The 72,089-nt window shown below is 39.6% G+C and overlaps 1 pseudogene and 2 gene segments (V, D, J or C); all 3 read right to left on the reverse strand.

Annotated features, from left to right (window-relative positions):
- Positions 1-15,339: 15,339 nt before the first annotated feature.
- Positions 15,340-16,244, reverse strand: LOC129621097 (T cell receptor alpha variable 5-like). The segment is given in 2 exon segments: positions 15,340-15,973; positions 16,145-16,244. Coding segments are annotated over 2 exon segments (390 nt in total).
- Positions 16,245-30,439: 14,195 nt separating this feature from the next.
- Positions 30,440-45,380, reverse strand: LOC129621096 (T cell receptor alpha variable 38-2/delta variable 8-like). The segment is given in 3 exon segments: positions 30,440-31,414; positions 44,156-44,352; positions 45,246-45,380. Coding segments are annotated over 3 exon segments (630 nt in total).
- A 9,111-nt stretch (positions 45,381-54,491) lies between these two features.
- Positions 54,492-61,059, reverse strand: LOC129622024 (uncharacterized; annotated as a pseudogene).
- Positions 61,060-72,089: the final 11,030 nt, after the last annotated feature.

Consider the following 72,089-nt stretch of genomic DNA (forward strand, 5'->3'; position numbering starts at 1 on the left):
CAGGGACCACAGCCTTGTCTAACTCAATGAAACTAAGCCATGCCCGTGGGGCCACCCAAGACAGACGGGTCATGGTGAAGAGGTCTGACAGAATGTGGTCCACTGGAGAAGGGAATGCAAACCACTTCAGTATTCTTGCTTTGAGAACTCCACGAACAGTATGAAAAGGCAAAAAGAGAGAACACTGAAAGATGAACTCCCCAGGTCAGTAGGTGCCCAATATGCTACTGGAGATCAGTGGAGAAATAACTCCAGAAAGAATGAAGGGATGGAGCCAAAGCAAAAACAACACCCAGTTGTGGATGGGACTGGTGATAGAAGCAAGGTTCGATGCTGTAAAGAGCAATATTGTATAGGGACCTGGAATGTTAAGTCCATGAATGAAGGCAAATTGGAAGTGGTCAAAGAGAGATGACAAGAGTGAACATCGACATTCTAGGAATCAGCAAACTAAGATGGACTGGAATGGGTGAATTTAACTCAGATGTCCATTATATCTACTACTGTGTACCGAAATCCCCTAGGAGAAATGGAATAGCCATCATACTCAACAAAAGAGTCCAAAATGCAGTACTTGGATGCAATCTCAAAAACGACAGAATGATCTCTGTTCGTTTCCAATGCAAACCATTTAATATCACAGTAATCCAAGTCTATGCCCCAACCAGTAATGCTGAAGAAGCTGAAGTTGAAAGTTTCTATGAAGACCTACAAGACCTTCTGGAACTAACACCCAGAAAAGATGTCCTTTTCATTATAGGGGACTGGAATGCAAAAGTAGGAAGTCAAGAAACACCTGAAGTAACAGGTAAATTTGGCCTTGGAGTACAGAATGAAGCAGGGCAAAGGCTAATAGAGTTCTGCCAAGAGAAAACACTGGTCATAGCAAACACCCTCTTCCAACAATACAAGAGAAGACTCTACACATGGACATCACCAGATGGTCAACATTGAAATCAGATTGATTATATTCTTTGCAGCCAAAGATGGAGAAGCTCTATAGAGTCAGTAAAAACAAGACCAGGAGCTGACTGTGGCTCAGATCATGAACTCGTTATTGCCAAATTCAGACTGAAATTGAAGAAAGTGGAGAAAACCACTAGACCATTCAGGTATGACCTAAATCAAATTCCTTATGACTATACAGTGGAAGTGAGAAATAGATTTAAAGTGCTAAATCTGATAGACAGACTGCCTGATGAACTATGGATGGAGTTTAATGACATTGTACAGGAGACAGGAATCAAGAACATTTCAAGAAAAAAAAATTCAAAAAAGCAAAATGGCTGCCTGAGGAGGCCTTACAAATAGCTGTGAAAAGAAGGGAAGCAAAAAGCAAAGGAGAAAAGGAAAGATATCAGCATCTGAATGCAGAGTTCCAAAGAATAGCAAGGAGAGATAAGAAAGCCTTCCTCAGCGATCAATGCAAAGAAATAGAGGAAAACAGTAGAATGAGAAAGACTATAGATCTATTCAAGAAAATTAGAGGTACAGAGGGAACATTTCATGCAAAGATGGGCTCGATAAAGGACAGAAATTGTAGGGACCTAACAGAAGCAGAAGATATTAAGAAAAGATGACAAGAATACACAGAACTGTACTAAAAAGATCTTCATGACCCAGATAATCATGATGGTGTGATCACTCACCTAGAGCCAGACATCTTGAAATGTGAAGTCAAGTGGGCCTTAGAAAGCATCACTACGAACAAAGGAGGTGGAGGTGACGGAATTCCAGTTGAGCTATTTCAAATCCTGGAAAATGATGCTGTGAAAGTGCTGCACTCAGTATGCCAATAAATTTGGTAAACACAGCAGTGACCACAGGACTGGAAAAGGTCAGTTTTCATTGAATCCTAAAGAAAGACAACGCCAAAGAATGCTCAAACTACTGCACAATTGCACTCATCTCACACGCTAGTAAAGTTATACTTAAAATTCTCCAAGCCAGGCTTCAGCAATACGTAAACTGTAAACTTCCAGATGTTCAAGTTGGATTTAGAAAAGGCAGAGGAACCAGAGAACAAATTGTCAACATCCGCTGGATCATCAAAAAAGCAAGAGAGTTCTAGAAAAACATCTATTTCTGCTTTATTGACTATGCCAAAGTCTTTGACTGTGTGGATCACAATAAACTGTGGAAAATTCAGAAAGAGATGGGCATACCAGACCACCTGACCTGCCTCTTGAGAAACCTGTGTGCAGGTCAGGAAGCAACAGTTAGAACGGGACATGGAAAAACAGACTGGTTCCAAAGAGGAAAAGTAGTATGTCAAAGCTATATATTGTCACCTTGCTTATTTAACTTCTATGCAGAGTACATCATGAGAAACACTGAGCTGAAGGAAGCACAAGCTGGAATCAAGATTGCTGGGAGAAATATCAATAACCTCAGATATGCAGATGACACCGCTTTTATGCCAGAAAGTGAAGAACTAAAGAGCCTCTTGATGAAGGTGAAAGAGGAGAGTGAAAAAGTTGGCTTAAAGCTCAACATTCAGAAAACTAAGATCATGGCATCTGGTCCCATCACTTCATGGGAAATAGATGGGGAAACAGTGCAAACAGTGGCTGACTTTGTTTTTCTGGGCTCCAAAGTCACTGCAGATGGTGACTGCAGCCATGAAATTAAAAGACACTTACTCCTTGGAAGGAAAGTTATGACCATCCTAGACAGCATATTGAAAAGCAGAGACATTACTTTGCCAACAAATGTCTGTCTAGTCAAGGCTATGTTTTTTCCATTGGTCATGTATGGATGTGAGAGTTGGACTGTGAAGAAAGCTGAGCACTGAAGAATTGATGCTTTTGAACTGTGGTGTTGCAGAAGACTCTTGCGAGTCCCTTGGACTGCAAGGATATCCAAGCAGTCCATCCTAAAGGAGATCAGTCCTGGGTGTTCATTGGAAGGACTGATGTTGAAGCTGAAAGTCCAGTAGTTGGCCACCTGATGTGGAGAGCTGACTCATTTGAAAAGACCCTGATGCTGGAAAAGTTTGAAGGTGGGAGGAGAAGGGGATGACAGACGATGAGATGGTTGGATGGCATCAGAAACTCAATGGACATATCTTTGGGTGAACTCCGGGAGTTGGTGATGGACACAGAGGCCTGGCGTGCTGCTGTTCATGGTGTCACCAAGAGTCAGACATCACTGAGCGACTGAACTGAACTGAGCCTGCCCTTTGGAACTCGGAAGGGAATTCAGAAAGTCTTTTGTGCTCAGGAGCCTCACACGGTCTTGCTTGGTTTTAGTCTGTTCACAAAATGAGTAATGACAGAATATGGCTTAATTTGTTAATATCATCATTGTTATCTCTTTGTCATCATCATCTTTTATTTTGTGTTCAGTTTAGAAGTCTCAAATTTTTGGACTATTTTTTCATCTAAAGGAATATATATTTTATATTTAGGAGAAATATTTTAAAAGAGAGAGAAATGCATTTAACCTTGTGTAGTTCTCATCCTGTTCTGCCTTAGTCACAAAAAACTGGGCAGAATCAATTTCTTGCTTAAAAACAAATGTCAACTACAAACTGGCACTTTCCAAGAGCATTGCCAATGACTGAACAACAAAGGCATTTGCCATCTACCTCTACGGAGATTGAACCCCGTGCTGCTATATATAGCTGTTGTCTTTCAACAATCCCTGAGGGATTCAGGGTGAAGTGAGGCAGTCTGTGCTCCAGGGATTCTGGTGGGACAGGTCTTTAGATAGTTGGATGTTTTCAGGAACAGATTTTATGATCTCAATCCTTGCATCTCTTCATATCTAGAGAAGCCCTAAATCCCTTCATGGTGACATCAGATCCTCGTGACTAACAAAACACCTTTTGAAAATTGAGTGCTTCATGGTATTGAACTCCTCTGTCACCAAAACCTTATATATTGACTTCCTCCCACTGCCACTTTGGAGCGGTCTCTCAGAGCTATCTGAGATGCTATCTCCTGGGCTGCAGTCCTCATTCTGCCCCAAATAAAACTTAACTCACAACTTTCAAGTTGTACTTCCTTTTTTAGTTGACTTAAGCAAAATGAAAAACTTTTCAAGTTCTCAGGTATTTTTAGGCAGATTTTGTTTGTTTTGTACTCTGAAAAATTACACTGTTTGAAATTCAGCACTAATACAAGCTTGAGAAATCATGTATTTAAGCCTATGGGGGAACAAAGCTTGCCACCCCTAAGTATGTATATCTCATTGGCTTGAGATTTACTTTGGACTAATTGCTTTTAAGAAACAGAAGTCTCAGTAAGTCTTTCTTTTAAATCTCCCTCTTATCTGCCTCAAAGAATGTAGATCGTCAGAAATAAAGAAAATTTGCTGTATCCTCCTAGGTTCTTCTGGCTGGTCTAAGAATTAAACTGACATGAGACAAATTAACAGGAGAAAATCAAACAGAAGTTTAATAAAGAAAGAATTAAATAAATAAAGGAATTTATTTAAAGAATTTTTATTTAAATAATAAAGAAATTTAAAGAATTAAATAATAAAGGAAGAGACCTAGGAGAACTGAGTAAAATGGCAGAGACTATCATCTTAGATATGGTCTTCAACTAAAGACAGAAGAGGATGTTGAGGGTGGTGATTTGGGACTTCAAAAGGGCAGATGCAATTCACATGCAGATGGAAAAACAAATTTTGATAAACAAATGTTTGTTGGGCCATGTAGAGACAATGGAACACAGAGAGGAACTTTAACAAATAGACTTTTCTTGGTTCCTGTCTACACACTATTTCATACTATAATTATGTATGGTGATGGCTTCCTTCCCGAAACAGGTCCTCTAATTACATTTTAGGCAGTTAAGGGAGAGATCAAAAATTCTTCAGGAGTCTTTTGGGCTTTCAAAATAACTAACCTAAATTAATTCTCATGCAAAGATACATTTTCAGGTGGCAAATATTGTTCCCCTATGAGATAAAAGGCCTGGAAGGGCCAGAAAGAGCACTATCACCAGAGACATCTACAAAGAATGTGGGCTAGCTGTGCTGGAGAAAACTTGGCAGGGCCTGGAGACCAAAGTCCTCCCTGTTTCCCCAACTCACACAGTCAGTATCAGCAATGCTGAGACTATAAAATTGACTCCCCCATATATGGCCAATCCAGTGCTCTATCTCACACCCTTTGGCCCTTTAAGTAACTCTCATTTTGTTTTCTAAGTCTTTGTGGGTTACGCAGGCAGCAGCTCTGTTTGCTGTGAGCAGTTGGCAGGGCTTGGGTATAGGTGGCGGATGGCAGGGCCCTGCTGAGCGTATGCTACAATACAGAGGTAGGTGGCTGAGATGCAGGCTTGGAGGCTGTGATATAAAAGGAGCTCTGCCTGAGCCTGGTGTCAGAGGTTACCCTCAGTCTTCTGTTTCTCACACTCACTTTTATGTATTAGGATCAAGACAACCAAGCCTCTTCCCAAATCTTGTCGGTAGCACTGTCAGGATACTGGAGAATAATTTGTTCAGTTACAGGTTACAATGGCCTTTTCACCCTCCTGAAAGCCCAGGAGGCTTTCTTAAGAGCCATATTTTCTTTCCACAACCCCAGGTATAACCAAAGATGAAGCAGAGTGGATCCTGATCCTCCTCACTCCATCTTGTAGGCTGTGGATCTTTCTCTTCATCACCAGGAAGCCTCCAACTCACGGTCCACTGGAAGCCACAAAATCACTAACAACTCCCAGGAATTGTAGCATTCTTCTCCCCAACTGTGGCTTGAAAGGTGGACTCAGCCTCCTCAGTCAGAGAGCTACTGTCTTTAGTTTGGCAAGTATTCCTGGGGTTCTTCTATTGGAGGAAGTCTCCACCTCCTACCCAACTAATCCATGACAAGCCTGTTCAGTCCTTTACATACACACATTGACCTAAATCAATTCTAAAGTGAACTTTCTCTCAAATCTGAGAAAGAATCTGAAAAAAATAGGAAACACTGCCATCTTGTGTTCAGCAGGTTTTTACAAAATGTAATGTGCTCTAGAGAGGGCTTCCCTGGTGGCTCAGACAGTAAAGAATCTGCCTGCAAGAAGGAGACCCAGGTTCAGTCCCTGGGTCGGGAAAATCCCCTGGAGAAAGGAATGTCCAGCCACTCCAGTATGTGTTCTAGAACAGTACTTCTCAAATTTACTATGCATACAAAGCACCTGAAGATTTTGCCAAGATGCAAATTCTGTTCCATTAGGACTGGGATAGGACTGGATAGTCTAAGTTTCTAACAAACTTACTGGGGATGTTGGTGCTACTGGTCCTCAGATCACACTTTAAGTAGAAAGTCTAGAACAATGTTTGTTGAGCCTCAGTACATGCAAACTGAATTTGTAGTATTAGGTTTGGGCTTCCCTGAGAGTTCAGCTGGTAAATAATCTATCTGCAGTGCAAGAGACCCTGGTTAGGTTCCTGGGTCAGGAGAATCCCCTGGAGAAGGGATAGGCTACCCACCCCAGTATTCTTTGGCTTCCCTGGTGGCTCAGACAGTAAAGAATCTGCCTGCAGTGCCAGAAATCTGCGTTTGATTCCTGGGTTGGAAAGATCCCATGGAGGAGGACGTAGCAACCCACTGCACTGTTATTGCTTGGAAAATCTCCATGGACAGAGGAGCCTGGTGGGCTACAGTGCATGGGGCAACAAAGAGTCAGACACAACTGAGTGGTTTTCACTTTCACATTTTTCACTTTCAAGTTTGATACAGGGCAAATGATAAGGCTTCCCAAGGTCTCCATGCCATTGCCCAGACTATTCTGCTGTTCCCATGACAGTTATCAGAGGATTTCATGAGCTCCAGATAATGTAAATGTATAAGAATGCATGACTGAATTCTAGGAAACCTCAGATCCAAGGATTGAATCTCCTTTCGTCATCCCCATTTGCCTCCCCACAGGTAGGAAAAGTACTGCTTTGACTTCAAAATTTCTTTCTTCTTAACCTTGTTGGGCTAGCATCAGATCAGATCAGATCAGTCGCTCAGTCATGTCCAACTCTTTGTGACCCCATGAATCGCAACACGCCAGGCCTCCCTGTCCATCACCAACTCCCGGAGTTCACTGAGACTCACGTACATTGAGTCAGCGATGCCATCCAGCCATCGCATTCTCTGTCGTCCCCTTCTCCTCCTGCCCCCAATCCCTCCCAGCATCAGAGTCTTTTCCAATGAGTCAACTCTTCGCATGAGGTGGCCAAAGTACTGGAGTTTCAGCTTGAGCATCATTCCTTCCAAAGAAATCCCAGGGCTGATCTCCTTCAGAATGGACTGGTTGGATCTCCTTGCAGTCCAAGGGACTCTCAAGAGTCTTCTGCAACACCACAGTTCAAAAGCATCAATTTTTCGGCGCTCAGCCTTCTTCACAGTCCAACTCTCACATCCATACATGACCACAGGAAAAACCATAGCCTTGACTAGACGAAACTTTGTTGGCAAAGTAATGTCTCTGCTTTTGAATATGCTATCTAGGTTGGTCATAACTTTCCTTCCAAGGAGTAAGTGTCTTTTAATTTCATGGCTGCAGTCACCATCTGTAGTGACTTTGGATCCCCCAAAAATAAAGTCTGACACTGTTTCTGCTGTTTCCCCATCTATTTCCCATGAAGTAGTGGGACCAGATGCCATGATCTTCATTTTCTGAATGTTGAGCTTTAAGCCAACTTTTTCACTCTCCACTTTCACTTTCATCAAGATGCTTTTGAGTTCCTCTTCACTTTCTGCCATAAGGGTGGTGTCATCTGCATATCTGAGGTTATTGGTATTTCTCCCAGCAATCTTGATTCCAGCTTGTGTTTCTTCCAGTCCAGTGTTTCTCATGATGTACTTTGCATATAAGTTAAATAAGCAGGGTGACAATACACAGCTTTTACGTACTCCTTTTCCTCTTTGGAACCAGTCTGTTGTTCCATGTCCAGTTCTAACTGTTGCTTCCTGACCTGAATACAAATTTCTCAAGAGGCAGATCAGGTGGTCTGGTATTCCCATCTCTTTCAGAATTTTCCACAGTTTATTGTGATCCACACAGTCAAAGGCTTTGGCATAGTCAATAAAGCAGAAATAGATGTTTTTCTGGAACTCTCTTGCTTTTTCGATGATCCAGCAGATGTTGGCAATTCGATCTCTGGTTCCTCTGCCTTTTCTAAAACCAGCTTGAACATCAGGAAGTTCACAGTTCACATATTGCTGAAGCCTGCCTTGGAGAATTTTGAGCATTACTTTACTAGCGTGTGAGGTGAGTGCAATTGTGCGGTAGTTTGAGCATTCTTTGGAATTGCCTTTCATTGGGATTGGAATGAAAACTGACCTTTTCCAGTCTTGTGGCCACTGCTGAGTTTTCCAAATTTGCTGGCTTATTGAGTGCAGCACTTTCACAGCATCATCTTTCAGGATTTGGAATAGCTCAACTGGAATTCCATCACCTCCACTAGCTTTGTTCGTAGTGATGCTTTCTAAGGCCCACTTGACTTCACATTCCAGGATGTCTGGCTCTAGGTCAGTGATCACACCATCGTGATTATCTGGGTCTTGAAGATCTTTTTTGTACAGTTCTTCTGTATATTCTTGCCGTCTCTTCTTAATATCTTCTGCTTCTGTTAGGTCCATACTATTCCTGTCCTTTATCGAGCTCATCGTTGCATGAAATGTTCCTTTGGTATCTCTGATTTTCTTGAAGAAATCTCTAGTCTTTCCCATTCTGTTGTTTTCCTCTATTTCTTTGCATTGATCGCTGGAGAAAGCTTTCTTATCTCTTCTTGCTATTCTTTGGAACTCTGCATTCAGATGTTTATATCTTTCCTTTTCTCCTTTGCTTTTCACTTCTCTTCTTTTCACAGCTATTTGTAAGGCCTCCCCAGACAGCCATTTTGCTTTTTTTGCATTTGTTTTCTATGGGAATGGTCTTGATCCCTGTCTCCTGTACAATGTCACGAACCTCATTCCATAGTTCATCAGGCACTCTATCTATCAGATCTAGGCCGTTAAATCTATTTCTCACGCCCACTGTATAAATCATAAGGGATTTGATTTAGGTCATACCTGAATGGTATAGTGGTTTTCCCTACTTTCTTCAATTTAAGTCTGAATTTGGCAATAAGGAGTTCATGGTCTGAGCCACAGTCAGCTCCTGGTCTTGTTTTTGCTGACTGTATAGAGCTTCTCCATCTTTGGCTGCAAAGAATATAATCAATCTGATTTCGGTGTTGACCATCTGGTGATGTCCATGTATAGAGTCTTCTCTTGTGTTGTTGGAAGAGGGTGTTTGTTATGACCAGTGTATATTCTTGCTAGCATAAGTATTGTTTAACATCCAAATGATAATTCAAATCAGTGATGTTTCTCAGTTCATACAGAATGCTCTCTGACAGGTCCTATAATTTTTTTTAATTAATTATTTTACTCTTTTTATTTTTTGGAGGCTAATTACTTTACACTATTCTATTGGTTTTGCCATATATTGACATGAATCTGCCATGGGTGTACATGTGTTCCCCATCCTGAACCCTCCTCCCACCTCCATCCCCATACCATCCCTCTGGGTCATCCCAGTGCACCACCCCGAGCACCCTGTCTCATGCATCGAACGTGGACTGGTGATTCGTTTCACATATGGTAATTTACATGTTTCAATGCCATTCTCCCATATCATCCTGCCCTCGCCTTCTCCCACAGAGTCCAAAAGACTGTTCAATACATCTGTGTCATCTAGACATCTAGGTTGCTTCCATGTCCTGGCTATTATAAACAGTGTTACAATGAACATTGGGGTACACCTGTCTCTTTCAATTCTGGTTTCCTCAATGTGTATGCCCAGCAGTGCAATTGCTGGGTCATATGGCAGTTCTATTTCCAGTTTTTTAAGGAATCTCCACACTGTTCTCCATAGTGGCTGTACTAGTTTGCATTCCCACCAACAGTGTAAGAGGGTTCCCTTTTCTGCACACACTCTCCAGCATTTATTTTTTGTAGACTTTTGGATAGCAGCCATTCTGACTGGTGTGAAATGGTACCTCATTCTGGTTTTGATTTACATTTCTCTGATAATGAGTGATGTTGAGCATCTTTTCATGTGTTTGTTAGCCATCTGTATGTCTTCTTTGGAGAAATGTCTGTTTGGTTCTTTGGCCCACTTTTTGATTGGGTCATTTATTTTTCTGCAATTGAGCTGCAGGAGTTGCTTGTATATTTTCGAGATTAATTCTTTGTCCATTGCTTCGTTTGCTATTATTTTCTCCCTTTCTGAAGGCTGTCTTTTCACCTAGCTTATAGTTTCCTTTGTTGTGCAAAAACTTTTAATTTTAATTAGGTCCTGTTTGTTTATTTTTGCTTTTGTTTCCAATATTCTGGAGGTGGGTCATAGATAACCCTGCTGTGGTGTATGTTGGAAAGTGTTTTGTCTATGTTTTCCTCTAGGAGTTTAATAGTTTCTGGTCTTACATTTAGATCTTTAATCCATTTTGAGTTTATTTTTGTGTATGGTGTTAAAGTGTTCTAATTTCATTCTTTTACAAGTGGTTGACCAGTTTTCCCAGGACCACTTGTTAAAGAGATTGTCTTTTCTCTATTTTATATTCTTGCTTCCTTTGTAAAGAATAAGGTGTCCATAGGTATGTGGTTTATCTCTGGGCTTTCTATCTTGTTCCATTGATCTATATTTCTGTCTTTGTGCCAGTACCATATTGTCTTGATGACTGTGGCTTTGTAGGAGAGACTGAAGTCAGGCAGGTTGATTCCTCCAGTTCCATTCTTCTTTCTCAGGATTGCTTTGGCTATTGGAGGATTTTTTGTATTTCCATACAATTAGTTAGAAATATAACAGTCCTTTCCTGGTGACTCAGTGGTAAAGAGTTCACCTGCCAATGTAGGAGACACAGGTTTGATCCTTAGTCTGGGAAGATCGAATATGCCACAGAGCAACTAAACCCATGCACCACAACTACTGAGCCTGTGCTTTAGAGCCCACGAGCTGCAACTACTAAGCCCATGCACCCTAGAGCCTTTGCTGTGCAACAAGAGAAGCCACCACAATGAAAAGCTTGCACAGTGCAACCAGAAAGCAGTCCCTGCTGGCAGCAACTAAGAGAAAAGCCCAAGCAGCAATGAAGACCCAGCACAGCCAAAAATAAATAAATAAAATTCTTAAAAATACACCAGTCGTCTGATTATAGATATCAGTATTTCTTTTTTTTTCCACTTTGCTATTTTCATGATGAATTACAGTTATTTCCTCAAATACATTTAAGCCATACTTGTGCCTAGATGGATGGATAGATGGACATACAGATGGACAAGTGCATGGAAGAAGGAAGAGAATCACCTAGAGTATGATGAGAAATAAACCTAGAAGGAGAGTTCAGGCTTAGAAAGCAGATTTTGAATGTCTAAATTCATTGTGCAGGTTATTTATTAGTAAATAACTACTGAGGCTTTTGAGCAAGTGAGTAATGTGAAAATTCCATACATTTAATCTGGCTGCTTGTCTACAAGAGGAATTTGGAGAAGAAAGTGGTAGGCATTATGAAGTAATCTTTAAGAGACTATGTTCCAGCCTCAAACTAATCTGGCTTTGAAACTCAGTTCTTTCATTAAATCTCTGACTGAGCTTCAGCAAGCTACTTAATGTCTTCAAGTATCATTTTCCTTGCCTATAAAATATGGATACTATCAGGACGTTATTACGAGGAATGGATAGACTAATGTACATGAACTGCTTTGTACATTCATCATACACAGTAAGAACTATTGATAGAGGAAAAAGAATACAAGGCAAACTGTATAACCAGTCAGGAGCCCATTTCTGCCTTCTCACTGTGAAGCAGAGGAGACTGAACCAGGGTCACTAAACTTCAGAGCTAGAAGGAATTTTAGAGAATTTACAGAAAGTGATGGATTAGAACTACTTTATATCAAGCAAGATTCAAATTTTGAAAATACAGAAAATAGAATTAAAAAGTAAGAATCATTACTTATCCTATCAAGAAAAGATACGTATTGTCTGTGTTTTTGTGTATTACTTTCCAGCCTCTACACTATTCATATTTTTACTATGTAGCAATCACTACAGTTAGTATTTTGATTCTTCCCAACTATCACTTTTAAATAATCATTGTAGATTTTTTTATAAATACCATTTATTTGCTATTATAAAATATTTCATTTGGTTGATTAATCCTTTCAAGATTATACGTTTTGGTTTTTAATTTTTGGATGGTATAAATAACTTTATAAATACCTTTGTAAATAATTATTTTTTTATAAATTGACATTTTCCTGAAGACAGATTCTCTATAGAAAATTATGACAAAGAAAATAAGTTTAAAAATAATAAGAAGAAAGTAAAAATAAATTGTAAAAAAGAAATTATACTTTTTAAGAGTTTCCAAAATTGCTTGCAGATGTATTCTCTCACTAGAGCATGTAGATATCACTGCATCATGTCCAAATTCTTTTTTTTAATTGCCATTAAATTATTCCTATAATTCCCTAATAGGCTTTTTAAAGTTATACATTTACATTTATATCACTTAATGGCAAATAGAAGGGGGGAAAGTAGAAACACTGACAGATTTTATTTTCTTGGGCTCCAAAATCACTGTGGACTGTGATTGAAGCCATCAAATTAAAAGACACTTGCTCCTTGGCAGTAAAGCTATGACAAAATTAGACAGTGTATTAAAAAGCAGAAGCATCACTTTGTGAACAAAGATCCATATAATCAAAGCTATGGTCTTCCAGTAGTCATGTATGGATGTGAGAGTTGGACCATAAAAACAGGTGAGCACCAAAGAATTGATACTTTCAAATTATGGTGCTGGAGAATACTCTTGAGAGTCCCTTGGATTGCAAGTAGATTAAACCAGTCAATCCTAAGGGAAATCAACCCTGAATATTCATTGGAAGGACTGATGCTGAAGCTGAAACTCCAGTACTTTGGCCACCTGAGGCGAAGAACCGACTCATTAGAAAAGACCCTGATTCTGGAAAAGATTAAGGGCAGGAGGAGAAGGGGGAAGCAGAGGATGAGATGGCTGGATGGCATCGACTCAATGGATGAGTTTGAGCAAACTCAGGGAGATAGTGAAAGACCGGAGAGTCTGGCATGCTGCAGTCCATGGGGTCACAAAGAGTCAGACATGACTTAGCCACTGAACAACAATAATTTATGTTATTACAAATACCAGTAGGTTTAAACATTTTCCATATTTCTGAACCATGTTGCTTTTTCTGTGTAAATTACGTCATTATATCTTCTGTACATTTACCTACTTGGATATTAATATTTTTCTTTTAATGCATTTAAAAATTATTTATAAAAATTACTGATCTGCTGTCAAAAGGAAATTAACAGTTAACTGTGATTGAAGTGAAGTGAAGCGAAAGTTGCTCAGTCATGTCCGACTCTTTGCAACCCCATAGACTATACAGTCCGTGGAATTCTCCAGGCCAGAATATTCGAGTGAGTAGCTGTTCCCTTCTCCAGGGGATTTTCCTAACCCAGGGATTGAACCTAGGGGTCGAACCCAGGTCTTCTGCATTGCAGATGGATTCTTTACCAGGTGAGCCACCAGGGAAGTCCTGGTGTGATTGGGGCATAATAATTTTGATTTTTTTCATAGAATATATTAGCTTTTAATATTTAAGTAATCAAATCTTCTATTTTTCCCTTTATTTCTTCCATCATTTTTAAGTTCAGACAGTCTTTCCTATCCAGTTTCTCAATTAATATGCATTTTCATTTTTAACCAATAACTTTGTGACTTAAATACTGTAATATCTCTGGAACTTAATTCCTCATGTAAGGTACTTCATTGTTTGTTAATCAATATTTATTGATTACCTGGTGATTTGGCAACACTTGTTTTCCACCAAATGTTCAACTTTGTGCTTCTCAAATTAGAGTATTGCTCTCTTCAAGACAAAACCTGATATACATACAGTGCAGCATCTGGGAGCACTATTATCACTGAAAAACGAAAGAACAGGCAAATTGATAAACCATTTAAAATTAATATGGACATCAGTTCAATTCAGTTCAGCCTCTCAGTCCTGTCCGACTCTTTGCGGCCTCATGGACTGCAGCACGCCAGGCCTCCCTGTCCATCACCAACTCCCGGAGTTCACTCAAACTCACGTCCATTGAGTCAGTGATGCTATCCAGCCATCTCATCCTCTGTCATCCCCTTCTGCTGCCTTCAGTCTTTCCCATCATCAGGGTCTTTTCAAATGAGTCAGTGCTTCGCATCAGATGACCAAAGTACTGGAGTTTCAGCTTCAGCATCAGTCTTTCCAATGAATATTCAGGACTCATTTCCTTTAGGATGGACTGGTTGGATCTCCTTGCAGTCCAAGGGACTCTCAAGTCTTCCCCAACACCACAGTTCAAAAGCATCAATTCTTCGGTGCTCAGCTACAGTAAAATAAAAATGATCACTCCAATTTTTTAAAGTAAATATGAGACTGTTTGCACTGACAGCAGACTACTTTGAACCACTGCGCCTCATTGTCCAGATTCCAGGAAGGAAATGATCATGTTTATTCTCCCTCCTTTGTAGGGATGCTTCAGGAGAAAGTCTGAGAACCTCTGATCTAAACAATTGATACAACACAATTGGGGAAATAATCCTGTTCTGCCCATTAATTTAGAACTCATCTTCTGTTTTACTCAAATTCTTATTTTCCTAGTCCATTCCTTCAATTTTCACTGTCTTTATACCAGTTATTAGCATAAATTATTTTGGTAGCCATTGCCATAAATATAGCTGCGTGTGTGTGCTCAGATGCTATTGAGTCTAACTCTTAGTGACCCCATGGACTATAGCCCACAAGGCTCCTCTGTCCCTGGAAATTTTGCAGTCAAGAAAAATGCAGTGGGTTGCCATTCCTACTCCAGGGAGTCTTTCCAACCCAGGGGTCAAACCCACATCTCCTACATCTCCTGCATTGACTGGCATATTCTTTACACTGCACCACCTGGGAAGCCCATAAATATGGCTACCTCATTTTTAAAACTATTTAAAGGGCAACATCAGAAGAAATATTGCCTTTTACCACAAATGCAAGGGGATGACGTAAGAAGAAATAAAACGGTGACGTAAAATTACCCATGAAATCATAATAAACTAGGTTTTATAAGATTTACAAATATGAAATGTTTAGATTAGGATTATAATATTAAGTGGAAATAATTCAAAATATCAGTCTATATGCCCCTAATTTTTAACAAGATTTTAATGAAGAAGGTATACTAAACATTAGCCATGAATTATCTGAATGATAGGATCACATTTTAACTTTCTATTTTTTATTTTGGGCTTTTTTTTTTTCTGTAACACATAGTTAATATTTTAAAATCAGGAAAAGTTAATAAATGATACACTCAAAAGATAAGTATCTTTCCATCAAGAAGAGTGATCTTTGACATTGACACCAAGATGTCCTTGGAAGGGGAGAACTCTGAGTGGTACTCATAAAATCAATCCTAAAGTCCAAATATCCAACTAAGTAACCACTAACTACCCTTGAGCAATCATTCAAAATATTCTAACACTTTTTGGGCCATCTTGAAACTCACTTTCTTTGAGGAATGTATAGAATGTCTATACATTTAAAATGCGGTGGTACAGCAAAATATCTGACAATCTCTGTGGCAAAGAAAAAAAAAAAAAAGATTGGGGCTTCAGTTCAGGTTTGGATACAGGCTGCAGGTGCCTGGGGACGACTGTGCTCTTGTAGCACAGAAGTAGGTGGCTGAGTTGCCAAGGTTGGTAGCTGTGATGTTCAGGGAGAGATGCTTGTTCTTCTTATTCAATAAAACAATGAGTCCTTGTCCTTCTTTCTTATCCACATTTGAAAGAGTATGTATAAGCAACTGCAGGCCTTTTTCAGGTTCCTGTTTGTACCAAAAAAAGTAAGTGGAGGCACTGTCTGTGTAAGTGCAGTTGATAACACAGTTGTCTCCCTCTTGGACACTCTGGAAGGAGGGATACTGCTCCACTTTTTCTCCTCTACTCTTATCTGTAACAAAAAAAAAGAAAAGAAAGCCAGACAAAATCGTTATCACCATTTTCCAGAGTTTGCTTTTTTCCCCTACAGTAATTTCAGGCAATCCAGAAAAGATCAGTCTTCTCCTCAGACTTCTAATAAATATTTGCTAAAACACCCTGTTCACAAAAGTTCTGCACTCACAGTCCAGCTGCAGCCACAAGAAGAGGAACCAAGGTCCTGTAGGTGTCTTCATTGTTCTCCAAATTGGGACCTGTGATCTCCAGCCAGGAGAGCTACTTCTATTACCAGGTTATCTCTTCCTTTCCTCCAAAGCACAATGGTTTCTTAACGTTTCAACACAGGCATCTGCTTTTGCTGTTAGAGTCAACCAAAAGGAAGCATTCACATATTCTTTCTTGACAAAAGTGCTCTGCCATCTTGTGGTCAGATCCCCAACTGCTAAACCAACTAGTCAAATCCTCATTTGTCCTGTATCTGTGGGAGACTCTGACTCACAAACAGCAATAGGTGAAATAAATAAAGTCCCAAAGGTGTTTCCAAACAAAAATTATGTGGATTAGCAAAAAGCAGACACAGTGAAAATGTAGAGCTCAGAATTCCATTCATCTTCTCAGCACACATTGAGTCATTTTGAATAAATTTGAAGAAGTTAGATGTTCCTAACATTTTTTTCAAAAACAAGCTTAGTCTCCTTGAAAGAAGAAAATGCCATGATTGACTCTGCTAAGCAACTGAGGAGTAAAATTTTTCCTTCTTATCTTCTCTAGCCTTTTTAATTGGCCAGAGAGTTCATCAGCCAAATCACCCATTTTAGTTCAGCTCTCACAAAGGAAAACTCTTTCTAAAGGCAACATTTAAGCACAAGGGCTGGAGAAAGAGACAAATAAATACATAAATATGTAAATAAAATATCAGATGCTTGCTATTGCAGACTCTGCTAAGCCTGGCCTTGCAGCGATCTCCTTATTCCCAGAAATGGACAGTGCCATGTGGCAAAACATGAATGTTTCTTTAGTAAAAGTTACTACTAGACTGTAGAGTAATGGATAAGAACAGGAGGAAAGACTTCCATAAGTTAGCATTAGTCCAACCATAGGGAAGAGTTTGGCTGTGGACTGTGGTAGGAAATCTGACATTCACTTTGAAATCTTTTCCTCCAGAAGAACAGATCATCTGAAATTATGAATAATCCTAGTAGAGCTATTCCCTGGGCAAATCCTCAGCTGTATAAATTTTTAAATTAAATATTGCCTTGCTTTAAAAGAAATTGATATGGAAGAGATTCTGGATCGATGTAGCAATATATGAGGCTACAGAAATTACTTTCTCCCACAGACACATCAAATCTACAACTACATACAGTTTTTTCTCAAAGAAATCCAAAAACTAGTTACATGACTCCTACACATCAGGTGAACAAGAAAAAAAAATATATCAAAATAGTTAAGAAAAGGAGGTCCTTGAAGCTCCAGGGGTTAAGAACTCACCTGCCAATTCAGGATACATGGGTTCGATCCCTAATCTGGGATGATCCCATATGTCCTGGAGCAGCTAAGCCACTGAACCACAACCACTGAGCCCATGCTCCAGAGCAGGTGAGCCTCAACTACCGAGCCCATGCTCCACAAGTACTAAAGCCCATGTGCATAGAGCCTGTGCACAGCAACAAGAGAAGCCACCTGAAAAAAAGAAAGAGAGAGAAAAGCCACTACAATGAAAAGCCTGTGCACCTCAACCAGAGAGTAGCCCTCACTCGCAGAAAGTAGAGACAGACCACAGGCAGCAATGAAGACTCAGCCCAGCCATATGCATATGTAAGAGAGGCAGAGACACAGCCTCACCATAAGACCCCTAATACGGTAACAAAAAATTGAGAGGGGACTCACAAGTCCCATCTTATCCTTGCGGTGTGCAGGGCTTAGATCCAACACCCAGCACCCTAACTTTTAGGATTTGCATATGAGACAGGTCCCCAAAGCACACACCTCTAGAAGCCAGTGGGGCTTGCATCCATGAAACCCACAAGACTATACCAAACAAAGAAACAGTTTCTAATGGGTTCACAAAGACTGACTGTGGCCATCCCTCCCAGAGCTCAGTGCAGAGGGAGCTAATGGACACACCCATTTCCCAGCTTTTCCCTGAACAAGGCTTATTTGTATAGTTTAAGACCCTGATGGTCTGGCTTCCAACCAATCCGCATCTAGGTACTGACTGAGACACCCCCTTTCAGGCATTGACAGGTCTTGGCACACTTTCAACTACTGGGAGCCACTAAGAACAAAGAAGGCTACTTGGACAATCACACAAGTTTAAGAGACAACAAAGAGCTAGGGCTAGGCTGAATGATAAGATTCATCTTCTATAGAAGACCACTCCTTCAAGACCGAGAAAAGTGGCTATTTGATCTAATGCACAGAAACCAACACAGAGAGTCAAGGAAAATGGAGAAACAGAAGATGTCCTCAATGAGCTAAAATAGCAGAACAAACTAAGCTCAAAGTTATAGAAGAAAAAAAGTAACAAACACCACGCAGAAATAAATAAAATACAGACTAAAGTGACACAGAAAAAAATCAACAAAACTCAGAGCTGATTTTTGAAAAGATAAACAATATGCACAAACTTTTAGATAGACTCACTAAGAAAAAAAAAGAGAACTCAAATAAATAAAATTAGAAATTAATGAGTAAAATTATGACTGATATACAGAAATACAAAAGATCACAACACTATTATGTATATGGCTAAAAATTTGGAGAACCTAAAAGAAATGGATAAATTTCTAAAAACTATCAACCAAGACCGAATCAGAAAGACTTATGAACAAACAAATTACTAGTAAGGAGACTGAAGGGCTTCCCTGGTAGCTCAGCTGGTAAAGAATCCACTTGCAATGCGGGAGACCTGGGTTTGATTCCTGGGTGGGGAAGATTCTCTGGAGGAGGGCATGGCAACCCACTCCAATGTTGTTGCCTGGAGAATCCCATGGACAGAGAAACCTGGGGGGCTACTGTCCATAGGGTTGCAAAGAGATGGACAAGACTGAAGCGACTTAGCAGGCACACACACACAAAGAGACTGAAGCAGTAATCAAAAATAAAGTCCAGGGCCAGGTGGCTTCACTGGTGAATTCTATCAATCATTTGAATAGGAATTAATACCAATCTTTCTCAAATATTTAAGAAGACGAAGAAAAGGGAATATTTTTAAGCTTATTTTATGAGGCCAGCATTATCCTGATCCTAAATCAGACAAGGACACTATAAGAAAGTAAAATTACAGGCCAATATCCCTGATATACCTAGAGGCAAACTCCTCAACAATATATTAGCAAATGAACTCAATAATACAGTAAAAAGATCAGGCACCAAGATCAAGTGGGAATCATCTCTTTGATGCAAACATGTTTCAATATGCACAATCCATTCAGTGTAATACATTATATTAACTAAAGAAAGTGAAAGTGAAGTCACTCTGTCATGTCTGACTCTTTACAACCCCATGGGCTGTAGCCTACCAGACTCCTCTGTCCTTTGGATTTTCCAGGCAATAGTACTGGAGTGGATTGCCATTTCCTTCTCCAGGGGATCTTCCCAACCCAGGGCTCGAACCCAGGTTTCCTGCACTGTAGACAGACGCTCTACCGTCTGAGCCACCAGGGAAGCATATTAACTAAGAGAAGGATAAAAATCATGATGATCATCTCAATAGGTTCAGAAGAAGTATTTTATAAAATACAATTTGCATTCATGATTTTTAAAAACAGTCCAAACAAAATGAATATAAAGGGAATGTACTTCAACGTAATAAAGCTATATGTGACTACCCCACAGCTAACGTCATACTTAACAGTGAAAAGCTGAAAGTTTTTCTTCTTAAGATCACAAACAAGACAAGTAGGTCCACATTCACCATTATTCAATACAGTACTAAAAGTCCTAGCAAGAGCCAATTAGGCAAGAAAAAATAAATTAAAGGCATTCAAACTGGAAAGGAAGAGCTAAAACTGTTGGCAGATGACATGACATTACATGCCACCACAAAAAAATTAAAAATAAAACTACCATATTACCCAGCATTCCACCTCTAGGTATATATCCATAGATATATATCATAGAGGTATCTGCATTTCCGAGTTTACTGTAGCATTACTCACAATAGCCAAGATATGGAAACAATGTAAGTGTCCATCAATGAGTGAATGGATAAAAAGGATGTGAGATATATATATATATATATATATATATATATATATATATAAAACATGGTTATGGATATGGAAGGAAATCCTGCCATTTGTGATAAGCTGGATAGACCTTGAGTGCATTGTGCTAAGCGACTTATCAAAAAGACCAATACTATATAATAGCACCTATATGTGGAATCTAAAAAAAGCAAAACTCATAAAAAGAGAGTACAATGATGATTACCAAGGGTTGGGAGTCAGGGAACTGGAGAGATATTGTTTAAGAATACAAACTTGTAACTAGTAGATAAGTCCTGCAGATCTAAAGTATAGCAATTATAGCCAACAATACTGTATTATAAACTTCAATGTTGCTGAGAAACTATATTTTAATTGTTCTTACCACAAAAAAAGGAATGATAATTATATGACGTGATAAAGGTGTTAGCTAATCATCAAAATTCCCCAAGCCAGACTTCAGCAATATGTGAACTGTGAACTTCCAGATGTTCAAGCTGAATTTAGAAAAGGCAGACGAACCAGAGATCAAATTGCCAACATTTGCTGGATCACCGAAAAAGCAAGAGAATTCCAGAAAAACATCTATTTTTGCTTTACTGACTATGCCAAAGCCTTTGACTGTGTGGATCATAAGAAACTGTGGAAAATTCTGAAAGAGATGGGAATACCAGACCACCTGACCTGTCTCTTGAGAAACCTGTATGCAGGTCAGGAAGCAACAGTTAGAACTGGACATGGAACAACAGACTGGTTCCAAACAGGAAAAGGAGTACGTCAAGGCTGTACATTGTCACCCTGCTTATTTAACTTCTATGCAGAGTATATCATGAGAAACACTGGGCTGGAGGAAGCACAGGCTGGAATCAAGATTGCTGGGAGAAATATCAATAAACTCAGATATGCAGATGACACCACCCTTAGGGCAGAAAGTGAAGAACTAAAGAGCCTCTTGATGAAAGTGAAAGAGGAGAGTGAAAAAGTTGGCTTAAAACTCATTCCATGGGGTGGGTCTCAGTAGAAAATGTCATCAACTGTTGCATTCCTTGTTGCCAAAAATCAGAGACAACTCCCCACTAAAACACTAATAATAATATCCTCACAGTCCTGACTAAGCTGCAGGCTCACTAGCAAGATTCCCAGGAACTTTGCCATTATTCCTGTCTCCCTTTGATTTTCAGTGCAGCAGTGAGATCTAAGCAAGATCCCTACTGTAATGATACTCCATAAATACTTCTGATCACTATGATGGAAGTCCTATAAGTCCAAATAACAACAGGGCTCACTAGCTAGATTCTCAGGAACTTTGCCATTATTCCTGTCTCCCTTTGGTCCCCAAAGGACTCAACTCTGAAAATTGATAATGACCCAGAATCCCTATGTTTCTGCTTAATATATTTCAAAAAATAGTCTATGATACCAATCAGAATCAAAAAACTTTTCGACTCCCCCACCATCATCCCCATTCTATTTGCTATGCCACCCACAACAAGGGAGTGGGACAAAAGAAGAGAGAAAGAGGGGTAACAGAGAGTAAAAGATCCAAACACAGAGAAGACTTGGAAAGAATCTTGTGGGGGCTCAAAGTGCCAAAGAAATGTTCAAAATTTTGTGACAATAATTGCCTGACACTTAGACTGAATTTTTCAAAAGCTGAGAACTTGTTGTCTAAACTGACTGCATGCAATGTGCATGTAAGGGTGTGTAGTGTGTGTGTGCATGCTTGTGCATGAACTGAGGGGCATCAGTGAGCTAAGTGACAACAGTATACATACCATAGATTGTCTCCTTTTGTATGATTGAGCAGCTCAGAGACAATAATGGGACAAAGGCATCACGCCCTTTTGTGTTTTTTGAATCTTAGACCATAGAAATGGAATACCTATTTTAAAAACAAATAAGACCAATATTTTTTTTTAAATAGTAAAGTAATACATGGATTTTCTAATACCTTCTGAAATAATACAGTAAAATAAACAGTTTAGAAGGTACTGCTTTGGGGATCCCCTGGGCTGTGACTCCCACTCCACACGGGGATACTGCACAGGTGCAGCCCCATCTGTCGCAGTGTGCCTCTCCCACGATGCAGTAGTACACAGCGGTGTCTCTCAGAGAAGCCTGGGGCAGGCTCAGGGTGCTGAACTTCCTGTCAGGAGGAATTAACAGAGATGCCACTTCATTTTCCACATTTGTCTTATATCCATGAATGATATATTGTGGTCCCTGGTTGGGGAACTGTCGATACCAGAAGATATTGTCACTTGTAGCTATTGTGGTGCGGTTACAGGATATGTTCACTTCTTGTCCTTCGTATGAGTCAATGAAGATGGGCTGGGAGGTCTTAGCAAGACTCAAAGTACCTGTGGAAGTAAAAAACACAACACTAGCTCCTATTTTGAAGTCAAATTGAAGGTCCAACTCAGCACCCTCCAGGTTCTTTCTCAAGTAAACCCCCTATTTTCCCACCATATACAGACACACACACAATTTACTTCTCACTTGTGCTTTGGGACACATTTTTAAAATAATTATTCTGAGGAATCCCAGGAACACATGAACAGACAATTTACTTCTTACTCATGTTTTGGGACACATTGTTTTATATATATTTATTCTGAAGAATCCCAGGAACACGTGAACAGAAGTGGCAGGTCTAATTTCTTCCTCCCATGGATAGACCAGAGCTCAGTAACCCCGAATGTCTTTATTTCTCTCACTCCTCACATAAATGCCAAGGAACAGCCTGGAGAAAAATAGGACCCAAAAGCCATCCCTCAGCATCTTGAATAAAGAGAAATGGTAGCAGGCAGGGTTGTAGATCCTTGTCTGGACCCAGATCCCAATTTCTCTTAATGCCATAATAACTCACCCAAGGTCAGGAGCACGGTCACTCATGCCATTGGCCTCATATTCTAATGTAAACCAGGACCCAGGGTCTAAGTTCTGTTGCTGAGTCTGAGCCTGGACCAGGCTATGAACCAGGGAAGAGACATAGCAGCAACTTCCAGAGCCCACACTAGCAGCTCTCACACGGGGCTGTCCCCAGAAGCAAGCCAATAGTAGGGCGACAGCTCCTCAGAATGGGCTTCCCCTCAAGGTTCAACTGAGCACTCAGGAAGAAGAACAGTGGTAAAAACTTCTAGCACAACAGCACAGCAGCCTGGATTTCCTTTTAGACCTTTGCTATGTTCTAACCCTCTTAAGATTTGGTCTGAATGAAACAAATATTTCAATGGGTAGATTCCATTGGGCTCCTTATTCCTCATCGATTTCCCACAGTTTCAGAAGGTGTTCATCCACTGTAGTCAGTCTCGTATTCATGGAGCTCTGAGAATAATCCATCTAAGGTGGTCGTTCATGCCCAGAAATACCCCATTGGTTCCAATGTAAGATGAAATGAAATCTTAATCTTATTCCACAAAAGAGCAAATGAGGCCATCTGAATTGGACCTTTCATCTCATGACACCCTGATGTCCTTTTGTAATCACACTAAGTCCACACCTTACATCTGCTACTCAAACTCACTTAACAGATATTAAATGGAGGAGTGGACCCCTCACTAGTCCCTACTGGCCAGCTAGGAAAAGATATTTGATGTAGAATCAGTTACCAAAACAGGAAGCGGAGGAGAAGAAGAAAAGGCACAAGTTCAGAGTCAAGACAGACTTAAATCCAAATCCCAGCTCTTCCACCTTGTGACCTAGGGCAACTCTCTCCTTGGAGCCTCAGTTTCTTTGTCTATAAAATTGAGACAATAACACCTACTTCAGAGTCAGCCTGTTGTAAACAGCTGCTGCTGCTAAGTCGCTTCAGTCGTGTCCAACTCTGTGCAACCCCATAGACGGCAGCCCCCCAGGCTCCCCCGTCCCTGGGATTCTCCAGGCAAGAACACTGGAGTGGGTTGCCATTTCCTTCTCCAATGCATGAAAGTGAAAAGTGAAAGTGAAGTCACTCAGTCGTGTCTGACTCTTCCCGATCCCATGGAGTGCAGCCTACCAGGCTCCTCCGCCCATGGGATTTTCCAGGCAAGAGTACTGGAGTGGGGTGCCATTGCCTTCTCCGAAACAGTCAGCAGTAAACTGTAATTCCTTCCCATTCCTTTCCTTCTTTTCTAAACCACATTAAAGAACCGTGACCAGTAGAAAGCAGTTGTGTAGGCATTATAGGATATGTGACTATTTTTAATGTATATATGGATCATTCACTCTTCCTTCAAGAAATACCCAGTAGAGAATCCCCTGGCAGTCCAGTTGTTAGGACTCCAAGTTTCCATTGCAGAGTGTATGTGGGGAACTAAGATACCATAGCCAAAAAAAAAAAAAAATACCCAATATAAACCCAGTAACCGTAAAAAAAAAAAAAATTAACTCTGAAAAAGAGCTAAATCCAAAAGAGATCTTAATGTTAGTTGAATCAGCCAATTGCAATAATCCAAACACGTTAGATACTCACATTAATGTGGAAAAAAATAATGGTATGTTGAGTTCTTTGTTCATATACCATGGGAAAGGAAAATCACTAGAAAATATTTGGGGAGCACTTCCAGGTCTAAAGTTGTTGAAAGTATTCTAAGTAAGCAATTTTTTCATTTTCCCATGGAAAAGATCAATGAGTGCCAATGACTTCTAGTAACATTTTGACACAGTATATATGAAGTAACAAGTATGGAATAACCAGCTTCCTTCAGTACCAGGTGGAGAAGAAAGAACTTATGAGCGAGTTAAATATGCTAGAACACCTTGTACAGAAGTAACATAAAAGGGTCACGTTTTAGAATCAGCTCGCTACAACAGCGACCCCATGTGGTCCATGTGTGGATTTAATTTGCAGCTTGTACAGCTGGTGAGAGGTTTTTGGATCTTCCTTAGTCACACTGCCCTTGGGTTTCAATTGTGGTTTTGTTTTCACCTCTGCATATGGGTCATCCACTGGGGTTTGCCCCTGAGGCTGCCCTGAAGGACTTGGGTTTGCCCCTGTGAGGGCCAGATGTGGAGGTGGTGCAGCTGCTTGGGTTGCAGGGGTTCTGGCAGCACCAGTTACTCAGGACAGTTGGCGGCTAGGGCAGCAGGAAATATAGCGCTCCAGAAGGGTATGGCAGCCAGTATTGGCCAATACGCTCTAGTATTTTTGCCTGGAGAACCCCCACCCCTCCCCCTCACCCCCGACAGAGAAACCTGGTAGGCCAGTCTGCTGTTGCTACTGCTGCTGCTGTTGCTAAGTCGCTTCAGTCGTGTCTGACTCTGTGTGATCCCATAGACAGCAGCCCACTAGGCTCTTCTGTCCCTGGGATTCTCCAGGCAAGAATACTGGAGTGGGTTACCATTTCCTTCTCCAGGTAGGCCAGTCTACAGGGTCGCAAAGAGTTGGACACTACCGAAGCTACCCTGTGTGCATAGGTGCAAGACTTTTTTTTGCCTGTGGCAGCTCTGCCCCAGTGAGAGTTGAGCATGAAGTTGGCACAGCTGCCTGGCTTGTGAGGACCCTGGCAGCACCAAATGTGCAGGGACACGGACTGCCTCCACCGCAGGTCTTATGGCCCTATCAGAGTCTTTTTGAGCCTCTTGTAGCTGGTCATCAGAAGGCCTCTTTGGCTAGTCTTTCTCCAAGGCTCTGCCCCTTCAGGCACTTAGAGGGCTTCCTTGCCTGGGGTCCTTCTCTGTTGCTCAGGTGCATCTGGCACATAGAAGAGCCCCTCAAGCTGGGGTCCTACTCTATAGAGGGGCACGTCAGGCACTTAATGGGGCACCCTGGGTGGAGTCCTACTCTGTAGTTCAGTGCTCAGGTGTTTGATGGGCCAGACTCCCTATTGTTCAGTTGCCAAGGCTGGCCTGTAGGGGGAGAGAGGCTACAGTGATGGCTCCACCCCCAACGCGTGACTCAGCAGGATCGCCTTGCTTCCATGGCTGCCCGGCTTTTCTGCACAGGCATTGCACACCACAAACTCCTCCCTCACGTCCCCTTGATCTGTCTCTGTGCAGTCAACAGCAGCCTTTGCCTGGGGATTGCTCCACAATGCCTAAACTCCAGCTCCCAGCCACTGTGCCATCTGGGGTCTGTATGGCTGTGGCAAGGACCCTCTCATTTTCATTCCATGAAGGCTGCCACAGATCAGCTGTTTCACTCTCAGCCTTAAATGTTTCTTCTCTGACTCAGACAATTGCTCCAGTGTGGGGATTGGACCCCTGCTTCAGTTCCCGCACCTGCTGAGAGCAGGTCCAGTCCTACTAACACTCCTATTTTTCCCCCTAGTTCCTTCTCCTACCAAGTTTTGTGTGGGTCTATATATTCTTTTCTGCTGATCAGATACTCCTGTCCACTCTCAGTTGGTGTTCTGCATGTACTTCTGTGTCTGAAGGTGTATTCCTGATGTTATCCATGGAGAGAGAAGTACCTCATGTCCACCTACTCCTCTGCCATCTTGTTCTCTCTCCTAATTTTACTTCTTTTTTATGTCTTTACCTGACTGGTCATATTTTCTGTAATGGAAATGCCTTATTTTTGTGTTAAGATATTTCACTAAAGGTTATTATCATTAAGAAAAAGAACTAAATAAGTTAGAATAGTATCTACTGACCTGTAGGACTGCACATGACTGTACTATGTGAAAAATAAAACATTTATTATATATATATGCTCAGTCGTGTCTAACTCTTTGCAGCCCTACGGACTACAGTCCACCAGGTTTCTCTGTCCGTGGGATTTTCCAGGCAAGAATACTGGAGTGGGTTGTGATTTACTATTCTGATATATATATATATATATATATATATATATACACACACACACACACACACACACACACACACACACACACATACACACACACACATCAGTGTTCAGTTCAGTCACTCAGTCGCGCCCGACTCTTTGCGACCCCATGAACCACAGCATGCCAGGCCTCCCTGTCCATCACCAACTCCCGGAGTTCACTCAAATTCATGTCCATCAAGTCCGTAATGCCATCCAGCCATCTCATCCTCTGTCATCCCCTTCTCCTCCTGCCCTCAATCCCTCCTAGCATCAGGGACTTTTCCAATGAGTCAACTCATCACATGACGTGGCCAAAGTATTGTAGTTTCAGCTTCAGCATCAGTCCTTCTAATGAACACCCAGGACTGATCTCCTTTAGAATGGACTGGTTGGATCTCCTTGCAGTCCAAGGGACTCTCAAGAGTCTTCTCCAACACCACAGTTCAAAAGCATTAATTCTTTGGCGCTCAGCTTTCTTCACAGTCCAACTCTCACATCCAGACATAACCACTGGAAAAATCATAACCTTGACTAGACGGACCTTTGTTGGCAAGGTAATATCTCTGCTTTTCAATATGCTATCTAGGTTGGTCATAACTTTCCTTCCAAGGAATAAGCGTCTTTTAATTTCATGGCTGCAATAACCATCTGCAGTGATTTTGAAGCCCCCCAAAAATAAAGTCGGACACTGTTTCCCCATCTATTTCCCATGAAGTGATGGGACCAGATGCCATGATCTTCCTTTTCTGAATGTTGAGCTTTAAGCCAACTGTTTCACTCTCCTCTTTCACTTTCATCAAGAGGCTCTTTAGTTCCTCTTCACTTTCTGCCATAAGGGTGGTGTCATCTGCATATCTGAGGTTATCGATACTTCTTCTGGCAATCTTGATTTCAGCTTGTGCTTCTTCCAGCCCAGCTTTTCTCATGACTTACTCTGCATATAAGTTAAATAAGCAGGGTGACAATATACAGCCTCCATGTACTCCTTTTCCTATTTGGAACCAGTCTGTTGTTCCATGTCCAGTTCTAACTGTTGCTTCCTGACCTTGACTAGACTTTCTCACAATTTAGTGCTTCCCAGGTGGCACTAGTGGTAAAGGAGTATAGGAGTGTCAGTGTAGGAGATCTAAGAGGTGTGGGTTTGATCCCTGGGTCGGGAAGATCCCCTGGAGGAGGGCATGGCAACCCCACTCTAGTATTCTTGCCTGGAGAATCCCACGTACAGAGGAGCCTGGTGGGCTACAGGCCATGGGGTTGCAGTCAGACACGACTGAAGAGACTCAGCACAGAGGGCAGCAAGGAAGCCAGTGTAAGTATCACAAAGCATCTGAGTAGGACCCCAGGTGGCAGTGCTTCAGCTTTCATGCCTGCTACATGCAGTGTGCTGGAGTCTGATTCTCAAGGAAGGAAAATAGAAAGATTTAAATAAAGAATTCACCAGGTAAAGATGAGTAAAGATGTAAAGAAACTTCAAAAATGACACCATGTAGATATTTGGGAAGATAGCATCATAGGAGTGTTTAAAGAATAATACCCCATCGTAGCCCTCAATTTTCCCAGCATACTATTATATAAAAAACTTGCTAAAGCATTCAGCACTGTTAACTGGTTAGTGATGATTTCCTCATCCACTCATCCTGGGACTTTGTGCCTAGGTTTGGAATCTTCTATTCTAGCTCACTTTGGTTTCAGTTTAAACCAGTAATGTCACCATCACTCAGATGTCCAGCCACCCTATTTTGAGTCCAGGTGCTTCTCCATAGTCCAGACCTTGCTCCTCAGGAGCCCCCTAAAATGCTACACTCTGGTGGTTAATAAAAGGTAGAGAAGCATTTCACAGTTAGGAAAGTTATGGCTCATTTCCCAAAGATTAAAAAAAAATGAAACAATAAAACCTATCTCATAGGGTTTTGATATTTAAATTAGATGATGAGTCTGAAATGCATACCACAGTGCCTGACATAGAATAAGCTCAAAAAATACCATCTTTCTTTTTTTCTAGTGAAACCTGCCTTTTCTTCAATGTCCAGAATCTGTGACTTGTTACTACTTTTTTTTTTTTTCTCCACATTGGTTCGATGAGGGAAAGTATAGGAAATTTATTTAATCACTTATTTTCTTTGAGACAGTCATTATTTTTCCCTGTCCTCTTGGGTCATATTCTCCTAGCTACATTAGTACATTCAGGGTGCTGAAAGGACATAGATGGAGCACTCAGAGGAAGCTTTATTTTCACTTACCTGATGAATAATAATATTATTTTAGTATATTTATTAGGTATTGAATATCAAATTTCTGAATTGGATCTCCAAGATTGTCCCATTCTTCCTGACTGTTTTCTTTACTGATTAATTTTATGTGATTTATATATTTTTTCATTTGAGTCATTTTTCAGAAATATGCATTGCAAATATAGTTTAAAAGTCTGCACATTGACTTTCCACCCTATTAGCATTGATTTTCAACACAGACATTTTAATATATATCTTCATTTTCATAAGAAGCTAGCTTGAAGGTTTTATTTGTTTATTTTATTAAACACTTTAAAAATACTTTTCCTTTGTAACTTCTATTGGTCTGGATGAGAAGTCAGGTATCACTGTTTTTTCAAAGTTCTGAAAACTCTTATTTTTTCCAGTAGATTTATTATCTCTACTTTTAAAATTAATTTTTATTGGAGTATAGTTGCTTTACAATGTTAGTTGCTGTTGTACAGCAAAGTGGATATGTATACATATATCCACTCTTTTTTAGATTGTGCTCCTGTATAGGTCATTATAGAATATCGAGTAGAGTTTCCTGTGTTATACAGAAGGTTCTCATTAGTTATCTATTTTATATATAGCAGTGTGTATATGTGAATCTCAGTCTGCCAGTTTATCCCTCATATCCCTTTCCCCCTTTGGTAACCATAATTAGTTTTCTACATCCTGGACTCCATTTCAGTTTTGTAAACACCTTCATTTGCACATACCACTTTTTAAAATTCCATCTGATAAAAGAGATATCAGATGACACTTGTCTTTCTCTGTCTGACTTACTTCACTCAGCATGGCAATCTTTGGGTCCATCCATGCCACTGCAAATGGCACTGTTTTGTTCTTTCTCATGGCTGAATAATATTCAATTGTGTATATATGCCATATCTTTTTTTATCTATTATTCCATCGTTGGACATTTAGGTTGCTTCCATGTCCACCTACTGTAATTAGTGCTGCAATGAACATTAGAGTGCTTATATCTTTTCTGCTTGTATAGACTACTCCATCAACTCTAGCAACTGCCTGAGTTCTAATCTTTATATGTAACTAATCTCTTCTTCGACATCACTGATGGTCTGCTTCCCTGATTGTACCTTAATTGACATAAAGTCTAAGAAGAAAGGACTAAGGAAATGATTTTCATAACGATTCCAGATAACTATACCCAGATTTGTGATGTGAGTGTATTTTAGTGAAGCAGTCACTTTAAATTATAATGGAACAAGTTTATAGCTTTAAACAAGTTTACACATGTTCTGTATGATTGATTTAAAGTCCAAAGTTCAAGAGAAGAATGTATCAGTAGAAAGTTACTGTGGACACCTGCTTCCAAATATAGAAAGATCTTTGATTAACTTGAAGATTTAACTACAAAGTTTAATGAAGGGAATATTTATACATTTGCAGGCAGGGTTAAGGAAAACAAAGAAGAGATGGGAAGCATCAAGATACTAGCAAGAGCTGAAAGCCTGTATCAACCTGGGCAATCAGAGGAAACTCTTAGTGAAAGGAGAGGCAAGAGCTGTGGAGTGGATCCACCAGAAAGGAGTTGCAGGAGATAAGATATGCTTTCCCAGTTCTAGTGTCTACTGGCCTCCTGCTCAAATGGGGGACCCAAAGCAGTGGTGGGAAACTGGGGGACCAAAGAGAGGGAGAAACCACAGTGATTCCCTATCTTCTTCCAGTTCCAGTTCCTGTGGGGCAGGCCCACCTGGTTCCAGCTGTAGCCTGGTGATCCACCTAGAAGGAGCTTTTATTTAGAATTAAATCCTCTGATCCAGACCACAGATGAAGCAACCACAGGACTATCATCTCTCTTCTGGAATGTGCAGGTGTGCACTACAACTGAGGTTCTGAAGCAGTGGGGCTCTCTCTTATTAAGCTCTGGGGTTTTTGTTCAGCTTTTCCCATTACTTCAAGCACTGTGAGCTCCCAGAGAGCACAGAAGTACTCTGCAGAGTCTTCAAGCTGTAAGGCTGAAATGATGAGGCTGATGTATTTATGTTCTTTATGGAAGTTTACAGAGTAGCGGCCGTTCTTTGCATTGCCGTATTCTGAATACTGATGAATAAGAAAAGTTATCTCTCCCCTGGGAAGCTGTTTATACCAAAAAATGTAGTAGTAGTCCATGGTCCAACTTACTTCATATAGACAATTCAAGGTGACTGTCTGCCCCACTTGACTGGATACCACTGTCTGGACTTGAGTTACTTGCTGGGCCACACTGGATCCTATGGGGAAAAAAACAGAAAACAGAGATGAAGTAGTAAATAAAATAGTGCGTGATTTAGATTAATTTAGGACCCAGAGACAAACCAAATTGAAATTATAAAATGCTTCTTTTTCCCCAGCCCTCCTTTCCTCCCCAAGTCCCTGTGAAGCTCCACGTGTCTGTGTGCAGGCCTTTCACCCTGACCTCTCACACCCAGGCTTGGAAGCATCCCTACCAGAGAAGGTGACAGCCAGGAATGCCCAGAGCAGGCTGGAGAGCGGCATGAGGCATGGATTTCCCTGCACAAATGTGCTCATTTCTGCCTCAAGCTGAGAGTTCAGTGTCTCTGTGTGCCTGGCAGCACATTTACATAGTACCTGTTCCTGTGTGACTCCTTCAAACAGGAAGTGGGGTTTGTCATGTTCATACATCACATGGTCTTTTTCACAGATGGGAAAAACTTTTGGCTCACAGATGTTTAATTTTCTACTTTTCTTTCCCTGATTATTATGTTAGGTAGACCCTGAAAGTGTCATGGAGAAAGCAGTTAGTATTATGTGTGTGAGGGCTTCCCTGATGGCTCAGAGAGTAAAGAATATATCTGCAATTCAAGAGACCCTGGTTTGATCCCTGAGTTAAGAAGATGCCCTGGAGAAGGGAATGGGACCCCACTCCAGTGTTCTTGCTTGGGGAATTCCATGGATAGAGGAGTCTGGTGGCTACAGTCTATGGGGTTCCAAAGAGTTGGACACGACTGAGTGACTAACACACATACATGTTAAGGGTTTGAGCTGAGAGAAACAGAAGACTAAATAAGTTGACATACACTGATAATAATTTTGCCAGCCCATTCAAAACATATTAGTATACACTATGAATCCTTCCTGTAATCTACTTACTTGTCATTCTGGTCATTCATTTAGCCTATGCTTATATTTCTTTATCCAGAATTTAATGACTCTTAAAAAAAATAAAAGAAACTCACAGATCTTTAACTTTCTTATGTGTGTGCTGTGCTGTTGCTTCAGTCATGTGCAACTCTTTCCAACCCCATGGAATGTAACCTGCCAGGCTCCTCTGTCCATGGGGATTCTGCAGGGAAGAATACTGGAGTCGGTTCCCAACCCAGGGATCAAACCCTCGTCTTTTACATCTCCTGCATTGGTAGATGGGTTCTTTAATACTAGCGCCACCTGGGAAGGGCCAAGAATACTGGAGTGGGTTTCCATGCCCTCCTCCAGGGAATCTTCCTGACCCAGGAATTGAATCAGCATCTCATGTCTCCTGAATTGCCAGCTGGGTTCTTTACCACTAGCTCAACCTGGGAAGCCCTTTAGCTTTCTTGACAAAAGGCAGTCTTTTCCAAAATAATTAATGTATCATTTTCTTTTCTCACTTGGTTCTAGGTCTTTGTTTATATTTTTCAATAAATAAAGTGACTTCAATATCAGATGATAAAAATATCACTCCTGACTTTCAGAATCTATTCAGTTGTGTTTTTTTTTTTATGAAATGCTTAACAGGAAAAAATATTAATCTTTGAAATCTGACATTGAGTTTTACTTAGTAGACTTTGAAGAGCATCAGTATATTCAATCTTGCTGCCTTTACAAGTAGAATTGTATTTATTAGATCAGGTGTCCTTAAATTGTCCTCATGTCATATTTTTTACCCCAAAGTGTTCAATTTCTTTTCTTAGTGGTTTGTTATTTTTCTCTGTAAAATCAAGTTAAGCATGCTGACTTTTTCTGTGCCACAAGGCTACAGTGCGCTCTTACAAAATATGGTATCTGTAACACTTAGTAAATGTTGACACCACACTATTTGGTGACTGAAGTTTTGTATACTGTACATGATCATGGAGAATGTCATTGTCAATCTTTCATTTGATTTCATTGTTTTAATGGATGAATTAACATAAAAGAACCAAAGGCAAATAGACAAGTAGAAAAGAAAGTACACAAAGATCTCAAGCAGCCAGTTCTTAGATTTTAAAGTCGAAGTAACACATTAATGAGTCATGCAGGAAGGAGAGTTTATATCTAGTTGAGACATCTACTCTTCTGTTCCATGTCACCTCTGGGTGCTGGCAGGCAGCAGATGTCCTGGTTTCCAGTTATTTGTAACTAAGTAGAGGACACCACGAATGCCCACAACAATGCAGGGAGAGCATGAAGGCGGTTTTTCCCCTTTGTTGATATGGCCTTGCTCTGAGTTCCTGACACTAAAGGTGCATGTTCCCTCAGCTGCATTATAGACTCTGACTCTGAAAAATGTAGCTTCTGGCTGGATCAAGTCTGAATGTGCTGACACTCAGGTTGAAAGATTTAGACTGTCCTAAACATTGTTCTGCCTTCCCTTGTAATTTACTAATAAATGATAATACCTGGTAAAGGACAAGCCAGAGTTTAATATTGAAGGATGAAATTGAAAGAGATTTTTTACTTAAAACTTCCAAATTTAGTAGTAAATTAATCTCTTCTAAAATCTGGGATGTTATCTGAAACAAATTCATTATGAATCATTCTGGGATTGCAAATATTCATTCAAGTTCTGATTGTTCTCTTGCCTTTCTGATTTTGATTCTAAGATGAATTATACTAACTGCTCCCTATTTTCCCTAGAAAAGACCAACAATAAGCCATGAACTCCCTTTTCTTCCCACTTACCCACCAAATCATATGAACTGGTAACTTTAGCACATACATAACTTCAGAATAGCAGATATCACACATGAATGAACACAGAAGAGGCTTCTGACTTCTGTAATCCCTCCAGTTGTGTATTGGAATACCAAATGGTAATGGCTGTAAAATCATATTCATTTGTGATGTAACTCTGTGATTATCTCATTAAAGGTTTAGGAAGCAAGAACCAATCGGTCTTCTAAATTCAAATATTTGACCATGTTGCTGTCATGAATGCAGTTATACTCTTTAGTACAATCTTATAATTCTCATTATAGTTGTCATGAGGACAAAACTTCTCCTAAAATGTTGCTTAATCAGTAAAAATATTAAAAGCTATTAATAATATATATGTTTTCTAAAATAAAAATATTTCCCTTTCTTGATACTGAAGGAATGAAAATTCTAGTTCATTTTATTATGTAATTTCATCTAATGAAGTCATTTACATCAAATTAATCAAATTTCAAACATTTTATTTTTGTTTCAACACCTCATAAAGAAACCCAAATAAGAATAACTTATTCTTTTTATAATTTTATTTATTTACTAATTTAGAGTGTTTTGGGTCTTCATTGCTACACAGGCTGTTCTCTAGCTGCAGAGAGAGGGGCTTCCTCTGTCATTGCTCTTCTCATTGCGGTGGCTTCTCTTACTGTGGAGCACAGGCTCTAGAGCACAGACTCAATAGTTGTGGTGCACAGGATCAGCTGCTCCATGACATGTGGGATCTTCCTGTATCAGGGGTTGAACCAATGTCTCCTGATTTGGCAGCAGATTCTTTACCACTGAGCCTCCAGGGAAGACCTAACTGAGTTATTTTATAATAGATTGTCCTTGGATTCTCCGTGGTTCCTTCATAGGAATCCCCAAACTCACATAGCATATGAGGGCACAGAATTACTACTAAGGTTCCCAGATCTTCCCTAGTTCTCCCTCTTGCATCTCTGGTGACTGTCTTCTGAAGCTCACCTGGCATTCCAATCTGGGTACTACATCCTATTTTGAGTTTTGCATATTTCAGTCCAATGAAAGATACTCCAGTCCAGTAGTTATACATCCTATTCCAAACTTGTTATTCAACTGTTTGAACTACCTGAAAAAAAAGCAAAGCAAACTTCGAGAGGATTTCCCTGATGGTGCAGTGGATGGGAGTTCACCTGCCAATGCAGGGGATACGGGTTCAATCCCTGGTCTGGGAAGGTTCCACATGCCCTGGAGCCACTGAGCCTGGGCACGACAACTATGGAGGTTTGCTCTAGAGCCCAAGAGCCACAACTACTGAAGCCCACGTGCCCTGGACCCTGCATGCTGCAACTACTGAAGCCTGTGCTCCTAGAGCTTGTGCTTCACAACAAGAGAAGGCAGGACAGCAAGCCTGTGCACTGTAACCAAGAGCAGCCCCGCTTAGTGCACCTAGAGAAAGCCCATGTACAGCAGCAAAGACCCAGAGCAGCCAATTTTTTTTAATTAAAAAAAAAAATATTTGAAAGCCAAGAGGGTTTACACACTGACACCATTAAATTTTTTTTTTATAGTCATCATGCTGTATATTGCATCCCCAGGACTTATTTCTCTTATAACTAGATGTTTCTGTCTTTTGAACATAGTCACCTAGTCCACGCCCTACACCCCCAATCTATTCTCTGTATCTATGAGGTCTGGGTGTGTGTGTGTGTCTGTGTGTCTATATGTCTGTGTGTGTGTGTTCCTGCACCTGTGTCTTAGAGTCCACATATAAATGATTTCATACAGTATTTGACTTTGTCTGCCTGATTTATTTCACTTAGTATTGTGCCCTCAAGATTCATTCATGTTGTTGTAAATCTATGAAAATTTTTCTTTTTTTATCATGTTTTCTTTATCCATTCATCTGTCAAAGGACACTTGGGTTGTTTCCATGTCTCAGCTGTTGTAGATGAACTGCAATAAATGAGGGGTACAGATATCTTTTTGAGATAGTGACTTCATTTTCTTCAGATGAATACTCAGAGGTGGAAATATCATAGTAGAGCTAATTTTAATTTTTTGAGGAACCTCCATACTGTTTGCCATAGAGGCTGCGCCAATTTATATTTCCAACAACAGTGGGCCGGGTTCCCTTTCTTCTACAATCTTGTCAAAATGTTTTATTCCCTGTCTTTTTGATAGTAGCCATTCTGGCAGATGTAAAGGGATAGCTCTTTTTGGTTTTGATTTTCATTTCCCTGATGATTAGAGATGTTGAACATCTTCTAATTTACCTTCTTGTCATTAGTATATCTTCTTTGGGAAAATGTTTATTCAGATCATCAGCTTATTTTTAAGATAGACTTTTGTTCTAATGATTATACAAGGTATTTATACATTTTGGGTATTAGCCCCTTAACAGGTATATGTTTGGACAATATTTGCTCTCATTCTGTAGGTTGCCTTTTCATTTTGTTGATGGCTTCTTTTGCCATACATAAACTTATTAGTTTGATGTAGTCACACTTGTTTTTTGCTTTTTTTTTTTTCACTTTTGTTGTCCTCGCTTTTAGTGTAAAATACAAAAAAAAAAAAAAAAAAAAAAAAAAAACTGGGGCCAATACTGATGTCAAGGAACTTAGCCCCTATGTTTCTTCTGAGCTTTACTGTTGTGGTTATTATATTCAATTCTATAATCCATTTTGATGAGTTCAATTTCATTCTTTTGCATGTAGCTTTCCATTTCTCACAATACCATTTATTGAAGAGATGTTCCTTTCTTGAGGGTATATTCTTGGCTTCTTTGCCGTGAATTGACCGTGTATACAAGGGTTTATTTCTGGGTTCTCTATTTTGCTCCATTGATCTATGTGTCTTTGTTTAATGCCAAAAAAAAAAAAAAAAAAACACCACACACTGTTTTTATTACTATAATTTTGTAATATAGTTTGAAATAAGGTCATGTGATGCCTTCTTTTTTGATCTTTCTCTAGTTCACTTTGGCTATTAGTAGTCTATTGTCTCTCATACAAATCTTAGGGTTTGTTTATTCTATCTCTGTGAAAAATGTCATTGAATTTTGATAGAGGTTTCATTGAATATGTAGAATGCTTTGGGTAGTATGGATATTTTAACAATTGAATTTTTTTGCTCTGTAAGAACAAAATATCTTCCCATTAATTTTTGTCTTCAATTTCTATAATCAATGTCTTACAGATTTCAATATACAAATCTATACTTCTTTGCTTAAAGTTATTCTTAGGTATTTTCTTTCTGATGTGATGGAATAAGAATTGTTTTAATATCTTTTCCAGATAGTTCATTATTGGAATGTAGATTAATTTTGTATCCTGCAACTTTGCTGAAGACTAACATCTTGGGGGCATGTCTTCCACTGCTAAGCCAGATGATCTGATTTTCTTTTCACTTTTTCTTTTTGTGTACTCAAAAAGTGTATATTTTAACTGTGGTAGGATGTCTCTGTGCTGTTTATTTTTGGACGAATAATTTCTAGTGCTTAAACAAGTTAAAAGTTTTTTCTCTGGCATTTTATTGGCATTTTATGGCCTATTAAAAGTATATCTGTCAAAGTTATAGGTAACAGGAGTTATCTTATTTCTTCTATGAATTGATTGGACTAGTAAAAGCTGTGGTTGCTACCATCCAACTTTTAAACTTTTTTAAAAAAAAAATACTAAATAATTCTTACATGGAACAGTACACAAAATTATGTGCAGACACATTTTTTCCTGGCAATGATGGTAAACAGATATTTAATTTTGCTATATTTTCAATAGCTCTCTCCAAATGTTACAGAAAAAACTAAAGAGTAACTCCTAGTACTATTCCTATTTTTAAAGTAATAACTACTATTGGGAAGATTCCATGTATGTCTTTTCAATTTTACTGTTATAGCTATGTATCACAAAACAATATATTATATTGCGATTATATTCTGAAATTTCTCATAAGTAGTGTCATGCAGCATATATCATTCTGATGCTTTTTATACTCAGCATTTTATTTTTGTAAGATTTTTCTAAGAAAATAATATAGAGAATTGTTTCTTTGCTTGTAATAGTTCATGTATTTTGACTTCATATGTAATTCATTATTCGTTCATTCTGTACTTGAATGGTTATACTTCTGCTTACAGGGTTGGTGTGACTATCCTTGTAAATGCCTCCTTGTTCAAATGTTAGAATTACTTGAATGTAGATAACAGGAATTGGAATTGCTTGACTTTTAAATATATACATTTTCTTCCTTATTAAATAGTTCAGGCAATTTTTCTCTGAAGTTGTTAACTAAATGTTCTTTATGTGGTTGCTTTTCTCCATCTGGAGAAATTTAATAGCCTTCTCCCTGTATTTGGGTCAAAACTTAATGCTATCAGATTTTCACATTTCTGGTTATCTGACAGAAATGAGATAGTAATTTGCTTTAATTTTCTCTGTTACTGCAGAAGTTGATGTTTTATATGTTCACATGTCTATTTCCTCTTCTTTAAATTGCCTTTATGTAAATTATCTTTATTATCGCTTTTTATTTTGAATGTTTTTCTTATTTATTTGTAAAAGCCCTCTACATAAACTTAATTTCTAATGTTTTCTGGTTACATGGTTTCCTATACATCCTACTATGCATTTGATTTTTAATTATGTAGTGGGGCATGTCTGCAGGTTAAACACTTCCCATCTATTAGGAATTGTCTAGAAATTTATATTTCTAATTGTCAAATTACTTTAATGATTATATACTTATTTAGCTTTTCTATTTCTTCTTTAACTATTTTTGATAATATATATATTTTAGAGCATCTATCAGAACACTGAAATATGTGGCCAAGTCTTTTTCTTGTGTCAAGGATTTCTTCAGATAGTAAATCTCTGCCCTTGTTGAGGTCCCCTATGAAACCTTCTCTGTTCCATATGGAGGCATGTCTCATGAGGGTCTGGAAGCCTTGGTCTGGGTGCTGGACACAACAGGAGGAAGCAGGGCTCTCGAAATACTCATGATAGGGCCTCACCTGTCCTGGGATCCCTTCAAAGGCAGAAACTAGCCCTCAAGCCGAGTCACTGCATGGGGCTGTCTCTCCTCCCATAAGATCAACATTAGATCAAGGAGATTGCTGCACACTGAAGAGAATATGCCTCTAAATAGATTCTAAATCTCACAATTATTCTGTATCATTAACAATACTTTATATAGTTGTCTTTTTATTTTTAGCGAAAATAATGGGTGTATGCTGCTGCTGCTAAGTTGCTTCAGTCATGTCCAACTCTGTGCGACCCCATAGATGGCAGCCCACCAGGCTCCCCTGTCCCTGGGGTTCTCCAGGCAAGAATACTGGAGTGGGTTGCCATTTCCTTCTCCAGTGCCATGCATGCTAGTCGCTTCAGTTGTGTTTGACTCTGTGCAACCCCATGGACAGCAGCCTACTAGGCTTCTCTGTCCACGGGATTCTCTAGGCAAGAATACTAGAGTGGGTTGCCATTAATGGGTATATAGAGATCTCATAGTGGCATTAACTTGCATTTCCATGATGACTAATGATGTAGAAGAGGGGATTGCAAACTTCTTCAATAAAGGGTAGAATAGTAAATATTTTTTGTCTTTGTAGGCCATTCATTCTGTTGCAACTACTGAACTCTGCCATTGTTTCATGAAATAAGTTATGGATAATACATAAATAAATAAGCTTTCTTATGTTTCAACAAAATTTATTTACAAAGTAAATGGCTGAATGGACTGGTTCATGGGCCATATTTTGTTGATTCCTGATGTAGAGGACTCCATGGCTTCACAGGGTAATTCTCCAAACATTTAAAGAATAGTTAGGTCCCATCCTTCTCAAATTTTCTGTAAAATTGAAGGTGAGGAAATATTGCCAAACTCATTCAATGAAGCCTTCATTACCCTGATGCCAAAACCAGACAATAAAACTACCAAAAAAAGTCAATTTCTTGAATGAACATCGATAAAAAAACCCTCAACAAAATATTAGCAAACTTCAATTCAGTCAGTTCAGCTGCTCAGTCATGCCCAGCTCTTTGTGACCCCATGGACTGAAGCATGCCAGGCTTCCCTGTCCATCACCAGCTTCTGGAGCTTGCTCAAATTCATGTCCATAAAGTTAGTGATGCCATCCAACGATCTCATCCTCTGTTTGTCCCCTTCTTTTCCTGCCCTCAATCTTTCCCAGCATCAGGGTCTTTATCAATGAATCAGTTCTTTGCATCAGGTGGCCCAAGTATTGGAGTTTCAGCTTCAGCATTAGTCCTTCCAATGAATATTCAAGACTAACTTCCTTTAGAACTGAATTAAGTTAGGAAACTTAATTCAACAATTTATTAAAGAATCATATATCATGGCCAAGTGGGATATAGTCTAGGTGTACAAGGATGGTTCAGTATTTTCAAATCAATCAACATGATATACATTTTTTTAAATTTTATTTTATTTTTAAACTTTACATAATTGTATTAGTTTTGCCAAATATCAAAATGAATCCGCCATGATATACATTAATAGCATGAAGGATAAGAACTTATGTAATTATCTCAACAGACAAAGAAAAAGTATTTGACAAAATTCAGCATCCATTCATGTTTAAAACTCTTAATAAACTTGGTATAATGGGAACACATCTCAAAATAATACAGGCCATTTACAACAAACACGCAATTAATATCATGCTATGCTATGCTAAGTTGCTTCAGTCGTGTCTGACTCCGTGCGACCCCATGGACTGCAGCCTACCAGGCTTCTCCAGGCAAGAACACTGGAGTGGGTTGCCATTTCCTTCTCCAATGCATGAAAGTGGAAAGTGAAAGTGAAGACGCTCAGTCGTGTCTGACTCTTAGTGACCCCATGGACTGCAGCCTAAACTGAAAGCTTTTCTCCAAGGTGAGGAACAAGACAAGGATGCCTACTCTCACCATTTCCATTTAACATAGTACTTGAAGTCCTTGTCACAGCAGTCATATAGGAAAAAGAAATAGAAGGCATCCAAATTGGAATAAAACTATTAAAATGCAAAAAGACAGCCTATCAAACAGAAGATACTTGCAAATAATTAGTCAATAAGGGGTTAATGTCCAAAATATATAAAGAAATTTATATGCAATATGTGAACTATAAATAATCTGATTTTTTAAAAGGCAGAGGACCTAAATAAACATTTTTCCAAAGAAACATGTAGATGGGCAACAGACACATGAAAAGACATTCAACATCTCTAATCATCAGGTAAATGCAAATCAAAACCCAATGAGATCTTACCTCACCCCAATCAGAAAACTATCATCAAAAAGCCAAGAAGTAATGAGTGTTGCTGAGGATATGAAGAAAAGGGACCCTTTGGGCACCCTTGCTGGGAAAGTAAACTGATGCAGCCACTATTTAAAACAGCATAAAGGTTCTTCAAAAATTAAAAATATAAATACTATATCATTCAGCAATTCCATTCCTGGATATCTATCAGAAGAAAACAAAAACACTAATTTGAAAATATATATGCACCCTAATATTCACAGAAGCATTATTTCTAATCACCAAGATATGGAAGCAATCAGTATTCATCCATATGAATAGATAGAGAATATGTGTACACACACACACACACACACATATATATATACACAATGAAATATTACTTAATCATAAAAAGGATAAAATCTCATCACATAAGACAACATGGAAAACCTGGAGGGTATTATACTTAGCAAAATAAGTCAGACAGAGAAAGACAAATACTGTATGTTTTCACTTATATATGGATTCTAAAATGCAAAACTAACAGAATAGAAACAGACTCATAGATATAGGGAATAAACTACTGGTTACTAGAGGGGAAAGGGTTGGGTGTAAGAGTGAAATAGGTGAAGCAGGTACAAAATTTGAAAAGGTACAAAAATTATGTGTATTTCTCCATACTTATAAAATAAATAAAATTATGTAATGTGCAGTAAGGAAAGGAATAGACCCTGCCAATACCTTAACTGTAGCCAGTGAAACTGATTTCAGACTTCTTGCATCCAGAATTGAAAGAGGATAAGTTTGTTTTAATTAAACGACCAAGTTCATATTAACCATTGAGCATATGTGTGTTTTTTGTTTGCGCTGCTGCAGGAGTAGGATGAGATGTATCTGCAGTTGTCTGTTGGGACGCATCATAGTGAGGCAGTTTTGGATGGACATTCTTGGGACAGCCAACTTAGCTGAATAATATCCTCTTGGAGTCACTTTTCTCTTCTTTTAGTTCCTTTCACTTCTTCCCATTTTGAAGTAGAGCATATTGTAGCTAAATATTTATTTTGATAGGGCTTCCCTCATAGGTCAGCTGGTAAAGAATCCGCCTGTAATGCAGGAGACCCCGGTTCCATTCGTGGGTCGGGAAGATCCGCTGGAGAAGGGATAGGCTACCCACTCCAGTATTCTTGGGCTTCCCTTGTGGTTCAGCTGGTTAAAAAGATCCCCTGGAGAAGGGAAAGGCTACCCACTTCAGTATTCTGGCCTGGAGAACTCCATGGGCTGTATAACCTATGGGGTCGCAAAGAGTCGCCTTTCACTTTCTTGTCCATTAATAGACCTCTCCTAGCTACAAGTTTGAGACTCTAGCGCAGAAGAAGATACAGATTGAGAGGAAGATAAAGACCAAAGTCTCAAATCTGTAAGGCCAATAAGAAGCACTGCAAATGCCCTGTGGTGGCCTCACGGTGTGACTGTGGCTGGAGGAGGGGCTGAGCCCCGCGGAGGGTTTGAGTACAGGCTGCAGGTGCCCGGGGAGCACAGTGCTGCACAGCACAGAAGTAAGTGCCTGAGTCTGTGGTTCGCAAAGAGGAAACGTGCAGTGAGCTGCGGCGTTCTTTAAGGACTGTCGTGGCATTTAATCTTCCTCCTTGCCTTATTCCTCAAGGAACGTAAATGAGGTGGCGGCCCCCGGGCTTCTGAAGATACCACAGCACACTGTCTGCCGAGGTGGAGAAATTACACCACAGTGTAGAGCTGGCTCCCTCCTGTGGAGTCAGGGCTGGGGGACTCTGCTCCACATCCACCCCTCTCACACCTGATGAGAAAGAGACAGACAGTCACAGGTGAGGCTCACTGTAACTCTGAGAAAACCCTGAACGTGTCCCTCCAGCTCCCATCGATGTTGAGATGGATGGGAAGTGTGCAGGACTTGTCAACTCTTTCTACTCCCTCCCTCAACAGTACAGCAGCTGCCCATTTCTTCAGATTCCCCTGCAGGGCAGCCCCAACTCACAGCAAACCCGGGCAAACGAAAGCCCCAGCACAGTGCCCACTAGCCTCTTCATGATGCCTTGACTTGCTGCTGAGAAATTTTCACCTTAAAATACACAGCTAAACCTATAAGTGGTGTGTCACTTCTTGTCTAGAAATGTTCCTGCTCCTGCAACCAATCAGCTCCCCCAACAAACCCTGCCCAGGTGACACTCTGTGACAGGAAGCCCCACCTAACAGTCAACTCCACTGAGAACACTGAACTTGAGAAAACAAATCCTGTCTTTGCAAATTTAAAAAGAAAAGAAAAACTCTAAGATGCCCACAGGAATGAAACATTTGCAATACTCTATATTCTCTGTACTATTTGCCTTCCCAGAACATGCCAACTTCTGAAAATAACACAGGCTAAAACTGTAAGTCCTTTAAGCTACCAGATCTCAGGGGTTTGCAGATAGCTCCCCCTACAGTCCTAGTCACCATGTCACTCAGAGCATAGAAGTACTTGGTCAAATTACTTCAGTGGGCTTTTTCCTCAGGTGAAAGGAAGTTTCACTCTTCCTAAATTCAGATGCAAAACCTTTGATGCCTGAAACAAGATTGTTTCCAGACATGTACTTCAGGAGAAGCTGGAGTCCTTGGTTGGGGTACTGCACATGCCAGTAGAGATTAGGTTGAAGAAAAAATAAGTAGTTGCACCTCAGCTTCACAGGGGCTCCTTCAGAGACAGTGATGTGGCCATCGGGCTGGGTCACTGACTGGGCTCCTGAACCATTAATACTGAATCAGTGAACTCAGCTAAACAAAATCTCTATTCAAAGTCAAACCAGAACAATGTTCCGTGTGTGGACAAGACAGTAAAATGGAACAGTACTCACTCAGCAGCAGGAGTGCCGCAAGCATCAAGGTGAACACCAAGGTCATGGTGGAGCAGTGAAGAGGCAGTGAGCTGCTTTCCGGGTGATTCCCCACAGACAGAAGTCTCATGACTGGGGGACTTGAATCCAAGTTGCTCTGAGGTTGAGGAATGACAGGTGATATCGATTTCTTCTTCTGATGGAGACTGTAGAGGGAGCTAGGAAGAGAGGCTGTCTTAAAACTTCTGTCTCTAGTGTCTGAGATGCTTTATATGTCATTGTGTAAAAAATGGTGTCAGGATATCTCTTTAAATTGTAAGGAAGGAAGGTTTTTTTGAGCTTATTCTGATCTTTCCCAATTTTCACAACAGTGCCCTCCAGGGGTCAGATAGAGAAATAAAGAGAAATTCACAATTTTTGTTCACCCCCTTCCTGGCTTTGTATGGTTGAATTCTAAAGCATTATAATTATGTACAGAGCAGAATTTATGTTTTGTAGGCACTGAAACTTACAAAATTGCACTTTATATAGCAGCACAAAATTATGGATAAAAATTAAATAGAAAATAATGTTTAGAATGAAAAATAAAATCATAGCAAATTATAAATTTTAGAAAGCAAATTCCACAGACAGCATAAATCTAGAAAATTGAGTCATATTTTAGTACTTATTTCCATGACACACTGCTATAATACTTTTTGTTTCTATGCTTTTTGTCTTCATACTTTTTACACTTTTATTCATATGACAATACATTTGTAAAAACTTTAATACAGAGACAAGAAAGATGATCATTAGTTGAAATTCACTTTCTTAAAAAAATCAAAGTGCATTTTGAAAATGGATTAAAATTTATAGGATTATGGTCAAAATTTGGAAACTGTCTATCACAATACTCTGTGCAACAAGATTTCATTACATTCCAAGTTTTCTTATGTCATAAGAAATCCTAAATACTATCAACTGATCACACCAATTAACGAGTCTATTTTCTATGTTAGTTTCCTATTGATGAGTGACAAATTATCAAGAACTTTTGTGATGGAACAACATCTGTTTATATCACGGGTTCTGTAAGTCAGAAATCAGCACACAGTTAAGCTGAACTCACAAGGTTGCAGTCAAGGAGGCAACTAAGACTGTCTGGGGCATGGGGTCCTCTTCCAGACTCAGTGGTTGCTGGTACAATTCATTTCCTTGTGGCTGTAGCAGTCATGGCAACTTGTTTCCTCAAGACAAGGAGGATGTCTCTGATCCCAGGAAAAGTTTAAGCTCTTTTTTAAAGAGCTCACTTGATTAGATTAGGCCCACCTAGGACAATCTCCTTTTGATTCATTCAAGGTCATACTGATTAGAGACTTTAATTACACCTGCAAATTTATTTTGTGTGTGTGTGTGTGTGTGTGTGTGTGTGTGCTTAGCCCCTCAGACTCTTTGCAACCTCATGGACTGTAGCCCACCAAGCTTCTCTGTCCATGGAATTTTCCAGGAAAGAATATTGGAGTGGGTTGCCATTTCCTCCTCCAAGGGATCTTCCCAATCCTGGGATCAAACCCACATCTCTTGCATCAGCAGACAGATTCTTCACCACCGCACTACCTGGGGAACCTTGGTATCATCTACCTACCATGGTTGTTAATGCCCTCATTGGACTGGCATGCTATGAGTTTCACTTTATTCTCATAAATGTAAAGCATTGTGACCAGTCAATAAGAAGTTAATATGAACAATAATAAATATGATCAGATGAGGCCATTTTCATACCAAAGGAAGAACATAAACAAACTCGTCTTCCAATGTATAGGGTGGAATGCACAGATATTCCACAGAGTGGAATGCAACAGAGTGCAAGGAAACTATAAAAACATACTGGGACCAGTTAGGGAGGTGTTACATGCTTTTAAAACACTAAAAGTTCTGGCAATAGACTCTCATGCCTTTTGGAAACAAAGACTTGTTAATGAATCATTACCAAAGGAACAGCAGTACAGTGTAATGTAAGGTAATTAGCATCAAACAGATTTTTGTTTGAAATCTGTCCCTGATGCTTAGCCTGTGAGATCTTGATGACAAGCATTTATATACTGAAGTGACTGTGAGCTGCATAAATAAATCCCAGTAGGTCAAAATTATATGCATTCTTAATTCAAATTCACTCTTGCAGATGCTAAATAAGCCTGCGGCTCACTCCGTCACCACCTGACAAACTAGCATTATAGTAGAGGGGAAGTTGGGGTTTAACTGGCAAGGATCTTAACTCGTTAAGATATCTTATTTTTTGAAACATTTATAAAATATGGCTAGGGCCCTATGCATCTTGGAAATGACATGTTTAAGTAAGGGGCACTGAAGTTTAAGCTTTATTTTAAAATGAAATACTAAAAGTGTTAGTTGCTCAGTGGTGTTTGACTCTTTGTGACCCCATGACCTGTAGCCTGCCAGGCTTCTCTGTCTGTGGGATTCTCCAAGCAAGAATACTGGAGTGGGTTACCATTCCCTTCTGCAAGGTATGTTCCTGACCCAGGGATTGAACCCAGGTCTCCCGCATTGTAGGCAGATTCTTTACTGTCTGAGCTTTATAATAAATATCTTATTTAATACAACACCACCTTGGGTTACTAATTTTTACCCTCCATTTTACAGATGGTAAACCTAGCTTCAAAGAATTTAAATTACACAGGATTGCAGTATTTTTAAGTGACAGGGTAGCGATTAGAATCTAGATCTAACTCCAGAGACCAGTCTTATGTGCACTCCACTAAGACTGCTTGCATGATAATTGAAGCAATATGAGCAGATGAAATTTTCAAAGAATAGTATACAGATTGAGAAGAAAAGAGGGCCTAAGCAGTAGGAATGCTCTTGATGTGGGATGGGTAAAGAAGAATAGGAGATCTTGCAAAGGATCTCCCAGAAGTTAAAGTTTAAGGTTGGGGTACTGTGTGCCAGGAACACAAAGGTCCCCAGAAAGAGTGGCAAGCACTGCAGAGAGTGGCTACTCGAATGTGGTCTGTAGGTGGGTAGCATTCGCGTCACCAGGGAGCTACTCTGACTTCAGAATCTCAGGCCTAACCCAAAATTCTTAAGTCAGAATCTGCATTTTAATAATATTCCTGTGCACATTAAAATTTGAGAAATACTTGTCTAGATGAAGGAGGTTAAAAACGTCTTTTAGATTTAACAATAAAGAGATCACTGGTGATTTTTAAGAAAACACATTTTAGAAAATATTGGGAGAAAAAGCAGAAGTGTATGGAGTGAAAAAAGGTGACACAGTGTAAGCAGTTATATGATCAGGGCTTTTAAACAATAGCCAGGGAGTAAAAGATAGATTGGTGGCAGGAGAGGCATGTATGGGGTTTGGAGGAATATGAAATATTTTTTCTAAGATGAGAAAGCTTGAATATTTTAAATGAGTCCTAAAAAATCAGACTGTAGAATTTGGATGATCAGTGGCCTAAGGTGCTATAGAAACCAGAAAGAATGGTGTTGGTGAAGTGTTTAGGCAAAGAGGTACAATTTCAAAGTAAAAGAGATACCTGTTTTATTATTATGGGAGGGAAGGTGAATTACAAGTGTAAAAGCAGAATGTTTTATTAGATGCAGAAAGTTGAAGATTCATTTAAATATACTGAAATGGAGCTGGGCTCTATGGTCCTTGCCTCCCATGTCCTCAGCCTGCCCTTGTCTGTGAAAAAACTTAAGCCAAAGAAGAAGCTTGATCAGACATCCCCTGTAAAGTTACATGAAGAACTGACCCCATCTTTCAGCAAAGAGAAAGTGAAAGTTTCTGAGAACTTTCAGAAATCAGTTTCCTTGTTGTGAACTGCCTGCTATTCAACTTGAGAGAGATTGGGATGGCAACCCATGGGAGGAAAAGCACTTTGGTTAGAAATTTTTTATATAAAATTTCAATTAAAAAATTTAAAACTTTCAAATGGAAAGAAACAAAAAGTCCTTCTTAGCTTTGCTTAATGGCGGAACTATTATTATTTTGTCTTGCTTGAATGTTTTCCTCTCCTTCTGCATTTTTTTCTGATTAAGTTTATTCTTTGGAATTCAGGGAAAGCCCAAGAGGCTAATGCTTTTCTATGCACAAGAAGCAACAGAGGGTGGGTATTGGGAGTCTGTTTCAGAAAGACCCTATAGAATCCTTCTGGGTTTCATATTGTGTGTGTGTGTGTGTGTGTGGCCTCTTGTGTGCCAAGCAGAGTTCAGGTCTGGAGGATGCTGTAGTAAAGAGATATTAAATGCCTATAGTTCAGTAGGAAGAGAGAAAAATTAAATTAATGTTTTTTTTTTTAGAAAAAATAATTTTCAAGAGTAATAAGTACTATAAACACAATACAATACTGTATTGAGACAGAGTTACTCTTGGGGTGACAAAGGGCATCTGCTCTAACGGAGAGGAGGCTCCACTCTGATACTTACTATGCAACACCAGGAAAAATATTGAACCCCCTTCAAGTTCAATTTCCTTTCCTGTAAGTACTCAGTATCTTTCTGCTGGGCACTGGACTCAGCACTGGCACTTATTAACTCATTCACTTCTCATGAGAACTCTGCACGGTAGATTCTATCAATATTGATATTCTATCAATATCTAACATTGTAGATACGCGAACACTAAAGCAAAAAATCATTAAGTCATTTTGCCAAGATACTCAACTAATGAGTGGTAGATCTAGAAATACAAACCAAGTCTTCGGTCTCAAGCACTTGGTAACATTGCCTGCCTAAAGGTGAATTGATCCAACCTTGAAGTGTTCCAATAAGAATTAAGTAGGAACAAACATTCAAATCACCCAACATAATACCTTCCCTAACTTAAATATTCAATCAACTGCAGCAATGTGCAAAATCTTGGGGATGGGGTTGGGAGACAGAATCTGAAATTGCAGAATAATCTATCCACAAGATAAAGGTCAATATTTTTCTGGATATGTATGAGTGCATGTGTGCTCATTCATGACCGACTGCAACCTATGGACTATGGTCTGCCAGGCTTTTCTGTTCATGGGATTTTCCAGCAAGAATACTGCAGCAGGTTGCTATTTCCTACTCCAGGGCATATTGTCACCCTGCTTATTTAACTTGTTTTCAGAGTACATCATGAGAAACGCTGGGCTGGAGGAAGCACAAGCTGGAATCAAGATTCCCGGGAGAAATATCAATAACCTCAGATATGCAGATGACATCATCCTTATGACAGAAAGTGAAGAAAAACTAAAGATAGTGAAAAAGTTGGCTTAAAGCTCAACATTCAGAAAATGAAGATCATGGCATCTGGTCCCTTCACTTCATGGCAAATAGATGGGGAAACAGTGGCTGACTTTATTTTTCGGGGCTCCAAAATCACTGCAGATGGTGATTGCAGCCATGAAATTAAAAGACGCTTACTCCTTGGAAGGAAAGTTATGACCAACCTAGATAGCATATTCAAAAGCAGAGACATTACTTTGCCAACAAAGGTCCGTCTAGTCAAGGCTATGGTTTTTCCTGTGGTCATGTATGGATATGAAAGTTGGACTATGAAGAAAGCTGAGTGCCGAAGAATTGATGCTTTTGAACTGTGGTGTTGGAGAAGACTCTTGAGAGTCCCTTGGACTGCAAGGAGATCCAACCAGTCCATCCTAAAGGAGGTCAGTCCTGGGTGTTCATTGGAAAGACTGATGTTGAAGCTGGAACTCCAGTACTTTGGCTACCTCTTGCAAAGAGTTGACTCATTTGAAAAGACCCTGATGCTGGGAAAGATTGAGGGCAGGAGGAGAAGGGGCCGACAGAGGATAGATAGTTGGATGGCATCACTGACTAGATGGACGTGGGTTTGGGTGAAGTCTGGGAATTGGTGATAGACAGGGAGGCCTGGCGTGCTGCAGTTCATGGGGTCACAAAGAATTGGACATGATTGAGTGACTGAACTGAACTGAACTGAACTGAACTCCAGAGGATCTTCCATAATCAAGGATCAAACCAGCATCTTTTGTGGCTCCTGCATTTCCAGGCAGGTTCTTTACCAGCTCAGCCACCAGGGGAACACTTTCTGATGTATATGTAGTAGTTTACCTGGCAGATTTCATGTGTTATCATAAGTGTCCATGTCTATCATGTTCTTATTACTATTAATGAGAAATTAATTCATTAAGGTGTTATTTTGAGAGATTGGGTGCCATAATATAAACTGGAATGAGTATACCAAACAGTGTTTTCTGCAATTGTTTATTTTTTCCCATTATTGACTCTTGCTCCCACTTAGCTAGCTATTTCTATACTACAAGAAAAGACAGAGCAGTACATACAATTTTACTTGCCAGAGAAGAAAGACATCCATCTTGTGCAACAATTCCAAGCTTTCTTTTCAAGGTAGCCTCTTACTGTGCAGCCATAATCAGGCCATGTGCTGTATGTGTCATTTGAAGTCAATCACTTTCACATCTGGCAGGAAAAGAAGAAGAAAAAAAAGAAAACAGCCAGTTTTGTTGAATCCTCTTTCTCCCCATTTCTGCATAGGGAAGTTTACTGAATGGTTCAGCAGTGAGAGCTCCCATTGTGATTACGATTTTGCTGGCCAAATTGTTGGTTTTCTCTGCCCAGCAAAGCCAAATAAAAAGGACAGAGACAGAATTTGGAGGAAGTAGAAAGGTGACTTTAAGAATACTGGAGTAGGTTGCCATTCCCTTCTCCAGGGGATCTTCCTGACCCAAGGATCAAACCTGTGGATTCTTTACCATCTGAGCCACAAGGCAAGGGATCACAGTCAGGAGCCAAGGTGATAATAGGATCTTGATTTCTTCCTCTTGCATTGTTTCAAAGAGCCATAGCCTGGCATCTGTAACCCAGCAATTGACTCTGGCAGTTAGGTGGCTCTGCAGCCTTCTTTCTGATATGTAACGACAAAGGGAAGGGTGTTGTAAGTGAAAACACTAGATAGGAGATGTATTTAGCATAGAAACAAAGGAGACAGTGTGAACTGCAGCTCCTGCAGAGTTAGGGAGCAGTAAATCAAACTTACAGATATGCAGAGTTAGGAGCAGTTAAGAAAAAACAAAACAAAACAGTAACAACTAGGAATGTTCACACCTTTCCCTATTGAGACTTCAGGGAATCTCTATCAGGGCTTCCCTGGGAGCTCAATTGGTGAAGAATCCACCTGCAATGCAGGAGACCCCGGTTCACCTCTTGGGTTGGGAAGATCTGCTGGAGAAGGGATAGGCTACCCACTCCAGTATTCTGCCCTGGAGAATTCCATGGACTATAGTCCATGGGGTTGCAAAGAGTTGGACATGACTGAGCAACTTTCACTTCAGGGCAGGAATGTTCAGGCCTGCTCACTGTTCTCTTTATCTTCTTTGGTCCCAGGAAAGGGAAAGAAAAAAACCTCATTTCTCTTTTTTCCTTTTCACTGCAACAGGCTTCCTCGCAGTTTAACCCATGATCACTGGAGGGGAGCAGAGAGGCCAGTGTAATCATCATAATATATTTGAGCAGGACACCAGCTGGCAGAGCTTTAGCTTTCACTCTTGATTCATGCAGTGTGTTACAGCCTGATTCTCAGCGGAAAAAAATAGAAAGATTTAGATAAAGGATTCATTTTTATGTTCATAAGAAGTTAGTTTGAAAGTATTACTTGTTTGCTTCCTTTTAATACTTTAAAAATGGTTTCCCTTGGTGACTTCTATTGCATCTGATATGAAATCAAGCATCATTTTTAACTATATTTCCCAGAATACAGTGTATCAGTTTTCCTTGTTTATTGGCAAGATTATTTCCACTTAAATAGACCCTTGGATTTGCCTTCAATACCCTTTGAACTTCTGTCAAAACCACAGTGGTGGGCTTGCAGAATGTCTTATTCACCTTGATGACTTTCCACGTAGCATTGCTCCTGTGTAAGGAGCTTGTTTTATAGGAAGTCAAGTATGGCAGTGAGTGAAGGTGCTTGTTATGAGCAAAAATGTTATGGAATGGGTAATGGAAAAGGTAGTTATAAATACTACCAACAATCATGTGGTCATTTGCAGTAACAAAAACTGTAATAGTCAGAAATGGAGTATTTCCTGCCATATCAGTAAACAAGGATGTCACAGTCATCAGCACCTGCAGCCCAATGTGAGCTCCTGAGCCTAAGGGCACTCAGGAAGGAGAAGAATATCTGTGATCTAACAGCCATCAGAACTGCAGTCACTCCCTACCACGAGACTAAAGGAGCTCAGGATGTAAGAAACACAGATACTGGCCCCAAGATAGCTGAGGTGAATAGTAAAAGAATGACTTCAGTGAGCCCGGACTCTTGCATCTCCCCATGCATAGAAGTGTGCTAGACTCCTTAACTTGTGCTTAGTCGCTCAGTCGTGTCCAACTCTTTGCAACCCCATGGACTGTAGACTGCCAGGCTCCTCTGTCCATGGGGATTCTCTGGAAAAGAATACTGGAGTGGATTGCTATGCCCTCCTCCAAGGAATCTTCCCAACCCAGGGATCAAACCCAGGTCTCCTGCATCGCAAGCAGATTCTTGACTGTCTGAGCCACCAGGGAAGTCCATCCTTAACTTGAGATGTCCGTTTTTCTTTAATTAACAATAATCTTTTGATGTTCTGACTACCTGCACTTTGTTGCAAAACTTCTATACAACCTGGCTCCTCTGCTCACCTCCTTGGAGCAGTTCTTTCAGGTTTACTTGAGATGCTATCTCCCAGGCTTGAAGTCCTAAAAATTCCCACCAGATAAACGTAACTCTCCACTTCTGGTTGTGAATATTTTTTAAGTTGACAGTAGTTATGACAATCTCTTTTTCAGTTTGATATGAATATATTTATGCATAGAGTAACCATTTTAAAATCTCTCCCCCACTTGCCTCCCTATGGAAACATGATGTGCAAAATACAAGTTAATCTTGTATCTGATTGTATCTCAATAGTTAAGATGCAGGATCCAATGGGACAGTATGGGTGAGGTATAAAAGGAAAGAACAACACCCAAAAATGGATAATTGAACTTGATATCCCTTGAAGAAGGCGTGGCAACCCACTCCAGTATTATTGCCTGGAGAATCCCATGGACAGAGGAGCCTGGTGGGCTACAGTACATAGGGTCATGAAGAGTCGGATGTGGCTGAAGCAACTTAGTACACATGCACAAACCTGGTATACTCTTTTCAGGAGAAGATTACATTGATTATGGTAGAATGGGGAATAATTGCATCATATTAACAAGGAGATCCAACCAGTCCATTCTAAAGGAGATCAGTCCTGGGTATTCTTTGGAAGGAATGATGCTAAAGCTGAAACTCCAGTACTTTGGCCACCTCATGCGAAGAGTCCACTCATTGGAAAAGACTCTGATGCTGGGAGGGATTGGGGACAGGAGGAGAAAGGGACGACAGAGGATGAGATGGCTGGATGGCATCACCAATTTGATGGATGTGAGTTTGAGTGAACTCTGGGAGTTGGTGATGGACAGGGAGGCCTGGCATGCTGCTATTCATGGGGTTACAAAGAGTTGGACATGACTGAGCGACTGAACTGAACTGAACAAGAAGCATAGTTTTGCTGTTTTCTTTATTTGAAAGTGTGTTGTTAAAAGAGGTATAGATGGATGACCAGTTGACATAGAAGGTACTGGAATAGCTTTGTAGTGTCTCTACTACCTGGAAATCTATGACTCAGAATTTGTTTCTCTGTATTGTTCTGGGCTAGGGTTGGCCATAAAAAGGATTGTACAAGGTATAGAAAGTAGTTGTCATCAAGTAGCCACATTTTTTTTTGCCCTGCTGGTTGGTGCAGGGCTCCAGTCACCGTGCAACTCATATGTGTTGCTGCTGATCTGCTAGCTCATCTTATTGTTGACTTACAGCTCCTTAACCTCCAACCAGATCTCCTCCTCATCATCCCTCTGTCTTGGGCCAAATGTGCATGTAGTATGGTGATAAATATCCACTTCTCCTGAAGGCCACCCACTACCGTGAGATTGAAGGAAGTGAGAGACAGACAAGTTTTTAGTGTGCTTTTGTGGGTTCCAGTCATCCTCATGAGTTCTAGTATGTCCTTAAATGCCAGTTTTTCCATGCTTTTATCCATATCCAACTTTCCTTTCCAAATGACACTCTAGTTGATTTAAAGTAAATTCAGGTTCAGCACAAGATGCAAAGATAACAGCTTTGTATAAATTCCTCCACCAACTCTAGCAATTGCCTGAGAGTTCTATTCCTTAAAATGAGTCTCTTATTCTGTATCACAGTGGTTCTACTTTTCTGATTGTACCCTAACTGACACAAAGCCTAAGAAGAAAAGATTAAGGAAATTATATTCATGACAATTTCTGAAAATTAAACCCAGATTTATGATGTGAGATTTTTTTAGGTGCCGTTGCCACATTAAATTATTACAGGGCATGTTTTCAAATTTAGACAACTTTGCACATGTTCTGTATGATTGATATAAAATTTAAAAAATCAAGACTGAGAACATATTACTAGAAAGTTAGTCTGGACATCTGTTCCTAAGTGACTTAAAAGGAACTTCCAGACCACAGATTAAGCAACCACACAACTACCATTTCTGGTCTGGGATCTGCAGGTGCATATTTCAGCTGGAGTTCTGCAGCAGGGAAGCTCTCTTTTATTAAACTCTGGGGTTTTTGTTTAGCTATTTCCATTACTTCAAGCACTGTGAGCTCCCAGAGAGCACAGAAATACTCTGCAGAATCTTCCAGTTGTAAGTCTGAAATGGTGAGGCTGATGGATTTACTAGCTTTCTGTAAATTTACAGAGTAGCGGCCATTCCTTGCATTCTGGCCAGAAAAAACCTGACCAATAAGGTAAATCATCTCTCCACTGGGAAGCAGCTTGTACCAACAGTAATAGTAACTGTAGTAATAGCTCCCGGTTGTTGCATACCGACAGTTCAGGGTGACTGACTGTCCTAGTTGACTGGATGTGTCTGGCTGGTCTTGAATAACTTTCTGCGCCACCCCAGATCCTGTGGGGGAAAAATCAGGAAACACAGCTGAAGTAATGAACAAAATAATTTAGGAATTAGACTAATTTGGGACCCAAAGAAAACCCATGTTGAAATCATAATAAGTATGCTTTTCTCCAACCCTCCTTTCCTCCCAAGTCCCTGTGTGCACACCACATGCCTGTGTGCAGTCCTTTCACCCTGAACACATGCACTCATGTTTTGAAGCATCCCTACCAGAGAAGGTGAAGGCCAGGAACACCCAGAGCAGGCTGGAGTGCGGCATGAGGCATGGATTTCCCTGCACAAATGTGCTTAGTTTCTGCCTCAAGCTGAGAGTTCAGTGTGTTTGAGTGCCTGGCAGCACATATACATAGTACCCGGTACCTGTGTGACTCCCCCCAATGGGAAGTGGGGTTTGTCATGTTCATAGACCACATGGTCTGTGCACATATGGGAAAAAAGTCTGGCTCACCACAAACTTTGTTTTGTCTACTTGTCTTTCCTGGTAATTGAGTTAGGCAGATCCTGAAAAGGAGTATGGGAAAAAAAAAATAGTATTAAAGGTATGAGCTGAAGGGAACTGAATTTTTAACAAGTTGACAAAAATTGATAACCATTCAGTAAAATAATTTTACCAGCTCATTTAAGATAGAATTTAGTATAGGCTATGAACTCTTTTTGTAACTTACTTACTGGCCATTCATTTAAACTATACTTACATTTCCTCCATTCAGAAACAATGACTTTTTTAAAACCCACAGATTTTCAGCTCTCTTGGTGAAAAGCTATCTTATCCAAAATAATTAGTTTATCTTTTTTTTCCTTAACTGGGTTTTAGGGCTCTATTTAGATTTTTTAGTAAATAAAATTACTTTAACATGAAATGAAGAAACATCAGTTCTTCTGACTTTCAGAATCTATTCATTTGTATGTGTTTTTATGAAACTGAAACAGGAATAGAATATTGTTCTTTTGAAATCCAACATTGAATCTTATTTATTAGACTTTGAGGAGGATCAGGATATTCAGTCTTGTTGCCTCTACGAGGAGAATTGTACTTATTAGATCATGTGCCCTAGAATTGTACTGATGTCACTCTGAAAGCTATAAGATATTGATGAAGAAAATTGAAGATAATGCAAGTAAATATAAAAATATTTCATGTTCATGGGTTTTAAGAATAAACAATGTGAAAATGTCCTCTGAACCAGAGCAATCTATAGATTTAATGCAACCCCTTTCAAAATAATCATGGCATTTTTCACACAGCTACTGCAAATAATCCTAAAATTTGTATAGAACCACAAAAGGCCACAAATAGTCAAAGCCATTTTGAAACAAAAAGAACAAAGTTGAAGGCATCACAGTCCCTGACATCAAAATATGCTTCAAAGCTGTTATAATCTAAAATATACATTGCTGGCCCCAAAACAGAGATTCAGTCAATGGAACAGAATAGGGAGTCCAGATTTTAACCCTTGTATACACGGTCAATCAATCTATAACAAAGGAGGCAAGAATAAGCAATTGGGGGATGCCAGGGTCCAGCCCCAGCTGATCCAGGGTATTCGAAGCGGCGACGGCGTCGGCGAGGATCAGGATACAATAGCTTCAATTAGATATTAATTAGAGATGTAAAGAGTAATAGAATGAGGATAGCTCAGTAGGAAAATTCAGTGGAGAAAAGAGGCTGAGTGGCTTGGTTTACACGGGAGACCAATAAAACTTCAAGACAAGAAGTTTGCACCACTTACGTAGGCCGCAGGCGTCCTTGCGTTCTCCCGAAGGAGAGGAGACGCTGAGGCCTCCCCGGTCGGATCTTAGAAGCCCAGGCATAATTAGCAAGCATGGCGGGTTCTGCGCTCCAGATGGAGACTCAGCCAAAATTTGAGAGAGAGAGCGACATGGGGAGACCAAGTTTTGGTGAATAAGGCCTGCACTTTATTTTCCAAAGTAGTTTTTATACCTTAAGTTGTGCATAGAGGATAATGGGGGAAGGGGTGGAGTCATGCAAGGACAGCAGTTCCTGGTCCTAATCGAAGCCAGGCTTTCAAACTTATCATATGCAAAAGTTCAGGAGAATTACATCATCTTCTGGCCAGGAGGCCTGTTAACATTTTAAGGAACTTATCTTTCTCTAAAGGTGATTATTCCAAAGTCAGGCACCAGCCTCCAAAAAAGCATTGGACAAAGCTGCATTCCTATAGGGCAAAGGTGAGGTGGGCTCAATCAAGAAAAGAATTAACTCAAGGGTCCAACGTTACAAACATTGAGGCTACTACTTACATTTCTATACACCCATTATATCAATCAATACACTGCCAAGGACACAGTAGGTAAGGAGTATGGAGACTTAGCAGCAAACATTGGCTCAATAAGTGAAAAACCCTTCACCAATACAATTTCTAAGCAATCTTTTAACTACTCAAAAGAATCTGTGTTTAGACAGTTTAGAACACCTCCTGCCTCTCACAGTTGGGAGGCTCTGAACAATCACATGTGGCCAGAAAAACCTATTCAAGCAGGCTAGAGGACTTCCAAAGGAGTTTGTAGGTTGAAACACTGTCACACCCAGGAATTATTAACTGGAGCTGTAAGCTAACTCTTTTTTCAGAGAGAGGTAGTGGGGGACAGCCCCCTGTAAAGTCAGAGGTGTAGGTGAAAGCACAAAGCAGAAAGTAGGCAGACTCTGGTTTGGGGAGTAGATGCTCAAGAATTTCCAGGGAGACTCCTGAGGCTTGATCCCGCCTTTGTGTATGCCAAGCCTCCTTCCTCATGACCTTTGTCACGGGCGGAGTTCCTCACGCTGGCTCCCGGCAGTGATAGAATTCCAGTTGAGCTATTCCAGATCCTGAAAGATGATGCTGTGGAAAGTGCTGCACTCAATATGCAATATGCAATATGCACTCAATATGCAATATGCCGGCTCCAGGCAGGGGGAAAGACTGCTTCTATAAGTGGAGTTAGACAACCAGACAGCTACATGTTAAAGAATGAAATTAGAATATTTTCTCACAGCATATACTAAAATAAACTCAAAATGGATTAGAGACTTAAATATAAGACCTGAACTCATAAATTATTAAAGTATAGGCAATATGCTTTATGAGATTCATCTTTGCCATATTTTTGTCTCTATTTCCTCAGGCAAGGACAAAAAAGAAACAACACAGAAAATAGGACCTAATTAAATTAAAATATTTTGCACAGTGAAAGAAACCATTAACACACACAAAAAAAGGCAACCTATCAAATGGGAGAAGATATTTGGAAGTGATTGGCCAATAAGGGGTTAATGTCCAGAATATATAAAATAACTTTTGCACACAATATCAAAACCACAGGCAGAGGACATGAATAGGCATTTTCCCAAAGAAACATACAGATGGCAAACAGACACATGAAAAGATGTTCAACATCTCTAACCATCAGGCAAATGCAAATCAAAACCACAAAGAGATATCACCTTACTCCTACCAGAATACTATCATGACAAAAATGAAAAATAATTGAGTATTGTCAAGGATGTGGAGAAAAGGGAAAACTTGTGTATTCTTGCTGGGAAAGTAAGCTGGTGTAGCCTCTATTCAAAAGATTCCCCAAACCAATAAAAATATAACTAGTAGTTTATATATATATATATATATATATATATATATATATATATATAATAGTAGTAGTTTATATATAATAAATATAACTACTATATGATTTGGGGCTTCCCAGGTGGCTCAGAAATAAAGAATCCACCTTCAATGCAGCAGACACAATTTTGATCCTGGGTCAGGAAGATTCCCTGGAGTAGGAAATGGCAGCCCACTCCAGTATTCTTGCTGGGAAAATTTCCAGAGACAGAGGAGCCTGGCGATCTATGTTTCCATGAGGTTGCAAAGAGTCGAACATGACTGCAATGACTTAGCATGCACATGCATTATAAGACTCAGCAATTCCATTCCTGGGTATCTATCAGAAGAAAACAAAAACACTAATTCAAAAATATGTATGCACCCAAATGTTCACTGCAACATTATTTCCAATAGTGAAGATATATAGAAACAACCTCAGTTTTCACTCACATGAAAGGATCTAGAAGATATATATGTGTCAGTCTGTGTGTGTGTGTGTGTGTGTACAATAGAATATTACTAGCCATAAAAAAATAAATAAAATTTTGCCAGCTGGGACAGCACGATAGACCTGGAGAATATTGCACTTAGTGAAATGTCAGATAGAGAAAGACAAATACTGTGTGCTTTCACTTTTATATGAAATCTAAAAGCAAAATAAATTAACAAATATAACAAAACAGAAACAGACTCAGACATATAGGGAACAAACGATTGGTTTCTAAGGGGGAAGGGGTGGGTGTAGGGGTGAAGTAGGTGAAGGGGATTAAGAGGTAGAAACTTCCACTTACAAAATAAATAAATTAAAACTAGGTAATGTGCAGTGAAGGGAAAGAATCAACCCTGCCAAGAACTTGACTGTAGCCAGTGAAACTGATTTTAGACTTCTTGCATCCAGAACTGAAAGAGGATAAATTTGTTTCAAGTGATCAATTCATATATGAACATTGAACAAATATTTTCTGTTTGCTTTGCCCCAGTCATAGGATGAGATGTGAGTATTTGCAATTTGCAAACATGAGTAATTGTGAGTTATTTGTATTTGCAATTATGGTAAGGCAGATTTGAATATTCTTGAGACACCCAACTAAACTGGATAACATCTTTATTGGAGTCATTTTCTCCCCTTTTAGATCCTTTCACTTTTTATCATTTTGGTGTCCAGCATATTGTGTTTAAATATTTACTTTAAATCTGTAGTCTTATCTCGATACTCTCCTAGCTACAAGTCAGAGGTTCTAGTGCAGAGGGAAATAAATATAGGAGATATTCAGAAGGGAAAAGACCAAATCCCAAATTCGTTGGGCCAAAAAGTGTTTGTGGTTAAAACTGTACTAGTGTAGGTAAGAAATACTAAACAGGGCAAATACCTGGTAATGGCGTCACGGTGTGACTGTGGCTGGAGGAGGGGCTGAGCCCCGTGGAGGGTTTGAGTACAGGCTGCAGGTGCTTGGGGAGCACTATGCTGCACATCACAGAAGTAAGTGCCCGAGTCTGTGGTCTGTGAAGAGGAAACATGCTGTGAGCTGTGGCGTTCTGTAGGTACTGTCATGGTGTTTAATCTTCCATCCTGCTTTGTCCCTGAAGGAATGTAAAACAGAAGGATGAGGCGGCCCCCGGGGTTCTGATGGAACCACTACACATTGTCTGTGAGGGTGGAGAAATTACACCACAGGGTAGAGTTGGCTCCCTCCTGTAGACTCAGGGCTGGGGGACTCTGCTCCACATCCACCCCTCTCACACCTGATGAGAAAGAGCGAAACAGTCACAGGTGAGGGTCACAGTAGTGTAGTGTAAGTCGCTCAGTCATGTCCCACTCTTTGCGACCCCATGGACTATATACAGTCCATGGAATTCTCCAGGCCAGAATACTGGAGTGGGTAGCCTTTCCCTTCTCCAGGGGATCTTCCCAACCCAGGGATCGAACCCACGTCTCTCGCATTGCAGGCGATTCTTTACCAGCTGAGCCACAGAGCTCCTACAAAACCCTGAAAGTGCCCTCAGGAATGATAAGGATAGAAAGTCTGTAGAACTTGTGCACTCCTGCTTCTCCCTCCCACAACACTACAGCTACTCAATCCTTCAGATTCCCCTGTGCCTGAAACCCTTCCTGCAGCCCCAACTCACAGCAAACCTGGGAAAACAGAAGCCCCAGCACAGTGTCCACTTGCCTCTTCGTGACACTTTGCTTTGTTGCTGGGAAAATTTCACCCTAAAATACATAGTAAACCCTGAGTGGTGAGGGTCATGACTTGACTGGAAATGTTCCTGCTCCTGCAACCCATCAGCTCAGCCAACAAACCCTGCTCAGGTGACACTGACAAGAAGTGCCACCTACCATCATCAATTTCATGGAGAACACTGAACTTAAGAAAACAATATTTTTTTCTTTTGTAAAACAAACAACAACAACAACAAAGAAAAGAAAAATAATCTAAGATGTATTTGAGAACCAAACTCTTCCAGGATTCTGTTTGTCGTCAAAGAACATGCCAACTTCCTAAAAATAACACTGTTTGAGACCCTGTGTCTTTTAAGCTACCAGATCTCAGGAGGTGTGTGTTCAGCTCCCCTTAAAGTCCCAGGCACCGTATCACTCAGAGCACAGAAGTGCTAGGCTGAGTCTTTCCAATGGGCTGATGTTTTCCACCAGTGGAAGGAGTTCTCACTCCTGTTAAATTCAGCCTCAAAACAGTTGATGTCTGAAACAAGGCTGTCTTTACATGTATACTTCAGGAGAAACTGGAGTCCTTGGTTAGGGTACTGCACGTGCCAGAAGAGATTTGTTTGAACAGAAGATGAGTAGTTGCACCTCAGCTCCAGACGGGGTCCTTCATAGACAGTGAGATGGCCATCGGGCTGGGTCACTGACTGGGATCTAGCTCCTCCTGAAGCATCAGTGCTGAATCAATGAACTCAGCTAAAACAAAAAGTCTCTATTCAAAGCCAAATTGAAACAACGTTCCATGTACAGACAAGGGAGTAAAATGGAATGCTAGTCAGGAATGGAAGCACCTCAAAGTGGACCCCACAGTCACGGCAGAGCAGTGAAGAAGTGGTGAGAACCTTTCTTGGAGATCCTGCACAAACAAAAGTCTGAAGACTGGCTGACTTGAACCCAGGTTGCTCTGAGGTTGAGGTATGAAAGAAGATTTAGATTTCTCCTCCTGAAGGAGATTGTGTGGAGTGTTAGGAAAAGAGGCTGTCTTAATAGAACTGCTTGCCTCTAGGGTCTGAGATGCTTTACATATCATTGTGTAAAAAAAAAATGTCAGAAGATCTCTTTAAACTGTAAAGAAAGAAAGTTTTTGTGAGTTTATTCTGATCTTATACAGAAAGCCATTTCCAATTTATTCAACAGCCTCCTCTATCAGCCAGATGGAGAAATAAAGAGAAGTTCATATTTTTGTGAACCTTCTTCACTCCCTTCCTGTCCTTGTATGGTTGAATTTAAAACATTAAAATTATGCAGAGAAGAGAATTTATGGTTTTTAGGCCCTGAAAGTTATAAAATTGGGGTTAAAAAAAAACACAAAATTATGAATAAAATTGAATATAAAATAATTTTTAGAATGAGAAGTAAAACTATAAGAAATTACAATCTCAAAAACAAATACCACAAGTAGTATATATCTAGAAAATGATACAATATTTCAGTAGTTATTTCCCTGACATTTTCTATAATACCTTTCCTTTCTATGTTCTTTGGCTCCATAATTTGTTTATTCATATGACAGTAAATTTGTTAATACTTCCTATCTAGAGAAAATAAAGATAATTTGGTCTTTACTCCTAGCATACTTGGTAATTTTTTTTACTATTCACAATTTATTTTTAGTAATGCATGAACATTTTTAGCATTGGAGTCAAGTTTGGGAATTTTTTAACCAGTTACTACGTGCTACAAGATTTCATTATAGTTCAAGTTTTCTTATTCTACAACCAATTCTAAGCACTATGAACTAACACTTAACACATTTATTAAGTCTGTTATTTTCCTTTTGTGTGTAATAAATTATCATGAACTTTGTGATTTAAAACAACATCCATTTATCTCATAGTTTCTGTATGTCAGAAGTCAGGGCACAGCTAAGCTGGATCTCACAAATTTGCAATCATGGAGTCAACTAACACTGTGGTCTTGTCTGAGACTTGAGGGTCCTCTTCCAAACTCATGTGATTGTGGCAGAATTCATTTCCTCATAGCCATAGCCCTCATGACAGCTTGCTCCCTCAAGCCTGGGTGAATCTCTCTAATCTGAGAAAAAGCTTAAGCCTTCTTTGAAAGAGCTTACCTGATTAAATTAAGCCCACCAAAGACAATCTCCCTAATTGATTCACTCAAGTTCAAACCAATTAGGCACTTTAATTACATCTGCAAATCTCCTTCCCTTTGCCATGTAATAAAACAATAACAAGAATGATATCTAATACAATCACCAAGTACATAGAAAAAATAAAGAATAAGCAAACACAGATGAATAACACAATTACTGAAATTAAAAACACTCTATAAGGAACCAATAGCAGAATAACTGAGGCAGAAAAATGGATAAGTGAGCTGGAGGATAGAATGGTGGAAATAACTGCTGAAGTGCTGAATAAAGGGAAAGGAATAAAAAGACTTGAGGAAATCCTCAGAGACCTTTGGGACAATATTAAATGCACCAATATTCGAGTTATAAGGGTCCCAGAGGAAGAAGAAAAAAAGAAAGGCAGTGAGAAAATTTTTGAATTAATTATAGTTGAAAACTTTCTCAACATGTGAAAGGAAATAGTCAATCAAGTCCAAGATGCACAGAAAGTCCCCTACAGGTTAAACCCAAGGAGAAACATATTGAGATACATATTAATAAAGCTAACAGAGATTAAGCACAAAGAGGTAACATTAAAAGCAGCAAGGGAGAAGCAACAAGTAACATACAAGGGAAAACCCATATGATTAACAGAGGATCTTTCAGCAGAAACTCCATAGACCAGAAGGGAATGGCAGGATATATTTAAAGTACTAAAAGAGAAAAATCTACAATCTATTATACCCAGCAAAGATCTCATTCAAAACTGACAGAGAAATCAAAAGCTTTATGAACAAGCAGAAATTAAGAGAATTCAGCACCACCAAACCAGCCTTGCAACAAATACCAAAAGGGCCTTACATAGCCAGGAAACACAAAAGAAAGGAAAGACCTACAAAAACAACCCCAAAAGAATCAGGGAAATGCCAGTAGGAACATATGTATCAATAATTACCTTAAATGTAAATGGATTAAATGCACCAACCAAAGATACAGACTGACTGAATGGATACAAAACTAAGACCCATATATATGCTGCCTACAGGAGACCCACTTCAGACCTAGAGACACATGCAGACTGAAAGTAAAGGGATGGAAAAAGATATTCCATGCGAATGGAAACCAAAAGAAAGCTGGAGTGGCAATTCTTGTTTCAGACAAAATAGACTTTAAAATAAAGAATATCATAAGAAACAAAGAAGAACACTACATGATGATCAAGGGATCGATCCAAGAAGAAGACATAACAATTGTAAATCTCTATGCACCCAATATAGGGCACCTCAATACATAAGGCAAACACTTATGGCAGAAAGTGAAGAGTAACTAAAAAGATTCTTGATGAAAATGAAAGAGGAGAGTGAAAAAGTTGGCTTAAAGCTCAACATTCAGAAAATGAAGATCATGGCATCTGGTCCCATCACTTCATAGGACGTAGATGGGGAAACAGTGGAAACAGTGTCAGACTTTATTTTGGGGGGCTCCAAAATCACTGCAGATAGAGATTGCAGTCATGAAATTAAAAGACACTTACTCCTTGGAAGGAAAGTTATGACCAACCTAGATAGCATATTAAAAACCAGAGACATTACTTTGCCAACAAAGGTCCCTCTAGTCAAGGCTATGATTTTTCCAGTGGTCATATATGGATGTGAGTTGGACTGTGAAGAAAGCTGAGCACCGAAGAATTGATGCTTTTGAACTGTGGTTTTGGAGAAGACTCTTGAGAGTTCCTTGGACTGCAAGGAGATCCAACCAGTCCATTCTAAAGGAGATCGGTCCTGGGTGTTCTTTGGAAGGAATGATGCTAAAGCTGAAACTCCAATACTTTGGCCACCTCATGTGAAGAGCTGACTCACTGGAAAAGACCCTGATGCTGGGAGGGATTGGGGGCAGGAGGAGAAGGGGACGACAGAGGATGAGATGGCGGGATGGCATCACTGACTCGATGGACGTGAATTTGGGTGAACTCTGTGAATTGGTGATAGACAGGGAGGCCTGGCATGCTGCGATTCATGAGGTCGCAAAGAGTCGGACATGACTGAGCAACTGAACTTAACTGAACAGGCATAAGAGGAGAAATCAACAGCAACACAATAATAGTAGGGGACTTTAACACCCCACTGTCATCAATGGACAAATTATCAAAACAGAATCAATAAGGAAACACAAACCTTAAATGAAACATTAGACCAAATGGACCTCATTGATACCTTCAGGACTTTCCATCCAAATGCAGAAGAATACACTTTCTTTTCAAGTGCACATGGAATATTCTCCAGGATAGACCACACCTTGGGACACAAATAAAACCTCAGTAAATTTAAGAAAATTGAAATTGTATCAAGTATCTTCTCTGACCACAATGCTATGAGACTAGACATCAACTACAGGAAAAAAAAGCAAAAATACACAAACTCATGGAGATTAAACAGTACATTGCTAAATAACAAAGAGGTTACTGAAGAAATAAAAAAAATGAAATATAAAGATTCCTAGAAACAAATGACAATGAAAATACAAATATCCAAAAGCTATGGAACTCAGCAAAAGCAGTTCTAAGAGGGAGGTTTATAGCGATACAATCATACCTCAGAAGCAAGAAAAGCATCGAATAGACAGCCTAACTCTACATCTAAAGCATCTGGAAAAAGAAGAACAAAAAACCTCTAAAGTCAGCAGAAAGAAGGTGATCATAAAAATCAGAGCAGAAATAAATGAAAAAGAAATGAAGGAAACAATAGCAAAGATAAATAAAACTAAGTTCTTTGAGATTAACAAAATTGACAAACCACTAGCCAGATTCATCAAGAAAAGGAAAGGAGAAAAATCAAATTAATAAAATTAGAAATGAAAAAGGAAAGGTTACAACAGACAATGCAGAAATACAAAGGATCATAAGAGAATATTATGAGCAACTATATGCTAATAAAATGGACAACCTAGAGGAAATGGACAGATAGTTAGAAAAGATCAGCCTCCCAAGAGTGAACCAGGAAGAAATAGAAATTATGAACAACCCAATTACAAACACTGAAAATGAAACAGTGATTAAAAAAATCTCCCCCAAAACAAAAGCCCAGGGCCAGATGGCTTCACACGGGAATTCTATCAAACATTCAGAAGAACAAGTGCCTATTTTTCTGAAACTCTTCCAAAAAATTGCAGAGGAAGGAACACTTCCAAACTCATTCTACAAGGCCACAATCACCCTGATACCAAAACCAGGAAAAGACAACAGGAAAAAAGAAAATTACAGGGCAATATTTCTGATGAACATAGATGCAAAAACCCTCAACAAAATTCTAGCAAACAGAATCCAACAACACATTAAAAAACTCATACATCATGATCACGTCAGGTATATTCCAGGGATGTGAGGATTCTTCAATATATGCAAATAAATCAACATGATATAGCATATCAACAAATTGAAAGATTAAAAACCATATGATCATCTCAACAGATGCAGAAAAAGCCTTTGACAAAATACAGCATACATTTATGATAAAAACGATTCAAAAAATGGACATAGAAGGAACCTACCTCAACATAGTAAAGGCCATATATGGAAAGCCCACAGCAAACATTATTCTCAATGAGGATAAACTAAAAGCTTTCCCTCTAAGATCAGGAACAAGACAAGGGTGTCCACTCTCATCACTATTATTCAACATAGTTTTGGAAGTCCTGCTTACAGCAATTAGAGAAGAAAAAGAAATAAAAGAAATCCAGATAGGAAAAGAAAAAGTAAAACTCTCGCTGGTGCAGATGACATGATACAATACATAGAAAACTCAAAAGAAACTATCAGAAAATTACTAGAGCTAATCAGCAAATTCAGCAAAGTTGCAGGATACAAGGTCAAAACACAGAAATCACTCGCACTCCTACATACTAACAATGCAAAATCAGAAAGAGAAATTAAGGAATCAGTATCATTCACCATTGCAACAAAAAGAATAAAATATCTAGGAATAAACCTATCTAAGAAAACAAAATACCTGTATATGGAAAACTATAAGATACTGATGAAAGAAATCAAAGATGACATAAACAGATGGAGAGATATTCCATGTTCCTTGGTGCGAATAATCAGTATTGTGAAATGACTATACTACCAAATGCAATCTAGAGATTCAATGCCCTATGAAATTACCAATGGCTTTTTTCACAGAACTAGGACAAAAAATTTCACAATTCATATGGAAACACAAAAGACCCTGAATAGCCAAGGCAGTCTTGAGAAAGAAGAATGGAGCTGGAGCAGTTAACCTTCCTGACTTCAGACTATACTACAAAGCTACAGTAATCAAGACAGTACGGTACTGGCAGAAAAACAGACCAATGGAAAAAGATAGAGAACCCAGAGAATAAACACACACACCTATGGGTACCTTAGAATATAAAATGGGGCAAAGACAGCCTCTTCAATAAGTGGCAGTGGGAAAACTTGATAGCGATGTACAAAATAATGAAATTAGCTCATTACCTAATGCCATACACAGAGATAAACTCAAAATGGATTAAAGACCTAAATGTAAGACCAGAAACTATTAAACTCTTAGAGGAGAACATAGGCAGAACACTCGATGACATAAATCAAAGCAAGATCTTCTATGACCCACCTCCTAGAGTAATGGAAATAAAAACAAAAATAAACAATTGGGATCTAATTAAACTTAAAAGCTTTTGCAAAACAAAGGAAACTACAAACAAGGTGAAAAGACAGCCCTCAGAATGGGAGAAAATAGTTGCAAGGGAAACAACTGGTAAAGAATTAATTTCCAAAATATACAAGCAGCTCATACAACTCAATACCTGAAAACAAAACAAAACAAAAAAAAAACCCTATCAAAAAAGGGGAAAGGGGCCTGAAGAGACATTTCTCCAAAGAAGACATACAGATGGCTAATAAGCACATGAAAAGATGCTCAACATCACTCATTATCAGAGAAATGCAAATCAAAACTACAATGAGATACCACCTCACACCAGTCAGAATGGCCATCATCAAAAAGTCTACAAACAATAAATGCTGGAGAGCATGTGGAGAAAAAGGAATGCTCTTGCTTTGCTGGTAGGAATGTAAATTGATACAGCCACTATGGAAAAAGGTATGGAGACTCCTTAAAAAGCTAGGAATAAAACCACCATATGACTCAGAAATCCCACTTCTAGGCATATACCCTGAGGAAACCAAAATTGAAGAAGACACATGTACCCCAATGTTCACTGCAGCTCTCTTTATAATAGCTAGAACATGGAAGCAACCTAGATGTCCATCGACAGATGAATGGATAAAGAAGCTGGTACATATATACAATGGAATACTACTCAGCCATAAAAAGGAATGTATTTGAATCTGTTCTAATAAGGTGGATGACACTAGAGCCCATTATATAGAGTGAAGTAAGTCAGAAAGAGAGATATAAATATTGTATGCTGCTGCTGCTGCTGCTAAGTCGCTTCAGTCGTGTCTGACTCTGTGCGACCCCAGAGACAGCAACTCACCAGGCTCTCCGTCCCTGGGATTCTCCAGGCAAGAACACTGGAGTGGGTTGCCATTTCCTTCTCCAATGCATGAAAGTGAAAAGTGAAAATGAAGTCGCTCAGTCGTGTCCGACTCCTAGCAACACCATGGACTGCAGCCTACCAGGCTCCTCCGTCCATGGGATTTGCCAGGCAAGAGTACTGAAGTGGGTTGCCATTGCCTTCTCTGATAAATAATGTATACTGACACACATATATGGAATATGAAGAGATGGCACTGATGAATTTATTTTCAGGGTAGCAATGGAGAAACAGACATAGAGAATAGACCTACGGACAAGGTAGGAGAAGAGGAGGGAGAAAGGGAGGTGTACGGACAGAGTAACATAGAAATTTACAACACCATGTGTAAAACAGATAGCCAATGGGAATTTGCTGTAAGACTCCGAAGAGGGGCTGAGGGAAGAAGGAACTCAAACAGGGGCTCTGCGACAGGCTGAAGGGTGGGGTGGGAAGGGAGATGGGAGGGGGTTCTGGGAGGGAGGGGACATGGATGTATCTATGGCTGATTCTTGTTGATGTATGAAAGAAAACCACAAAATTCTGTAAACTAATTATCCTTCAATTTAAAAATTTCAAAAAATAATAAAAATAATGATATCTATCATCTTGTAGATCTTGCAAGGAACAGGTGGCAAAAAAAAAAAAAAGATTTCTTGCTGGAGAGGCACATATGGGTTTGTGGGAATATTAAATATTTTTTAAGATGAGAAAGCTTGAATATTTTAAATGCTGGGAGGGAATTAGCAAGGAAATCTTGAAAAGTCAGACCAAAGTTTGTATGATCGGTGGGCTGAAGCACCAGAGAATTCAGACAGAATACTGTGGGTACAGTGTTAGAGACACCTTTTTTATTATTATGGGAGAGAATGTAAACTATATGTGTAAAACAAGAATGTTTAACCTAGGATGCAGAAAGTTGAGGAAGATTCATTTAATGATACGAATTCTTTATTGTCACCTACCATGACTCATCAAATGTGGTAGGTTGGCTATTTTAGGAGAGTACAGAGTCAAAGGAGATATAAATGATATATTATACAAACATGAAAAAAATTTCATTCACCATTTCATTTACTATTGGTGCTAAAAGCCACAAATATATGGAGACAAACTTCTGTAAGACTGTATGATTCATATGGCTGGATGGAGTCATATTGTCTTCTGGGGATTATGGTTTAAGTACATAAGAGAGGAAAACATAGACATGTGTTGGTTTGAGGGATGTAATGAAGTTAAGGTGTCCTCAAGTGTTCCCACAGTGGAAGGTTTCCAGTCCACCTGTACAATCCAGCTTCACAAACCAGCTCTCATTCATCAGTGCACATGTCAAAAGCACCCTGTGGTCAAGCTGTAGGCCCATCTGCTGAATGTTCCTTGTATGTCAGGGACAGTAATAACAGGTGAGATTAAAGAATAGTATGGAATGGCCCCTATCGTTGAGGAACTTGTACTAGTAAAGAGTTAAAAACCAAACAATATTCATAACATTGTAAATATTGCTATTGCAAAATTGTGTACAAAATGCTAAAAAAGGAAGAAGACAAATAAATATAAAGTGGAAAATCTTTTAAAAAGTAAATGTGACATTTACTGAGTCCTGAAGGTTGAGAAGACTTTTGCAAATTGAGAAAAGAATAATATATATGAGAATAAAATATTAAAGTGAGTTCATTATGTCTGATATTTAGAAATCTTGGGGTAGTGGTGGGGATGAGGATGAAAATTTCCTGGAAGTAATACTGTAGATGGCAACAGAAACCTTGATTTTCACTTATGGGTCATGGTGAGCTATAGAAGGTCTTGAAATAGAATAGCAATCTAATCCAAATGTGTGTTTTAGAATGATTACTTTAGAGAGTTTGGAGTGGTAGGAGCTCATGGGTAAAGGACATATTTAAGAAGTTATTCCAACCAACGTGGTGAGAGATTACGAGAACCTGAACCAGGATAGTAACAAGGCAACTAAAAAGAGGTGATTGAATGTGAGAGATATTTAGAAGACAGGATTGACGTGACTTCATATATCAGTCAACCTTGACTAGAATAAGACTTAGTACAAAGAACCTCACAATCTCAGTGGCTCACAGGAACAAAGCTTAATGAATGGCCCACTGTGTGTTACTTGTGGGTCAGCTGCCATTCCAACACTGGGGCTCTGCTCTTGCATACAAGTGGATTCAGGTCTGCTCCCATGAGTTGTCCCTTCATTCTGAAACTTGTGTCTGCTTCACATTATGGAATAAAACCTGAAAGGACAACTACTATTTGGTATGTGAAGGGAAGAAACAAAAAAAAAAGACATATCATGTAAATATATTTAGTTTTAACTAGGATATAACTATCCACTCACATTTTATTGGTCAAACATGTTCACATTGTCATGTCCAATGTCCACAGTTTGGTGAAGTATTATAAATACACTCTGACTAAAGGTTAGCATAGCAAGAGCGAGAGAGAACAAGCAGTCAACAAACAATATACACTGTTGCTCTTGGGCTTCCCAGGTGCACAGTGGTAAACAATCTGCTTGCCAATGCAGGAGATGCAAAAGACGCAGGTTCAATCCCCTGGGTCAGAAAGATCCCCTGGAGAAGAGAATGGCAACCCACTCCTGGAAAATTCCATGGACAGAGGAGCCTGGCTGGTTCTAGTCCATGGGGTCGCACACACGCCTGCACACTTGGAAATGAGCTACGTGAGAACGAGCTTATAGGGCAGTCACAGGTCAACCATCTCAGGGAAAAAAAGATGAATTAACTTCAAATATTTAAGAAAGGTTTTTGTGAAGACCTAGGTGAAATCAATAATAAAAATAACTTGATTTTCCCATTTTTCTCTTTCACCCTTTTTGTAAAATTTGAAGGACATGCCTTAAGTGAATTAGTTGCTCACAGTAACAACCTCTTGTATAAGATCTTGTCCCCTTTATCAGAGCAGATGGTTCTGTTCTGCTGATGAAGGCTTTATGGCTGCTAAGTTTCCAGGTTCACACTCAAATACTTGGCTCACAAAGTCATAATAGTGAGAGATTTGTGATTTTTAAAAAAAGTTGTTTTAGTTATCCTTTAATTTTCCTCAAGTGCATGTGACTACACGGTAGAGAAAACTAAAGGGCTAGAGTCCACCATATCAAAACATGTCACCTAATAATTGAAATTCAGAAGTGAGATCTTTCCCTCCACAATACTCAGCAACCAAAAACATTTTGGCTGCTGACTTACAGCTATTCAGAATGGTCCAGAATCTTGCTGAAAAGCCATACACTTTGAATCTTTATTTTCTTTCCATGGGCATCACAGCAGTCTCCAAATGAGCCAGACCAGACTCATTTTTCCATCTACTATCTTTTGAACACTGTCCTATGGCCCTTTCTTTCTTGTAACTACCCCAGTATACAAGAACAAAACTAAGATTAAAATATTTATCAACTTATTTTTGCTGTAATTCAATTGAGTTGGAATATGCATACACCTACCCTCTTAAATGCCTTTATATTGCTTTACTTATCAGGGATTATTTC

This window comes from Bubalus kerabau, chromosome 10 (genome assembly GCF_029407905.1).
Source record: "Bubalus kerabau isolate K-KA32 ecotype Philippines breed swamp buffalo chromosome 10, PCC_UOA_SB_1v2, whole genome shotgun sequence".
Taxonomy (NCBI): Eukaryota; Metazoa; Chordata; class Mammalia; order Artiodactyla; family Bovidae; genus Bubalus; species Bubalus kerabau.